This window comes from Magnolia sinica, chromosome 1 (assembly GCF_029962835.1).
Source record: "Magnolia sinica isolate HGM2019 chromosome 1, MsV1, whole genome shotgun sequence".
NCBI lineage: Eukaryota > Viridiplantae > Streptophyta > Magnoliopsida > Magnoliales > Magnoliaceae > Magnolia > Magnolia sinica.
In genome coordinates, this window is record NC_080573.1 from 132,308,396 (window position 1) to 132,364,025 (window position 55,630).

At 38.4% G+C, this 55,630-nt stretch overlaps 2 protein-coding genes across 3 annotated transcripts; one reads left to right on the forward strand and one right to left on the reverse strand.

The window, feature by feature from the left end:
• The first annotated feature begins 8,961 nt into the window (after positions 1-8,961).
• LOC131217986 (probable mitochondrial adenine nucleotide transporter BTL3) lies at positions 8,962-15,393 on the forward strand. 2 transcript variants are annotated; one of them, XM_058212697.1, is made up of 5 exons: positions 8,962-9,446; positions 12,365-12,668; positions 12,770-13,198; positions 14,741-14,842; positions 15,135-15,393. In XM_058212697.1, the coding sequence occupies exons 1-4, from the start codon at positions 9,019-9,021 to the stop codon at positions 14,807-14,809; spliced, it is 1,230 nt and encodes a 409-aa protein (XP_058068680.1). In that variant the 5' UTR covers positions 8,962-9,018; the 3' UTR covers positions 14,810-14,842; positions 15,135-15,393. The 2 variants fall into 2 exon arrangements, with proteins under 2 accessions (XP_058068680.1, XP_058068681.1); XM_058212698.1 differs by lacking the exons at positions 14,741-14,842; positions 15,135-15,393 and adding an exon at positions 14,465-14,701.
• A 5,508-nt stretch (positions 15,394-20,901) lies between these two features.
• On the reverse strand, positions 20,902-43,943 carry LOC131249539 (LOB domain-containing protein 22). The gene is made up of 2 exons (XM_058250346.1): positions 43,267-43,943; positions 20,902-21,007 (listed from the first exon to the last, which is right to left on the reverse strand). The coding sequence occupies exons 1-2, from the start codon at positions 43,941-43,943 to the stop codon at positions 20,902-20,904; spliced, it is 783 nt and encodes a 260-aa protein (XP_058106329.1).
• Between the last annotated feature and the right edge of the window lie 11,687 nt (positions 43,944-55,630).

The following is a 55,630-nucleotide window of genomic DNA, read 5'->3' on the forward strand; positions in this document are numbered from 1 at the left end:
CTTGAGTTGTTTCAGGTCATTTCGAGTACTTTCTGATGTACATTCGCATTTATCGATTATTGAAGGTTGGGATGGGGTAAATCGTGGTCTAAACCCGTCGATTGACGGTCTAGGGGTGATCCGGGGTCATCTCAAGCGATCAAAGATGTGTACAGACCCGATCTCAGCGATCGTTTTCGGTAAATTTTGCCAATTGGCGAAACTGGGAAAACTAAGTTTGTCTCTACATTTTTCTCGTACCCACCTAGGTCTAAATATGTCAGCGCACGTCGTGTGACCATAACCCAGGTCCGGTTTAATCCAAATCATGCTCTGATACCAACTTGTAACGCCTTGAAAATTGGGGTCGAGCAGGTGTCCAACTCCTGAGTTCCAACGCATCACTTATGCAACATACATAATGATGATTTGATGTTGTCCATATTAGTGCATAAAACATGAATGAGATTAAGCTAAATCAGCAGATCATACTCCAGGGACAGTTAAATTTACGCAAGCGGAAGACTGTAATTAGAGTTTAAAATATATAAATCATTATAGATCCCCAAAGTATGAACGCATTGCCAGGTCAAATAGTTACAAGTATTGATTCAAAATACAAAATATTAAAAGAGTGGTAGTCCTCTACAAGCATGAACCCTGAAGCCCCGTCGATTCAGAACGGTCTACGAGAACCCGCCTGAATACTGCATATATGAGAATGCCTCCTCATCATCCTCAAAGTCCGGCTCCGCCAACATCTGAACCTACAACAGGGTCTGGTTGGTGTGTACAACACCGTCCCGTAACGTGGGAGTGAGTGATCAACTCAGTGGAATAATAAAGCAAAGGTTAACATGTTATCAAACCAATCAAGTAGTAATGATAAAGCAACACAATCAGACATCCCTACATACTCTGATTAATGAAAGAATGATATGAAATAATGATGCATGCCCTCGCATGCGCTCCCTTAGCGACTTCATCTCACGATCGCGCATGAAACACTTCCTCAGTGCTTGACCTACTACGCCAAACACACACGTAATGCGGTGCATGAGCGTGATTACCAAGTTCTTATTAGTCCTTTTCATACAGCAGGATTGGGAAGCTAAGGTACCTCCCTTTTATCAATTTCCAAACAATGATCCATTCTAGGGTTATCAGTCCTAGTAATTCTCATACGATGTTGCGGTTCTAGGTCACTGCAAAGGGCTCGTCACCTTATCAGTGCAGGCCTAGTTTATACTCTAATTGCTACGGAAAGACTCGTCGCCTCTGCGCAGTCTTAGAGTATGCTCGAGGTCACTACGAATGGCTCGTCACCTAGACGTAGGCCGACAGCTCGAATACAGTGTCTCATACCGCCGTATTCGGCTTACGAGTCTGGGTTGCTCACTGGTGACTACGGGGAGTCTCGTCACCCGAGCATAGGCCGACAGCTCGACCACAGTGTCCCATACCATCATACCCGACTCATGAGCGGATCGAGGTACCAAGATTAAAGGGGTTTTCACTGGTGAGTTTGGTACCTTAGATTCAAGCAGTAGCGTCCATACATGGTGAACATACATCGGGTCAATCGGGTTACTTGACGAGCTCGACTAGTGCGAGCGCACGTAGACTTAATCGACATGGAGTGCATAAGCATTCCGCGTGGCCTAGCCACTGTCGTCAAGTGATGTACGACTTGGATTCGTCGAACGCATCTGTTATGGCTAAAACAGTTCAGCCACTAGTCGTAAATCAATACCGATTGTCTGAACTACTACGTAGCCCCAAACACACTCCAAATCATAGCATTCAAATGTAATAGCCAAGATAGCATGTAACAACACAATTAAATATAGATCCCATATTAGCATCTCAATGAACACATAAAATACATGTTAACATACATGAGCATTTAATTCATAAATCACATAGTAGTAAAATAAACTACATGAAGGAAACTGTAACCCTAGATAAGGAGATTGAGAATCCTATCTTAACACCCTCATTAAGCACATTACATTAAGCACTTTCTCACTCAGGCATTTTATCAAACACTTAGACTACACATATTACGTATAAGTAATAAATTAGTTAAAACGCACATCGTAGCAGATCCTTCCACATAGGAGTTGCCACACGTACAACCATCATATATCCTCACACATAAATTATGGCAAGTACAAATCATGAATCCATATTCATTCAGTCATTTTAACAAACACTTAGAATGCATTAAAAACAATATAGTTTACATCCATGTGTAATATACGGGAAACATCATGTCTAAGCATATGAGATAACAATCAAGTCAGTTATAAATCGTTATTGACATTGAAAGCCTTGAAAACCATAACCTAAACGTTTATAGTCCATACCTTACGCTGGTAAACGCGTATCGAACTCAGTTTGTATACCGAGTCTGTGTCTACGGCACCACAACAACCTTTATCAGGGAATAAGTTAGCTATTTCACCTATTACAATAGTTGAAAACCCTAAAATAGGTTAGGGTTAGGATTCCTTACCCAAGTACGAAATCAGAATTGCCCGTATAGCGATACAGATAGGGTGACTAAGTGCGTGGAGTAACGGGATCAAATCCCAGGATGAATCTCCAACTCTCTCTCTCTCTTTCTTTCTCCTTCATTTCCTTTTCCTCTCCTCTCTTTCTTAGGGTTTAAAAATTCGTATGGAATATAAGAGAGAGGGTTTAAGGCCCTTATATAGGCCCAGGTCTGATGAAAATGGCCCCAGGGCCAAGGTATACTTAGGTTATATCCAAAGGGCGTCTATTTTAGCCCAATGGAGCACTTTTGGTGGCCCATTTTCCACGTACGATCGGACTTAAGTTCCCTGACCATGGATCTAGGTCAGGCTGAGTTTTCGCTCTGATCGGGTTTACAGATCGACCGTGGCGGACCAGTTTCAGTTCAACGATCACCGTCACTCGATCAAGGCCACAAGTACATTGCCATGCATGAGAAATCTCCCTTAATCCGAGGGTGTATTTGGGTTAGATTCTGACGGTCTGAATTCTTATATTTGGCCCGCAAGTGACGCGACTCAGTTTACTTAAATTCAGATTTTATTTCTAAAGATATTCACGTTTCTCACACACTTTGCTCCGGGCTCAAGTTGTGCATTTGTAGACATAATTAAGACTTCATTTTCGAGGGGGTTGTCAAGTCCAGTAATGCGGTCATAGCTGTATAGTTTTGCGGTTATTGGACTTTTGACATGCGGTCTCAGTCCGATATGGAGTTTCGGTGTGCTCCCGAGAGCAACCGGGTTTAGGGATGGATTCTAGATTTCAGGATAATGTAGCGCCAATGACTCTGCAAGTTTGGAGTCTTACAGATCATATTTAAAGTGATTAGTGCTAATTTCACAAGCACTCTAGTTTAACACTTACTAATCTTAACCTAATTGTTAAAGGTTCTGGTCCTGGTTGATTTCTATCTGGAGGCTCACATCGACAACTTTAATAAATTAGTTTACAAATTACTGGATATAGAGGAAGTGATGAAAGATGAAAAATAAACATGTATGTTGCTGAATTCTCTTCCGACGTCTTATGAGTCATTTAAGGACACAATGTGCTCCACGAATAAAACTCTGAGTGTCGACACTGTTATCTAAGCCCTTCAATGGAAGGCTATAAGAAAGCTTAACGTCGATATGTGGATATCTTCTAATACACTGGTTACAAGGGGTAAAAATTTTAAACAAGGTACAGGTTCTTCAGGTTCTAAATCTAAATCCAAGGGCAATGGTAAGGGAAAAGTAAAGTGCTGGAATTGTGGGAAGGAAGGACATGTGAAGAAGGATTGTAAAAGATCTAAATTGAAGAGAGAATATTCTGAGGCTTCATATAGGGAGGCCAATGTTGCCACATCAGATAGATCGAGTGGATGTGATGGTAATGTTTTGTTTGTGTCTATTATTAGGCGGCCATACGATGATCGTAAAGACAAGTGGATGCTAGACATGAGAGTGACTTTTCACATGACTCCTCATCAGAGTTGGTTCACCAGTTACAGGGAGTGTGATGGTGGACAAGTATTTATGGGTAATGACAGTGCCTGTAATGTTGTGGCTGTTGGTATGGTGTGTATTAAGACGTTTGATGGGGTGGAGTGTACCTTGACTGATGTCAGGCACGTTCCTGATTTGAAGAAGAATCTGATTTCTCTTGGTGTACTTGAGGCAATGGGCTGCAAGTTCACCGGTATTGATGGTGTATCTAAGGGGGCACGAGTAATCATGAAAGTGCAACGACTCGGTAACTTGTACAGGTTGATCGGGAGCACTTCAAAAGGTGGAGCTGTAGTAGATGAAGCGGATTCCACCTCTACATGTGTGTGGCATGCTGGGCATGGCCACATGAGCGGGCAGGGCATGAAGGCTGAGAAGCGCGAACAGAGATACGGAGCAGGTGGAGCATCTACCTGTGAGAAGAATCACATGGCATGATCGCAGGATATCAGCGTGGTACATGGACGACTCCAATATCACAGGGAATTTATCTTCTATTTAGATGGCTCTAGGTGAGCCTGGTACTGAGAAGTAAAAGGTGACTGTGGGTGATGTGATGGATTTGTTGTACCAGACCAACATATGGGAGCAGGTGGAGCTTCCAATGGGCCAGAGAGTGGTTGGATGCAGGTGGATCTTTAGGAGGATACAACATAGATATAAGGCGAGGTTGGTAACAAAAGGTTATGCGAAGAGAGAAGGGATCGGCTTTTTAGAGATATTCGCATTGACGATATAGCAAGTATATATTAGATCCGTGATTGGTACTTGTTGGCCAATGTGATCTTGAGCTGGAAAGATGGATGTGGAGTCTGCACTTCTATAAGGGAAATTAGAAGAACAGATTTACATGAAGCAATTAGAGCGGTTCAAAGTTAAAGGGGCTGAGAAAAGACTTTGAAGGAGGTGGTGGTTCGACCCGTCGCCTAGGCAATAGTTTGATTCCTTCATGGTGAGTTAGGAATTGATAATAGATAGATTGCCAATTATGACATGTCTGAAATCAATGTACTGAAGACTCGGCTAAGTGGGACATTCAGGACGAAGGATCGGGGGCTGCAAAGATGGTTCTCAGCGTTGAGACTGAAAGAGGAGTAGGCTTTGGTTATCTCAGGTAGAATACCTTGGGTAGGTATTGATCAAGGAGGTGATGGACCATGTAAAGCCGGAGAGCGTTCCCTACGCGTCTCTCCACAAGTTTTCCTCAGGACATGTCCTAAAACAGATGAGGAAAAGCAGGATATCTCATGAGCCCTATTCGAGTGCGATTGGCAGTGTATGCCCCGGTCTACATTAGACCGGTTATTTCACAGGCTATCAATGTTGTGAGCAAGTACCTCGACAAGCAATATTGGGTAGTGGTGAGATGGTAAGAAGACTATGTCTTTCCTTTTGAGAAGATAGGAGCAAAGGTGGTTAAGCACGTGGATTTTGATCCGGCAGACACGCTAACCTAGATCGTTCTTGTAGAGAAGTTCAAGTTCTGTGCAACTTCTCTGGGCTTGACGATGACGGAAAAGAAAGACGAAGTGTGCACGAGAAGCTATGATACGATACAGAGATAAGAGAAGAGGGCAGCAAAATACACGATTGTAGATTAGAGACTTGGTGGAGATTGTTGTCAGAATTTTAAGTCTTCAATGGTTTGGGGCTGCTTGACTGGTTGAGAGGCTGGCTCGACTGGTCGAGGGTCCACTCGACCGGTCGAGTACTACTCGACTCAAAGTCTAGTGTGCTACTTATTTGGGTGTCCGGGGCACTCGATTGGTTGAGGGGATGGCTTGACCGGTCGAGGCCTCGGCTCGACTAGTCAAGGTTACGCAGATTCTTGCACGGATTTGGTGCAGACTGCGTAAATTTAAGATGGTTTCACAAGGGTGCGAAAGAGAAGTTGTCTAAACTATAAATAGGGGTCCCTAGGGCTATTCTAAAGTGTTCTAAGGCCTCCTAAAGGTATTCTAAAAGGTTTTAGGGTCATCAAAGGGTGTATCAAGGGTGAGATTCGAGGTTGTTCGAATCGGGTAAGTCCTCTCTCTTTATAATTTATGCTTTCATAGTGGAGATCTATCGCTTTGTGCGGTGGTTTTTTCCCGTAAGGGTTTTCCACGTTAAATCTTTGTGTTTCTTATGTGTGCTTATTGTCATTGGATTGCTATCCTAGATCTAGATCTGTGTGATTTCGCAGCACAAATCCCCAACAGTTGGAGGGCGAATTTCCCGATGAATGAGAGATCAACTCTCTTTTCCACCGATTGCCTCACTTGAGGAATTTCGTTTGAGGGTAAGATGGTGTTATATTTGCCACTAACCAATTATTAAACGATCCTACAGTCGGTCGAACCCTATAAAAATATTTAAGATTGAGAACCTAAAAATGCTTAACCCTGAGATGACTCGTGAGTTTATATTCAAGAAAATTTGAGTGAGGGACTACAGTTATAGAGAGGGAAGGTGTTAGGCACCCATCTGCTCGTACAGATGCACTGTCTTTACTTCACAAGATTTGACGAGTTTATGAGGAATAAGACTAGTTCTCACGTGCAAAAAAATATAATACGACATAATGCCATGATGATTGATTGATTCGAAATTATGATGGGTATGATCCGATTATATTGGCAAGCAGTAGAGGATACGTTTAAAACGATCGAGTGCAAGGTGCAAAGTATGTAAAAATGTGATATGTGGAATGGTTGATGATGTATTGTTACTTGTGATAAAACAACGACTAACTAGCTAAGGTTTCTGGTGGACATGCTTCGATTATATTGATAAGCCTCAGAACATACGCTCGTTAGTCAAATACGAGAAACACAATGACTTCTTAGAGGTAGCAATGAGTTAGGAGCAAATAACAAAAGATCGTACATCCAGAATTATAAGCAGATTATATTTAATTGCACTATATAATAAAGATTATAGATCTCATTAGAATACGGCCACTGTGGAATCAAAGATTCACATGGAATTATAAGCGGCCACCACTTCTTAAAAGCCTGTAAAAACATAACTCGAAAAAGAGTTTCAGGCCCTTGCCACACACAATCAAATCTTTATAGCACAATGCTCATTATCCTTAGTTTTAGCTTATTAACTTAAACACTCCACTTTTGTCCAAAATGCTTAATTTAGTTTGGATCCATTATTTTCCAGTGCCAATATGAGATAAGATTACATTAAATATCTACGATCACCATCATCGGATCCTTAACCATCAAGTTCTTACTTGGTAGATCACCAATCGCATCTTGCTGACTTCACACCATGATCATCTTGTGACCCTCTAGTTATTTTCTAAGGTTGTTTTGCCAACAAAAGCAACCATGTATATTTATTTCCTTTTATGCTAATTGTATTGTTCATATATTCAATTAATAAAATCAATGATTGTCCATCCATTATTGCATCATTAAGAAACCTGAAATCTATCACAAAAAACTTTAGATAAAGGCAAAAAGATTACATTTTAAAAAACTAACTCTCTCCTTCTAAAATCTTTCCATCATTGTAACAATTGGTGGTTGAACAATTAAATTAACTTTTATATATTTGATCTTAACCCGGCTAGTTTAGCACTTGAAATAACAAGCATTTAATCTATTCGAGTTGAATAGGAACCTAGCACATCCGGCACTTTTACAAGTCATACATGTTTAACCGAATTCTGGCCACATGATTGGATTGAATGACAACACTTTCTCTTTCGTTACATTGTAAAATTGCGCCAATCAAGTAATTAACTATAAAAACCACGGATCCTTAAGACGGACGGACGCCCCTCTAATTAAAAATGGTTGCAGGAACTTAACTGATGATAGCTGATAAGACGAGAGCTTTGCTAATCACACACCTGTTAGTTAAGGTACACGCCAACGTGATAGCGTGGCACATAGGTGTAAGTCCACCCATCAGGTTGGTCCGACCTTCGAACTGTTTTCTCAATAATAATTCTGGTTCGCTCAGCATGTGGGCCCAATACTCGAAACAGGTGGATGGGTTAAAAACTTCATCCAAGTTTTTAAGGACCGTACGTTACTTTTGCAAACTGTTACCCAGATTGACCTGATATTCTTAGGCTCAGGCGTCCATTGTGGTGCGATTATGATGGATGGATGACGTATCGTGCCATGCGGGCACATGGATGGTGTGTCCATGAGCTTTACAGCACGCGTCTGAGCTTAGCAAAGCTCTTAAGATCATGACCCCAAATAATCCTTTGACCTTTGTTGACTGACGCTGATTGCGTCCTACCCCCGCCATCTCCAGCTGAGAACGGGCAGGAGATTTGAGTGTCCATAGTGATGCATGGGTCTTATCCACACCGTGCATCCATTTTTTCGTATCATTTTAGGTCATGGGCCGAAAAATGAGGCAGATCCAAGATAAAGCGGACCACACCACGGGAAGCAGCGGTGATAATGATTCTCACCGTTGAAAATTTTCTAGGGCCCACCGTGATGTTTATTTGCCATCCAACATATTCATAAAGTTACATAGACCTGGATGAAGAGAAAACACAAACATCAGCTCCATCCAAAACTTCTGTGGCCCGAAGAAGTTTTCAACGGTCAGAGTTTAATCCCATTATGTAGTCCACTTGAGCCTTGGATATGCCTCATTTTTTTCCTTATACTCTAAATTGATGCGAAAAAATTGAAGGACGGTATGGATAATACCCATACATCACGGTGGCCACTCAAAGCTCATGCCCGTTCCCAGCTGGAGATGGGCGGGGGTAGGACGCAATCTGCGTCCTTTGTTGACTTACAAGACCCTCGCCACAAAATCCATGTGAGAATAAGCCAACAGAGGCAGATTTCCTTATCTTCTCGTATATAAAATTGGAGGCTACGAGCTCTCCGACATTGTTCCCTAAAGACTACCACACAAATATTCTCACATGCAGACACAGCCAAACGCGCCCGAAAACACAAACAACCCCCCCATACTCTCTATTTCTCTCTGTACATTCTCATTCAAACTCTCTCTCTCTCTCTCGTTAGGTAGCATCATGCAACCTTCTTGCTCGTCTACATGTATTTTACAGAAGTACTTCCCAGAGCTTCTTCCTCTTTCTTCTGAAGCAGAGGGAGATGTACTATGTACTGATATTTCAGTGTCCACTTTCTCTTCTGCGATCCTCCGATCGACCCATGTTCAGAAAAGTCGCGCTATCTTAATGCAAGACTTCTTTTCTAAGCTCCCGGGTGTCATCTTCAATGTTAAAGTCTTGAGAAGACGACTTCGATTCACCAATGTCGCTCAAGTGGCATTTCTGAGAAGGTGTTTGCATGGTGGAATCAAAGAGCAGGAAAAAGAAACAGAATGGAATTCTGATGAGGGAGTGGATTCTAAGGCAGGGAGTTCGAGGGGGTTGAATTCTTGGAATGACATGCCTAAGTTTCTCCTGGCCGGTGCGGTATCTACCATTGTTTCGAGGTGATCCTCCCTCTCTCATTTATGGGTGGCAATGGGCCGGGTTTGGGCTGGCCTGTCATGACCAAGCCTGAGATGGGCCAAAATTGATAAAATCTCTATCTCCCACTTCAATTCCTAATCTATTCCTTGATCAAGTGGGCCACACCTGCAAAACGAAATAGACAGAGGATACATTCAAGATGCATGTGTTGCCTAACCAGGGATTAGAGTGGCATATTTGTAAGAATATAAAGTCTATTGGGTTGAGTCTGCCGAAAATGACTGGAGCCCAAACCCAGACTAAAAACTAGTTGTACGAGCCAACCTAATATGTCCGAGCCCGGTCTAAAGCTAGGTTGGCTAATCTGGCAGAGCACGCTGCCCAGCCCATAGCCACCCTTACTCTCTGTTATGTATGTTTCTCCAAACCTCTCACACCTGTTTCCTGACAGTGCGCATGAATCTGTCAGCACATGCATTTCCCCGGTGACCGAGTCATATTGGACTGCGGCCCACGAGAATGGTCACACTTTGAGAGGAATTGCATGATGCATTGCCCCCATCTTTGCACGCTATGGATGGATTTTAGTTCTCGCAAGTGGGACCCATGGTCCGGCTTATAAACTATAAACCGGACCATTGGCTTATGTGTCCTAGATTTGATTTGTGGCATGCAGCTGGATGGTAAGAAGAGAAATGTACATGAACCAAATAAGGCCCGTTTGGATACCACCTAATAAATTATTTTTTCTATTTACAAAGTAGATAAGTAACTCATTTGAGATTAGTAAATTTGGTTTATGATTAATTATAAGTAGCTTTTTATTTGAAGTTACTTAATCACTTCGGTGGAAATCAAGATAAGCTACTTAAGGCGTAAGTAACTTAAGTACGGTATGATCCAAACGCCTCTTTAGTGAAAGATATCTGAGTAAACTAGTGTCCGTTAATCAGAGTTTAGGACGGTTCAACAGGTCTGATTTTCAGTTAATGACCTATTAACGGTGGGTCCCCTAATTTGGAGTCTGATTTTAATTAATATATGCCAGATTACAATTTTGGAGTGCCTGCTTATCAACGATGACGTCCTGCCAGAGTATCAAACAACTCCCCGTGGGAGAACCGTTTGCTATGATGCGTAGCCACGTACATAAGGTCCGGTGTCCGGGGCACGCGGTCCGTACAAGCTGCGCCCATGGGTATCATCATCGAAACTGTTTGATCTTGCCTTCCAAACTTGCCACATGGCACACGTATAAGATCCAAGCCGCTCATCAGGCTGGTCCCACGGTCTAAATGCGTTTTTATTACAAATAAGGCTGACGGTATGATCATTCCTCCACATGTGTACGAAAGAAATAGACGTTTGAGAGGAGAGGACCAGAAGCTATCATTCACCGTGCACGACCTGCCTGCCAAATGATCAGATCATCCGTACATAGGTATGAACGGCCTGAGAACAGATTGGATCCTGCACATGTGTCATACGATAGTGCATAATGATAGTATCAGCAAACCATCTGGTAACTGCGGTATTAAAACAAAATTTGAATCAAACAAACAAAAGATAAATGTAATAAAACACTAATAAAAACACATAAATTTTATATAAAAAGCCTTTGTAGTAAAAAAATCACAGCACTAAGCACCAATAAAAGTCACTATTAAATGATACTACAAGATATACGTTTACCTGCAACAAATGTGAAACTCTTCAAAAAAATTCTAACATTCCTTCAAAATTCTCTTAGAATATTTAAGCTCTCTTAATCATACTCTAATTCCTCATTGCATTCATATTTATACACTTAAAATATGAAACAATCGGTCCAATAATGCAAAATCGTACATGCCATCGATTAAAGCATTAATCAATTGATAATCACAGGTTCTCAAACATATTCAAAAGAGTTAAGAGAGGTTATAAATATTTTCTGAATTGTCTTAATCAGTTGACTCAATTGATCTATCAATTACGTTTAAAACTCTCTAGAGATTAATCTATATAATTCGGAGCTCACTCGATGAATCAATTAGCCTAATGAATCACTCGAGGCCATGCTTAATGTTTAATGTACAAATTGAAGACATTAAAACAACTCACATTTCCTAGTAGATTACAAGATCCTCCACCAGATTACAAGATCACAAGATCCTCCATCATGATCGGGTTTAAGTTCTCACAAATGAGGTCATGGTCTTGTAATCCAATGGACTAGAATTCTCTGCCCAAGTCTGTCGGGTCCACCATTCTGTGTATGTAAGATCCAATCGTCTGTCAGCTTGTATCCTCCATGTGAGGCGTTAAGGCCAAAAGTCAGCTGGATCCACAACTCTGATTGGCCACGCCACATGGAACAATGGGATGGGAAGCTAGCAATAGGTTTCTGTGTGGGGCCACCGTGATGTATATCTTTAATCAAACCCGTTAAGTGTAATCACCGGGACGAAGAAAAGAATAAAAATCAGCCTAATATAAAACTCAGGCAGGCCACGCCGTGCGAACATGGCTGTTTTAGAGCAATTTCACATTCTCATTGGTGTGGCCCATATGAGTTTTTATTCCGATCTTCTGTATATACTTCCAAAATGATGATTCCCGCCTAATGTACGGAGTGGATTTTAAATACACAACATGGTGGACCCCACAGAGCTTGGGTGGGTGTGAAGCATCTGTTACAGACGATCCCAGTCTGTAAATCCTACCATGGATGTACTGATTGCCAAGAATCTGCCACCGAACTTGAGACTTCATTCAGGCCGATGGAACTTCTCCGTGTCTCTCCTTAACCGTCCATTTCGAGGCCACAAACCTGTGGTGGAGATTTCAGTACAACATCCATCCACATTAGGGTGCAACAGAGCAAAGATAAACCATAATTCCTGAGCATCTAGGTGGACGGAAGAGATCTAATGTAAAAATCGTAATAAATGTACAGGACATGTGTGGCCCCTTTGGAGAGAATAAAGCTGGAGTGTATCATCCACGGATCAAAGCAATCGTGGATCGAGGCCGTCCAATGGATATGGGCGTCGGAAGGGGTGACCGGGTTCTGGAAGGGGAATGTGTTGAATCTCTTCCGCATGGTACCCTTCAAATCCATCAACTTCATCTGTTATGATATGTACTGCGATCGCCTCCTTCGAATCCGGCAAAACAAAGAAATCACCAACCGTGATAGACTCATTGGTGGCGGCATCTCTGGCATCACGGCTACCATACTCTGTCTACCTCTCGACACAGTAAGTTATCTTCTCCATCTTTGCCTTTTACATGTTTGGGAGAATGTGCATTTGAAAGATTTCAAATCCTACAATTGAGGAATTAATATCTTACATTGCAGATCCGAACGAGGCTGATTGCACAAGGGGGCCAAGCTCTTGGAGGTGTATCAGGTTGCTTCTTCCACATGATCCGCAACGAAGGCATTCTCTCTCTTTACAAAGGCCTCACCCCGGCGCTGATTAGCATGGGCCCTGGCAGTGCTGTCTTCTATACTGTCTACGACATTCTCAAAGTTTTTCATCTCTCCCACAACAACAACGACAACAGCAAGGGAAAGGAAGGTGAGTTGGGTATAGTGAGGGCATTGGTTTATGGTGCCATTGCCGGGGCGTGTGCCGAAACGGTTACATACCCTCTGGAAGTGATTCGAAGGCAGCTTCAGCTACAACGAACCACCAGGTTTGGTTTGTTTGCTGTGTTCGTTAAGATGAGAGAGAGAGATGGTGGGCGATCCCTTTTTGCTGGTCTCGTCCCTAGCACGCTTCAGGTCGGACCCTCTTTTTCATCAGTGCCTACAACCAGAGGGAATTTGAAACTTCCTCAAGATTTTCTGATTTTACATACCATGCCTTAATTTTGGAAAGTCCAATCATGTGTTTTTCAAAATTCCTCAAGATTTTCTGATTTTACATACTATGCCTTGATTATGGAAAGTCCCATCATGTGTTTTTCAAAATTCCTCAAGATTTTTTGATTTTACGGACCATGCTCTTTTTCATCAGTGCCTACAACCAAAGGGAATTTCAAAATTCCTAGAGATTTTCTGATTTTACATACCATGCCTTGATTAAGGAAAGTCCATCACGTGTTTCTCCGACGTGTAATGACTAAAATGCCCTCGTTTATTATTATTATTATTTTCTCTAGAAAGTACAGTCCGGCATTTGGGGCAAATGTGGCCTGTATATGATATTCAACAAATGCATTCAAGCATAATGATTAGACCAACAAAAATTTGTTAAATCCAATCACCAGGTGGGCCCTGTAATGCTCGACTTCACCACCTTCTAGAGAAAGACATTATTATTATTTTCTCTAGAAAGTACAGTCCGGCATTTGGGGCAAATGTGGCCTGTATATGATATTCAACAAATGCATTCAAGCATAATGATTAGACCAACAAAAATTTGTTAAATCCAATCACCAGGTGGGCCCTGTAATGCTCGACTTCACCACCTTCTAGAGAAAGACATGGATGAGGGCATTTTGGTGCAATTGCATTGGTTAAGGTCATTCTTGTAAAATCACAAATCTTGAGAGATTTTGCAGTAAAATCCCTACAATCAATTATGATTTATTATCAGTTTTAGACATAATTTCTCTAGGCCAATCTGCTGGACTTTTGGGCCTTGCCCAACAAGAAACAAGCCTACTTACCAGGAATGGGTCTGAAAATCCAAGCCCACCAACTAGTTGTTGGCCTGACCTTTGGGCCTATTAAGAGAACCGTAAGCATGTATCTGGCTTGGGCCTGCGTTCATGTCTATCCTACTTGCAAGCCCTGTCCTGAACCCAGCCCATCAACAGCCCTAAGCATCCGTCCACTGTTTGATGGGGCCCATTTACAGCCGTGGTTGGGAGATTGGAGCTACCCATCTACTAGGCACAATGCAGATGGGCCTTGCTCTAGATAACGCAATGCGTGATCGACACTGTTAATTGGCGGCACGCAAACAGACTGTTGAGAATATAAATCATCAGCAGTATAGATTCAGAAGCATCAATTAACATTCAAGATGATCCATTCATGTAGATTTATGACAGCAGCTCCCAAAGAACAAGCGATTCCAATTGCACCAACCACGGCATGTGAGAGCCTCATCCCGTGATGACGTGGGAATAGCACAGATTGCCACTCATACAACACAAACTCGTAGCTATGGTTGAGCTCCCCATGGACATGATGGCCATCACCATCATCATCATGATCATAATCATCATAATCCTCATTCTCCTCCTCATCATCAATATCAATATCATTAATCATCAATATCAATATCATTACTAACAGTGATAGTTTGGAGAACAGGTATTGCCGTCTGCATCTCTGAGCTATCTCTTCTATGAAATGATGAAGTCGATTTTGAAAATCGGTTGATTTTGTTAAGAGAAACGATTACATACAATCAGTGTAAGTGAATGTGTCACGTATGTTGGATATCAGAACCGTGCAGTAGGTTGGAGACACCATGAATATCACTCGGTGCAAAAATCTGGCTGACCCACCCATTGGGAGGGCCATACTGTTGAAATCAATGGACAGCAGATGGCCTGATGCAATATAAGGGTATGCCACTTTATGAGTGGATCAGCATAACTATTAGACCAGGTGATATTCACAGAGGGGCCCACCTTTCCTGCACATTTTACATGTATATTTTCAATTTTATTTTCTTAATTTTCTTATTTTTGTGACAATGCAGTTTGACAAAGAAAAAGTGAGCATTTTAACCCGTCCTATACAATGGGTTGAAAGAATGATTTTTTTCTTCTTCTCATGAATATTATGTTTTTCATTGTTTGTATTGTAAAAGTTGTGAAAATTGTCCATCAAAATGACACCTTCTCTTGAAAAGTTGTTCTTTTAATAAGCTACCCAAAAACATTTTCATGAAAATCCACTTAAAGAACAAACGATGTACATTAACAAGTCCTCTCAGAATTTTTGCTATTTTCCACATAGACTGATCTTCAAGAATTTTTCATATCCTTGTTTATATGTCAGCCTACTCTAAATTTCCCTCTGCGTAATCACCGACTTGGTATCTTTAGTTCCTTTATGTTGGTTGGGTTGGGCATTTTTTTTAAAAAATCATGGAGAAAAGCTTTGGCACACTGGCAGAGTGTGGTGGATGACGCTTAGGCACTTAGAAATTGCAAGCAATTCAAAAATTCAAATTAAACCGTTCAAATTATAAGTATCGGTTTATATGTATCATGACAGGAATTTATGCTTATTTAATTACCTGACCATCAGATTAATGGACACTTATTGGACATTTGAAAGCGAAAGAATTCAATTGTGCAATTTTCTATATTAAAAAAAAAATGTCAACCAATCAGAGATTAGGGTAGTTGAACCAAACAGGTTTTGGGACTGTTACTTGGTGACAACGCGCGGTTCAGTTGATTTAATTAGATTGATATATGCCATATTTACGATTTCTGAGTGACTGTGTATCAAGTTTTATATAGTTGATTAACACTAAGCTAAGGGTTAGTCGATTGTGTTATAGAAAAATACCCACACATGATTGCTAAGGACAAACCAAATTACAAAAAGAGAACGGCTAAACTAAAAGCCAAATGACCAAACAAAATATAAGAGATAAGAGGTGTGGAGATTTACATGGTTTGTCAATATGCTTACATCCACGGTGTAGCAACAAAGAACTTTCTTTACAAAACAAAAGAAACAAAAATACAAAACAACTGCTGGGATGGCTAAGATCTTCCAACTAGAATGAATTCAGGGCTATCGTAGCTTTATTTCACGCTAGGAATGTGGTATGCATTGGCCATAAAGAGAGGAAGATAAAGAGAGATGGGGAGAAACACACAAAGAACTAGGGAATCTTGGAGAGAAGGCCAATAGGTACCCTTGAGATAACTTTTTCTAAGTGGAGGAAATGATTAAATGTGGGTACACCATCCCTTGTTTGGCATAATCCCAAACGTAAGGCTGACTTGACATTCAGGTGGGCCACCAGGTTTAAAATTTACAAAATTCCCCTAGTATGGCCGACTTGAGCTTTGGAATACTAGGACTTTTGGGTAACCATTTCATCCAGATGAGGCGCATCATATGAATGGGAATTGGATCGCATATAAACACAACGGTGGGTCCTACACAAAGCTATTGCTGGAATACCCATCCCAACTGTTTCCTAGTGTGGGCCATATGAGTTTTGGATCATCGTGATCCTAAGGTTCTAGGTTGAAAACAAGGCAACACCTGATGGACGGAGTGGATCTTATGAAAATCCCATCCACGTGAAACTTAGTTAACAATATGTACCTAAGCAAGGTTACCCCTATAGCTGTACATGAGTCGAACCAAGTCGAGCTTGGTACAACTCGGCTCAGCTTGGCTAGCAGCTAACCCCAGCTCGAACTCAGCTCGACTCGATCCTCGAGCTAGACTGGCTAGCTCGGCTAGGTCGGCAGTTTGGGCTAGCTCGAGCCGAGTTCGAGCCTATGCAACATTTTCTCAAACACATATATTGCATTTTCAATCTCCCACATTCGAATGTAAATTAGTAAAAACACTTTACAGGCATTTCATCAAACACTCGGTGAGCAATATCAAGATCAAGATATGAGGACAGTCTTACAATTTAAAGTTTTTTTGATAGGGATTTGTTTCTTCAATCTTCTCTCGAATGCTCATTTCGAGAATACCTTGATATGAGAGCAGTCCAAGAAACAACATTTCATTGCCTTTCAAAAGAAATGACTTTTCAAAATATCAGTACAATCAAACAAAAGAAAAAACTCACAATCAATCACTAAAAACAATAGGAATGCGTCTCTTAAAAGAACTATGCAATATTGGATAAAAGGACAAATCTTTCTACGAGCATAAATTTAGATTATAACTAAAGACTATGACTAATAATTATCACTACTAGATTATCGCTACTCTTAAAATAAGTTGAGATAAAATGTAGATTTGTTTTGATTTGATAGTGTTGGATTTGCATATTGTTTTTTTGCTATGTGGATTTCTCTTGTTATTTATAGAATTTTGTCATAGCTCATTATTTTATACGCTTTTTTCATTTTCTAGTGGTTACAATAGTCGAAAGGCCTCTCCTTAGTGTAAGAACTCTATGAGGTGGGCCTTATTGATCAACGGCTTGGATTGTCATATCAGTGGACTATGTGATATAGTAAACCAGTGGGCCCCACTTCAGGTGATCCGTTGCGCGACTTTGATTGCGCAGCAATATGTATTAGGGCTGGAATGCCATAACCTTATGTAGGGATGCGCAGGGCTTTTGAGATGAGCTAGGACACAACAATGTGGAGCAGGGGAGAGAGAGTTATGATGGGATTCAAACTCTCATCTCCCAGCTTCTGTATAAGAGAAGAGCTGGGTCCTCAATCCTACACAAGCAACAGAAAATGAATTCCCATCTAATATTTTGTATAAAGGTGTGAAGGAAAGGAAGACTACGACATTGGTATTCTATTATTCTTAGCAATGGCGTCTCACTAAGGTAAGCCATCCAAACCCTTGATCTTCATGACATGTGCACAGTTGATCTCTAGGATTTTTGCATCCAGAAAATCTTACACTTAGAACATTCTTTTGTTACCTTTCTCTCTCAAGATTTTTTTTTTTTTTTTAATTACATTTCTCTTTTATGACGGCTTCTCTTCTGCCGGTCAAATTTTGTGTCTCTTGGTCACCTATCATATTTTGGACTGCTCTGTTTTTCTCTCCACTCATTAAATATTAGATAATTCAGCTATGTTACTTCGTGTAGTGCCATAGTCGTGTTTCTATTGACTTTGTTCAGAATGACCACAAAAAGGGTACAATAATTTGAGAGATTTATTTGTTCTATATAGGGGTGTACATTGAGTCGAACCGAGTCGAGCCGGCCTCAGTCCGAACAGTGGTTGACCTCAGCTTGAACTCGGCTCAGCTCAGTCCTCGAGCCTGAGTGGCCAACTCGGCTCGGTTTGGCCAGTAGCTTGGGCCAGCTTGGGACGAGTTTGAGCCAAGATCGAGCCAAGTTCACCATTGAGGCATTTTCACAAATACCTGAACTGCAACTTCAAAATCCCACTGTTTTACAAATAGGGGCAATGGTTTTACGGGTATTTTCTCAAACGCCTTCTAAGTAATATAAAAAGCAAAAAAAAAGGTATTTGTTTCATGTACATACCTTCCTTGCCACCTTGCCACTAGCCAAACCTTCCTTGCCACCAGCCAAACCTTCCTTGCCACTGGCCACATTTCATTGAGGCATTTTATCAAATAGTTGGTGAGCAACATCAATGGCAAAGTAACCGAGTCACCAAACTAGTTCGATTCGAGCTGGATTCGATCCGAGTCGAGTTGAGCTGGGGCCTACTCGAACTCATTTTCGAGCTAAAAAATTCAGCTCGACTCGGCTCGAACTCAGTTTTGAACCGAGTCGATTCAAGCTTTTTTGAGTCAAGTCGAGCGAGCTAACCGAGCTAGCTCGGTTCGCGTACACCCCTAGTTCTACATCCACAGCGCGCGGTGAGATACATGATATAGTTTAAATCATTTGAAGACGACGAGATTCAATGGCCAAAGTCTCATCGTATTACATTGCAATAGGTTGTGATATGTTCGAACAAACCTCCGGTTGGAGAGAATCTCCAAAGGTTCACATTTAACAGACACGTGGCTCATAAGAAGAGTGACCACCCACTTCATATTTTCATATTTTCCCCTGTGCTTCTGCTTCGTGGGACCACCTGATGTGTGGATTACGGTGTGTCAAGTTGGCAGATAGGTGGTGGTGCATGACCAAGCATACGCATGCAAACTATCACCAGTATTTTTAATTTAATTTTTATTTTTCCTTTTGAACGATTAATATGTAAGCTGGGCTTGAACTCGAGACTACAGTGTTGAAACGCATCCTATCTACCGTTGAGCCGCGGGCTTGAACCCAACTACATGCATGGACCCAGACCCAACGGGGCACAGATGAAAAGATGATTGGATGATCAAAAGCGTCCATGTCTACAGGAAGAAACATAAATTGAATTAGGAAGTCTGAACATCGACATGTTTAGCTGAATTTAAACCACCTAGAGCAATATTTTCAATGGTCAGGATCACGTCTGTTAGGCTTATCATCGGATAATTGGCCATTTCAAAATAGCACAACGAGAATGGACGCTTCCACCTACCCATATATGAAGTTGTTTAGCACGTTGTATGCACTAAACCTCTCAAATCATGGTCCAACTGTCGGAGTGCACATCCACATGGACCGTTGACTACTTTAATTTTAACCGTCCATTTATCACCGCAGCTAAGATAGTTATCATGGCCCATTAATACGAGTTTGGGTTATAACCAATGCAAGTGATCACTTTTGTTTCGTGGACGTCTGTTAGTTGCCTAACGGAGAAAAATAAGCCATTAGTTCCCCAGTACTTTCATCATGGCTGTTGAAATTCAATGTAGACCATCAATCTTGTGGGTCATGTTAGTAGATGACCTACCGGTGAAATGAATACCATCCTAACCATCAGTTCTTTGTATAGAATGTTGACCTTAACTATATTCATTTCCATCCACATTGAAGGCCACCACTTGTATGGTTAGGATCTTACATGCATGTGATTCTCAAATCTCAATAATTGGCATAAAAAAATATTAATCTAGCAAGGGTAAACAGAAGGCTGGCAAAAAAAAATGCTGGGCATGGGCGTATCTACAATCAGCGAGTTTCGGTCTGGGTTTTAATTTAAGGATTGATTAATTGGGCTAGGTGTGCGTCCACATTTCCACTTTCACCGATAGGTGAGGGTCTAAGAGGGGCCATTTCTCAATCATGTGGCTGAGGAAAAATAAAATAGAGAGACTTGAAGAAAAAAAGAAGAAGAAGAAAAAGAAGTTATATATTACATCTCCTGCAAATGAGGCCAAAATTGCTCTAAGAATTAGATTATATTAAAGTGTGATTTACAAAACTTTTTGAGAAATTACATTATTGCTCTCACTTACTTTTCCCTTACAATAAAGTAGAAAACTGGAAGTCATGGGTCCACGTGATATATGTCTCACATCCAACTCGTCCCATATATGCACACCGACATTATTATTAGTTATGGATTTTAGTATAAGGTGGGCTAATCCATACAAAATAATATACGCCATTCAAAATATCAAAATTCAAGTGTAGCCCATCTTTATTTAATTAACCAGATGTTTTAGCCCATCTTGATTTAATTGACCGGATGTTTGGTTCGTGTGATCACAATGGTGAGGTGCATATGTTTAATGGGGTGGATGTTACACACATACTATGTGGGCTCGAAAAGCCTCATGTTTAACTACTTTTTAAAGAAAAAATTAAATGAAGGCATTTTTGTGGTTTCATCACTCGAAAAGTGTTCAGGTAATTTCTAATCTTGGAAGCACTATTTGGTAAAATGCAATTTTTTGAACAATTTTGCAATAAAATTTTTTTCTTATGAATTACAATTTGTAAGAGTAAATAAAGAAGCTGCACCCTTCAAATCATGCTCTTGAACTTGTTCCATGGAATTCTGCTCATCCTTTAGAGCGACTCTGTTACTGCAAATAAAAGGAGAACAAAGAAGATCAAGAGAAAGGACACAATTGTACACTGGTTTGCTAAATCCGACACCCTTGTTTATCCCATGGACAGTTTTATCTACGCCAAGAATAAGCCTAAAATTGGAGAATATCCAAAGCTCAATTGGAGCACACTAAAGGAAATGATGGGAATTGAATGCCTACTGTTGAAAACTTCTAAGGCAACAGAAGTTTTGGAACAACTTGACATTTGTATTTTCCCTTCCTCTTCGATGTTTGTGCGACCTTATAAATATGTTGGATGACAAATAAACATCAGTGTGGGCCGTGGGAGAGTTTCAATGGTGGATGTCATTATTCTGATTGCTTTCTGTGATGTGGTCTACATGAGCTTTGGATATGCTTCAATTTTGGGCTCATGCCCTAAAATCAGTTGAAAATTTGATTTAACGACGCATATATTATGGTGAGCCCCACAGAATTTACTCACCACTCTACAGCGTGGTCAGTTACCACACACTTGCATTCTTTTACATACCCTTTACTGTTGCAACATCTCAACCCAATCTAAACCATCCATTAAATTAGCCTAAACATATGGATTCACTGAACCAGGAGTCAACTTGCCAATTAATCAGGTGGACCAATGTTACAAAACAAATGGGATAGAAAAAGATGATCAACATGCTTCTTTGAGCCCAGGGTAGTTAAGCCATGCACAAACAAACTACATCCAAGTATCACCAAAGTGACAATTCTCAGCAAATTCTCGGCCCAGGAATTTCTTGGGAGATTTTTAAAAATTTATGTCCTGGCAGTACTGTCAAGAAAATATTGCTGAAAATACAATATTACAAAAAATATTTATTATAAATTAATACATTATTTTAAAAATTAGAAATATAGGTATGTGTCACCCTATTGGCTCGCGTGCCAAGGTGATCCGATTATATGAAACACATGTTTTAGATTATGTGCTTTACAATGAAAGAAGAAGCTTATATTAATATAATGATTCTTTAGTTTCTAGCCTATTTGTGAATTAGGGCATTTATTAAACCATGCAACAACCTTATGTTCTCAAACAGGTTAAAAGAGGCCCTATTTAATTTTCCTTCCGCTTTTAAGGGACACGGATTGCGCAATGACAGCATCGGTAGCAAGGTGGCTACTGCAGTGCTCTGTGGGCTCCACACAATATATATGTATTTTATCCAAGCCGTCTATCCACCTTTCCAGATAATTATAGAACGTGGACCCAAAAATGAGAGAAATCCAAATCTCTAGTGGACCACACCACAAGAAAACAGTGGAGATTGAATGCCTACCATTAAAAACTTTCTAAGGTTCACTTTAATGTTTACTTGTCATCTAACCTATTGATTAGATCATGCACACCTAGATGAAGAGAAAACACAAATACCAGCTTAATCCAAAACTCTTGTGGCCCCTAAGATGTTTTTAACGGTGAGTGTTCAATCACCACTCTTTCTTGTGGTATGGTCTATATGAGATTTAGACCTACCTCTTTTTTGGGCTAATGCCATAAAATAGTCTAGAAAAATGGATGGATGGTGTGGATAGGACACATACATCATGACGGGACCCATAGAGCACTATTAGTAGCTGCATCATTGTCCGGAGTTAATCTGTGCGTCCGCCACTAAGGCCATATAGTACATTTTTTAAAAGACTACTTAAATAATATAAGATATGAAACTATCTCATCATGAATAGCTAATTTTAACCCACTTAAGTATCTAGTTATTAATGATCATTGGTTCATATGGCTTAAATACTTATACTCCTTAGTGTAATTGACCTTTGATTATTCTTTTGTTGGAGATGGTGAAACTTTCAGTATAGAATTAGAGAATAATTGAGAAGAAGAAATGTATTATGCAATTTGACTTTTATTTCAGCCTAAATTTTAATTTGTCAATTCTCACTTTGCTCAAAACTTAGTTGATATTGTTGCTACCAAAGGTGCGACTTTTGAGTTTTGTTGCAACAATATAACTTTTCATACATTCGATAATTGTTTCTACTAAAAGAAATTTTTTAAAGAAGCAACTCAATCATAATAAAATTAGGAGTCAAGGTTACCATCAAAGTTAATGTCCACCCAGAAACTCTTATTAACGTCATCTAGAGCAAGTGCAAATTTATAAATTATGGAAAGTAGCACATAAAAGTCAACTCGTATGGGTGAACCCGCAAGATCCAATAGTTTATATAATCTTGGGACTTTCACATGCAAAAGCCAAAGATGGGCAATTAAATAGTAGATGTTCACTTAACACTATTGGAGTAGAGAGGATTTAATTGTCCATTTGATTTTATGGTTAAGATAGACTGAATTACACTCAATGGTTTATATCACCTATGAGGTGGGCTAAATGGACGATGGGTATTATATCTTCTCTTCTAATTTCTTTCTTGAGATATCTCTTTTTCCCTTCACTATTGGATGTTTTTATGAGGGATTTTTTTCTTTTTCTATTTTTAAAGGGAATAGTTGAGGAGTTTGGATGAGGAAAATACTTATTTAATCACATATCTCTTTTTTATCCAATTTAAAATTAATTATTTAATTCAAATTTTAATTAATTTAATTTTAAAAGATAATTTTTAATGAAAATAGGATTCAGAGAGAAACTTGTGAGGAGCCCATTACTAGTAACTACCCGCGAGTGAGCCCCACGGGCCCAGATCCAATATCTCTCATCAATCATTTTATGAGATGTGCACAATATGGATTGTTTAACTAGCCCGTCTTATAACAACGAAAACAAAATATCATAATCATAAAAATCAGAGGTGTGAGACCAAGTGGAACATCATTATCTTCTCACTAGTGTTGTACTAAGCGATCATCTAATTAGCAGTCAATAACACAAGATTTTCAATGCCTGTCCTAGTCCACATGACCATATTGAATGAAGTTGACTTTTGATCTAAAGTACTCAATTAACACATGTACTTATGACTTATCAAGTCATTTTGAAAATCTATTTTTTTGTGAACATTGATTTGAATCATTTTAAAGTAATACTATATTTTTGAAAAGAATATTATTTGTAAAGATTTGTCAAAAACTCAATACCGTCAGCTGCTAAGTTTTCAAGTGTGTATTAATAGTTGTAGAAACTTAATATAGCTATAACGAGATCTTCCCTAAATACATGTATAATGTGGAATCAACCAAGCCACTTTCCTATCATAATCCAAAATGGTTAATTATCATTCATCATCGTATACAAAAGTAGAAACACTTAATCTCATCCTTTTACAAGCAAGATGAGGGTAGCTCAGGACACAAAGAGTCACCTATGGGACTAGCTACTCGCACGTAGTAATAATTATATCGAATCAACGTAATCTGTAGTAAAAGGTCATCACCATGGATACAATCAACATCATAAAGTAGACAATATTAGGCATATGTCAAGTATACAATATATAAATCATCACATATAAGGTATGACTGATTTCATTTCCTCATGACCTGGCTTCTATTCAGGTCATAACATTAATCGCATATATGAACAATGAGTTAATCAGCTTCATCTTCAATCTTTTAGGAATAAAGGCGCATACAACATTTCATCGCTTGTATCCTTATTATTTGTTCTTTGTAATAGAGGGCGGTTCACACCTCAATATATGAACATCACTTTGATTGTACATCTCTTGTACAAGAAAGGTTAATCTACTCATACGAGTGGGTGACTAACCTATTGACAAAGGTAAACATCTCACATGATCTTAAGGTAAATGTTAAGATCCATACACGTAGTTAATAATGATGCTTTATATTAAATAACTAGAGTGATTATTTATTAATAAAAGATAATATATATATTTTATAACCACATCATTCAAGCACTTCTAAATCTAATTTGTCGACATGAACGTAGAATAAATCTTTATCTATAGGCTTTGTTATTGTATATGTCAATATTTCTTTGGTTGAAATGTAGTTGAGGATAGCTTTTTGTCTGTCACTTGATCACGGACGTAATGATATTTGATCTCAATATGCTTAGACTTTTGGTGGTCATTGAGGTTTTTCGCCAATTCAATGGTAGAAACGTTGTCTATTATCAATGACATACATCTACAATTGTCTGATACAACACCCAAACTTGTAAAAATCTTTACACCTATGCACACTTTTGAACAATAGCACAACATGTCATGTACTCAGCCTTAATAGATAAAAGGGTTGTGGATGTTTGTTCCTTACTCAACCATGAGATAACTTTCCCTCCAAGCATGAATACATATCTTAAAGTATACATTTTCTAATCGGTGTCATTTTCATGTGGCATCAAAATATCCTTTAAGCTCAAGATTCATGTCTTCGTAATACAATATTGAGTTCTTAGTTCCTCTGAGATGATGAAATATGTATTTGACAACTAACTAATGATATTGTTCTATAATATGCATGTAATGGCTGACTATGCCAAACACATAACTAATATTCATTTTGGTGTAGAGAATGGTACACATTAAGCTGCCTAGCATAAAGTATTGAGGGCATAACTAATTTCTTTGCTTTAGACTAGGAAAATGATTTTCTATTTAGCTTTGTAGCTTTCTTTGTAAGGGTTTTAATAACCATGAAATTTTTTTCTTAAAACGTTCTAAAATTTTATGTATGTAGGTGGTTGTGACAAGCCTAAAGAATCTGCTAGGGTTATCCTTAGTATTTTTACCCCAATAATAAAGTTGGTTTCATAAAGATTTTTTATCTTAAAATTTGAAAAAAGTCATGTTTGGTTGTTATCAACAATTGTATATCATTACCATCTAGCAGGATATTATTTAAATGTGGAGATAGTATTAGAAAAGATCTCCTAGACAACTTCATATATATATATATATATATATATATATATATATATATATATATATATATATATATATATATATATATATATATAATGATCTTCTTGACTGTGACAACTACATCATTAATACCAGATTTGGTGTAGAGCATGAAATACATTAAGTTATTTACTATGCTTGTATAATGTACTAATGATTTTGCCAATTTCTCAGTTTGAGTTTGGGGACATGATTTACTATATAGCTTAACAGTTTTTTCCATAAGAGTTTCGACAGCTTTTGAAAATTTCATTGTAAATCATTCTAAGATTTTTTCTATATACACACACACACACACACACACACACACATATGATTTTTATCCTAAGAATATGTTAGACAGGCCGCATACCTTGTATAGCTACTTTACATAAATAGACGATGTATAGCTAATTTCCATAGATAGATGATTCTGTTTTTATCATTTACCTTGTATAGATGACTGTAGATCTCTATATATTTAACCTTTTAAGATTGTCTCAAGTACAAGAAAACTAATTATTTTCTCTTTGTTTTCATGGTATCAGTGCCATACCGACCCTAATCCAGCACTTTATTATAATCATCCATTTTAAAGTTCGAGAAAAATAAATTTTTAGTTCTATCAAGAATTACATATCATTATCAATTAGTAGGATATCATTTATATATGAAATTAATATAAAAAAAGATCTTCTAGACTGCTTTATATATGTACAATGATATTCTTAACCCATTGTGTACGTAGAGGTAGTAATAGCTAAGTAGAACCTCATATACTATTGCTTTAAAGTTTCTTCAATCTATAAATAGATTTAAACTCTTTGCAAACTTTCTTTAAGTTTTTTTCTACATCCTATAAACTATTACGTATCTCATTATCCAAGTCACCATTTAAGAACGTAGTCTTTTTATTTATCTTATATCACTTCAAGTCTAACTTACATCAATGAACGTGATCATCAAATTGACGAGAATTTGTAATATGTAAAAAAAATCTCCTCATAATAATCGTTTTCTTTCTGTGTGAAACATTTAACAACTAATCATATTTTATACTTGTTCATTGTACTACATGTCTTTCTTTTTATCATGAATACCCACTTGTTACTTATCATTTTAAGATTAAAAGGTAGATTTATAAGTTTTTATACTTTATTCTTTTTAATAGAGATAATCTCTTCATCTAAAACAGTTACCCAATTAGTCAAATCTGAAGAAAAATGTATCGTGATAAGATTCAGACCCATCATCATTAATAGCAGTATAAGAGTATGATGTATCCTCGATATCAAAATATATTAAGAGAATCAATTATTTTTCAATTTAACATAATTCATTGAGGTAAACTCCTACTATCCTGACTAATTATTAGATCATCTCCATTGTGAGAAGTGGAACCCGCACTCTCCGTATATATATTTAGAATTTTAAAAAGTTATCTTAACTTTTTACTTCTTTCGGATGGGTATTTATCTTCAACGAAGGTCACTTTTTGATATTCTATATTAACTCATCATTAACAGTTATTGAAAAATAAAATGTATCTCTTTGGGTGTATGGGGTACCTAATAACGTACTCAATAGTTTTAATATCAAGTTTACCTTTATGAGAAATAAACACTAAAACATATCTCAAATATCCCCGAGGGCATAAGTTAGCTATAGAAGTAATCCTCATAGTTTGCATATCATATGAGATATTATGAATGGATTTTGGAAAAACAATATTAAAGGCATAAATGCTTATAAGCAGTGCATGTCCCCAAAATGTAGTAGAGAGATTGGTATACGACATTATCGAGATAATTATTTTCAACAATGAATGTCATACGATGCTAACATTTTCATAGTATAATATAAATGTTTCAGATATATACTTTTCGCCTCTATTAGATCATATAATTTCGATAGTTTTTTGTATATGATTTTTTCATTTTAACTTTATATTTACAAAAACATTCAAAATCCTGATACTTTTGTGAGACAAGATAATCATATATAGTACGAGTAATCACCAATGAAAGTGACATAATATTGACATTTATTTCTAATACATACATTTAGGAGTCTATAGATATATAAATGGACTAATTCTATTAGACCCTTAGACCTAGCCGCTTTAGAAAAAATTTAATTTTTTTTCCAGATATAACATTTATGAAATGATGAATTGACTCTAGATAGAGAACTTCATAAATCAGGATGAGACAATCTTGTCATTTGATATTTTTCAATGTGACCTAACATCACATTGTCACTTTGTAAATTCAGTTACAACAAATTCGTTTGACATAACAGATAAAAGAATTAATACATCCTCATATTCTACATCAAGAATAAATAAATCTGAAACTAAACTATCACATTCGAAAATGAGATTATTTAGTACTAATAAAACTTTAGTTATGAAAAAGTGAATATTAAACCCATTAGTTAACAACCTAGAAAATAATTAAACGACAATCTATGGCCAGTGTATAAAGAGTATCACAGAGGATTATCCTTCGCTCTATTCATAGATGGAGACGAAAAACGTCAATCCTTAACATGTCCTCAATGACATTAATCCCGTGTAGCTCTCCGTGGTTACAGGTCAGAATTCCTCGAGTCCTCGACAATTTCACATCACGTGCATTATTGTGCCTGAATCTAAAATACATTTATTAGATAAGGTCTCAATAAAAAGGATTTTGAAACAAACGCTTGTAAATAAAGTATCAATTAACTTTTGAATTACCTTTTTTTTTATTGACGTACTAACGGGCGTAGTGGTTGGAGTTTTCACAAATGAAGCATATCGGGTTATACTTTTTCTTGTCTTTTCCTTTTATCTTCTCGAGATTATGAGTTTTGTAGATTTCTATTCTTGGTTATTATTCTTCGCCTTCTTGATAGCTTTAAACCGTCTCTTATTAGCTATTCACTTATAAATTTTTGTTACAAAGGCCTTGGATTTATCTATGAAATTGCATTCATTTCAACTTCAAGCATCGAAGTTTTTAAGATTTATGTTTTAGGGTTTAAGGTTTTTGGAGTTAAGGAGTTTAGAGTTTTGTAAGTTTAAGGGTTAGGGTTTAAGGATTTAATGGTTTAGAGTTTTAGAGGTTTAGAAGTTAAGAGTTTAGAGTTTACGACAAATGATGAGTTTCCTTCCCGGATGAGGGCACGTGGAAAAAGATAAAAAAAATTAACTTGAAAACACCTCTAATTCCCTTCGTAGAGTTATGTATTGTAAGTGATCTGAACCTGCCCAGAGCAAATCCCCTGAGAGGCAAGTGAAGTTAGTGAGGCCCACGAATCTTGCAAAGAATGGTTCATTGTGAAGATCTTTTTATTTATTGTCAATCTGCACCTAAAGTTCCTATGGAGCAATTGACTGGTATCCTATATTCTTGGAACTCTATTTTCATTACCCTAATGCGTCAATCTAATATCTATGTATAAACACTAGACAGTGCATCTCAAATTCTTGTCCCATGCACCTCATACATGGGTATGTGTACTTTGTGCATAGTGTCAATAAGGATATTTTAGACTGAGCAGTTATGCTTACACTACTTGTTTTAAAGCTTCATCGCAACTATATGTTCTGTCAAGTTTTCATCTTTAGCCAGTAAAGGTTCATCTTGAACCTTGTCTAGAGTGTGCAAAATGTCATCTCACGGCGCGAGACTAGTTTTCATAAGCATTTCCATCATACTTTTTATCCGTAGGTTACTCAACGATTAATGTTTTGGTGGTTAACTTTACATTACAAAAAATATCATTACTCAATTGTAAACTAATGGATTAGTACTAATTATTAACATTTATACATGTTATGTAAGTTTTTTAAGTTATAGAAGTGATCCATAAAAAATAAGAGTTGAAAGTCCATAACCCGACTCATGTCGCAGATCAATCAAGTTATCTAAAGTAAGATAAATAATACGCTTTTATAACAATCTATTTGTGTAACTTATGTAACCCTTCATTATGGAGAATCATGAACTTTAATGATGTTGCCATGACCTGTCTCATAACCCGATCCCTCTTTTCAACTTTTACTACCCGCACCATTCATACCTATGAGAAGAAAGGAGATAAGAGGATATCTTAGATGAAGGCACGATTTCTACATGACATGGAGGTTACCAGGAGTACCTTGTCAAGTGGAAGGACAGACTAAAGTCAGACAGTATGTGATGGATCACAGAGGTAGAGCTTTAGCGACGAGACCCGGATCTCATCAAACATTATGCAACTTTATTTTATTAGAGACGAAATCTTCTTGGCCAAGGGAAATTGATGAGGACATCCGAGTACCATACCGGAGGAGGAGGATTGAGCCCAATTGACATTTCTAGCCATACTGAAGACCATACGTGTATGTTCACGTATCTTTGACGACCCCACACTGGGAAGATGCGTGTAGTTTGCATATACAAGCTTGATGGACACATCGGAACGTTGGATCGGATGAACACGATGATCAGACCGTTGGATCATTATTATTGGACATCTTAATTATAGACCCCCATGGGTTACAAAATAGTTTAATTGTTTAAATTATTTAAATGCTTCATTATTTTTGTATAACTTATATTTGTATTAAAATTAAAGAGTTAGGAACAAATTTTAATTTATTAAGTATTTTTATGTTGAGAATCTTATATAAAAGCACTTTTAGGTAAAAGGTCTTTTCTGAGACTATAAAAGAGAAATGAGGATATGTGGAGCCTTAATGCCATTATTTTGAAGAAAAAAAAACCTGTGTTTCTTATTCTTCATGAGATGTGAAGAAGCCTTCCATGTGATTTGGAATGTAGATTGGTGCGAGGCTAATCTTTCATTAACGAGAGCATGAGGTTCTCATCTATTCCTTCGAGTTCTTCATTACAAAATATTTGTTACAATTTTTCATTTCTCCCATTCAGATTTCTCATAACTCCTTCCAAACTTTTTCAAATACTCTCCTTTATTGTTCCCACATCAAACCTGACCTTGAGAGCCAAAACCTTACCCTACCAAACTCACACATGCGACCGTACGGCTACACATGTGAGCCCATAAAGCTAACCATATGGTTCCCCTTTATTCTTTTTGTTTCCTTTTCTTTTCCCATCAAAATCCTTTTCGTTCCCCCATACCAACCAAAACCCTAACACCTGATTCCAAAATCTTAATTTCAACAATAATTCCAAACCGTAATTCCCACATTCCCTTCATTCCTCTTAAATCCTTAGTATCCAAATATCCAAAACCTTAATTTTTCTCTAATAAAAGCCTAAACAACCAATCCATTTATCCAATTTACCCAATTAAATCCTAATTTTAAATTTTCTCAAATTTTCCTAAACCCTAGCTTTACCCATACCTAAATTTAATAAAACCCTAGGTAGTCTTAGACCACTACATTCTCATTTAAAATATGCTTAACCCTATGCTATTTATATATTCTTACATCCATTAGATCTTAGTTTTTCTTATTTAATAGTCTTGTAGGATGATGCTTGGTAACCTAGTCTTGAATTATGTACGATCTCCTTTTGAAATTTTGGTATTGATGATTACGGTAGTAAGTTTTATGATTTTTATTAATTAATTTAATTTTTTTGATTGATCTCACACAATATTTGAGTTCATGCATAGGTCCTACATCACACAGACATCATTCAATGGTTGAGACGAGTTCCAATCAAACGGATAACCCTAACACCAAGTTTTAATTTTTCAATGAGAGGATGAAGTATTAATCTAATAACATCAAGAATAATTATAAGACATATGTTATTTTTATTATAAGAATTAATGGAAAATAATGGTAAGTTGAATAACATAACTGATCATCATTGTTCGTATTTGATCCAATCATCATCGTTTGTGATCATCGCTGATGATGGATCCAATCATTGATGTTGATTGCCACAGTTGATGATGGTTCTGATCATTAGTAAACCTAGGATTAATAGTGATAGGATGGTTATTAAAAGGAATCTTCATTTATATATGTATGAACAAGTGCATTAATGCAAGTACATGTGTACTAGGTAATCATGGTACATGAAGGGTCACACATTTTTTATCATTTAATCCTAAAGTGTGTGACCCATATATTATTATATATATGAACATAATTGTAACATCAAATTCTTAAATCAAGGTAATTTTTTTTTAAATTTTGTTATTATATACTATTTATTTTAATTCATATATCTTATTATATGAGATATAGTCTATTTGAAAAAATGGACTTAACCATCGGTTAGATCTTTCTAAAAAAAATTCAAGCCATTTCCCGATATGTGGCTTAAATTAGCCCACAAATGGCCGATTAAGGGCTTTTAAAAAATACATTTAATCTTATTAAAAGGACTTGGGCTTTCTCTTGGACCCATATAGATTTGGTCACTAATGTTGGGTTGTCCAGATGGCCATGGAGGCTTATGATGGTCCACACATCTTAGTACAAAAAATGATGAAAGAATGTTACCACATAAACATTAATAATACGTATGTTATTTTTATTATAAGAATTAATGAAAAATAATGTTAAGTTCAATAACATAACTGAGCATCATTTTTCATATTGGATCCAATCATTATTGTTAGTGATCATTGCTGATGATGGATCCAATCATCACCATTAGTTGAAAGAATGTTAATTATCACACGGACATCATTCAATGTTTGAAATGAGTTCCAATCAAACAGATAACCCTAACACTAAGTTTTAATTTTCCAATGATAGAATAAGGCATTAATTTAATAACATCAGGACTAATTATAATACGTATGTTATTTTTATTATAAGAATTAATGAAAAATAATGTTAAGTTGAATAACATAACTGATCATCATTGTTCGCATTGAATCCAATCATCACCGTTCATGATCATCGCTGATGATAGATCCAATCATCAATGTTGATTGCCATGGTTGATGATGGTTCTGATTATTAGTAAACCTATGATCAATAGCAATAGGATGATTATTAAAAGGAATCTTCACTCCTATGTGTATGCACATATGCATTAATGTAAGCACATGTGCACTAGGTAATCATAGTACATGAAGGGTCACGCATTTTTTATCATTTAATCCTAAAGTGTGCGGCCCACATATTATTATATATTTGAATATGATTGTAATATTAAATTCTTAAATCAAGGTAATTTATTTTAAAATTTTATTACTATATACCATTTATTTTAATCCATATATCTTATCATAGGAGATATGGACCTTTATTTGAAAAAAATGGACTTAATCATCGGTTAGATCTTTGTAAAAAAAAATTCAAGTCACTTCCCAATATGTGGCCTAAATCTGCCCACAAATGGCGGATTAAGAACTTAAAAAAAAAACACTTAATCTTATTAAAAAGACTTGGGCTTTCTCTTAGGCCTATCTAGATTTGGTCACTATTATGGGGTTGTCCAGATAACCATGGAGGCTTATGATGGTCCACACATCTTAATATAAAAGATGATGAAAGAATGTTACCACATAAACATTAATATACCATAATAAGGGGCCTATGCTCAAATTTTGGTCCACTTAATTAAATAGTCCATGAACAACACTTGGACAACAATCACAGACCAGGCTCATCAAGTACATGTGATTTGAGCTTAAAGTTAGCTTAAAAACTTTTCAAAATAGGTCTTTATTTAAGCAAACCCATGTAGCATACAGAAAAAGCCTAAAAACCTGACTCATTGCCTATTTCTTCCTTATCTCTCATTTAATTTCAATCTTCCATGATACAATGGACTATACGCCCATTCCAATAGGCCAAAAACAAGCTAAGCTGAACAACTAAGGCCCCTCTCTTTCTTTCTTCTTCATTTTTTTTTTTTTTTTATGTGAGTATTAAGAAAAACTCATCCCCAACCTAAGCATTTGTGGTTGCCATTGATTTCAACTGGCAAGTGAAAGCAAGGCGGTGGGGAAAAACTCTCATCTTTATCCTTTTTTTGTGTGCATCACGTGCACCGAGAGCTGTAGCACTTTCACGCTGTCTTAATATTTCTTAACGGTTGTCTCGATCGGCAGTGCGAGGAAAGTGAGGAAAGGGCCTAGATGCTCGGGTGGGCCCTATCTCAATGTAATGTTTATGTGAAATCCATCCGACCATGTCCTGGTCAGATTGGAATTCATTGTGGGCACAGTAAAAGTCAAGGGTATGTCTTTCTTCCAACTGTTTTCTTTGATGCAGCTAAAAGTGATTCACTTAATCTAGCATATGATTATATTAAAATACTTGGAGTGGATTTGGTGTAAACATTACTATGGGTGCATCTCTATGTGTGTATGTACATGTATTTATGTATATTCACATGTACACACACACACACACATACATACACACACACACATATGTATAGAGAGAGAGGAATACTCACCCGTGCACCTTTTTACGTGAGCACCCGTGCGCACCTTTGCATACATGTCTTAAGCACATAATCTGAACGGTCCATGTGATGCGGCATCCCTTGAAACTCTACGGGTGACACGTTCATATTCTTTATGGTCCACATTCTTTTGGTCCAACCATGCTAGGAATATATCTGTGACACATTCTACATTAGACCCCTTCGCTTGGGAAAAAACTCGTCCTCGAGTTATCAAGGAACCTAGCTCATGATTCTGAGATAACTTCTGATAACAATGTTTATTAGCACTTTTCTTGTACTTGGTATTAGGCTCTTGAGTTGACACAATACATGTACTTATGCTCTTCTTGACTTGGTTAGTATAGATCAGTTTCTTCACTTCTGCCTTCAAGATCTCACATCCCTTCTGATAATGTGGGCAATTAGGCTGACTTATCCCTATGACAAGATCAATGTGGTTTTGTATATCCTGTATGAGAGACAATTTATTAGGGAGTTTATCGAGCACAATCGCCTTGAACTCCTACAACACCGGTTTCAAATCACCTGGGATGTTCACAAGCTCCATATATTCTTTCTTTTCAACTAATGCACATATATCTCTTCTTTCCTTAGATTGTTTAACAAAAGCTTGTTCGGTTGTGAGAAACTGTTCCTTAACTTTAGAAGTTTTGGGTTGATTCTCCATTCTCATAGGGGCGAGGATAATCTTTTTTACTATCTTTAACAAATATAAATACGTTATCCCGATCCCTATGTGTAGCATTAATATTATTTTGCCAGGGTTGACTAGGTAACATGTGACAAGCTTCCATGTCGACCACATCACACATTACTTCATCCTTATAATATTTACCAATGGAAAATGATATACGACATCTTTTGGTTACCTTTGTTTTGTTGACCTCATTGATCCATCCAATCGTGTATAGAGATGGGTGCTTTTCTGTTTTTAGTTGTAGCTTTTCCACCATTGTTTTCGACACGAAAGTCTCATCACTCCTGACATTGATGATTACATTGCAGACTTTTTGGTATGTAGTGCACCTTGTTCGAAAGATGTTGTCTCGTTGTAAATTTATCTCTACCTTTGGCATATACAATGGCTTCCTCATGTTCATAGTGGCGGCTTGCGATTTACGGTCATCTGATGGTACTTTGTAGAAACTGGAGTTGTGTTGTACAACGAATATGAGCGGTTGAGCATCACTTTGAGCTCGGGGCGGAAGTAGAGCATCTGCAATATGGTTGAGGGTTGCCTACAATCCTTGCATGGTTAACTGACTCTCCTGGTGGAAAGCTTCTATTCTTTCCGAAAGATAACGAATTTCTGGATCACCGTCCACAGGATTTTGGTTCATACCTTCGTTATTTGTCATCGGCCCGAGGGAAGTCCTCGCTTTGATACCAATTGAAACAGGGATGAACATGATGAGATCGATCACCGTCTTCATCAAGGATAACTACTTCGAATCCACGGAGCTTCTCTGGACTCCTCACAGAGACTTCTCGAATCCACGAGGAAAGAAAGCAAGAAAATAGAAATAAATTCTAATAAATTCAAATTTTAATTGATTAATGAAATAAATGAGTTCACGACCCTTTAAATTGAGATACCAAGCAATATGAGAGAAATCAAAAGCAAACTAGAACTAAAACTCCTAGAAATTCGTAACTTACTATAAATAGTAAATTTACTTTTATAGTAAGTGTCTCATGTGGCTTAACCATGTTATTCTCTTAATTATTCTAAGCACTTTTCATGTTGGACACAACTACTAAAGCCCAACGGATGAAGAGTTATAATCAAACTAAAACTTACTAAAAATAATAAAAAAGGAAATAAACATGGAATTTGACCATCGATAGGATGGAATCTCACAAATTCGGAATTGTTTGGCTAAAGTATCTCATCCTACCCCAAAATCATATATGGTACGTTGAGTAACTCATTTCGGTTTGCGAGATATGCCTGTTTTAAGGTTCTGACGGTCTTGATGACTTCTGTTGTCGATCGGGCCTTCTCTGATCCATCTTGGACATGAAAGTGTCCGTGACCCGCTCTACATCACTAAGACACGTGTGCAAAGGTGTGCACGGGTGCTCATGTAAGAAGGTGCACAGGTGAGCATTCATATATATATATATATATATATATATATATATATATATAGAGAGAGAGAGAGAGAGAGAGAGAGAGAGAGAGAGAGAGAGAGAGAGAGACCCGGGGTTTCATGGGGTGCTGCATCACATGGATAGTTCAAATTTTGGATTCACATGCATTAGGTATGATGAGTTCTCAAAAAGTTCGCACTAGTTCCATACGAACTAGTGCCCAACTTACACACACACACACACACCCTCATATATATAGGCATGCTTACCTAAGCACCTGCACACATGCGCACCTTTGTACATGTGTCATGGGCTTAAAATCCGAACGGTCCTTGTGATGTGGCACCCATGAGACCCCTCTTGCCAATTTTCACACTGATCCAAAACTCTAGTGGGCCATAACAAAGAGATGCAAATCAGGGGAGGAAATTATTTTCTTTTTTCATGGCTCATCAAAGTTTTGGATTAAGGTAAAAGTTGGGCCTCGGGGTTTCATGGGGTGTTGCATCACGTGGACTGTTCAGATTTTGGGCTCACATCACATTCGATGAGTTCTCAAACACACACACACACACACACATGGGAAATGTTTTTATGCAGTCGACTTCCCATGAGGTCGCGTTGTGTGGGCCCCTCTATGATTTATGTCGAACATCAACACCGTGCATTTGATGGGTCCCCTTTAAATTATGGGATATCCCCAAAATTAGCCATATACAGAACTCAGGTAGGCCATACCATCTAAAATCATGTGAAGACATGCCTAAAATATATAAAATCACTTGGTGGGGCCCACGTAAAATTTGGATATGTCCGAAACTTGGTCTGACCCCTCATCCAAGTGGGAAACACACAATGGATGGTTTGAATTTGTGAACCACATCTCGGTGGCACAAGAAAAGATTATGAATGTTTTAATGGGAGGGGTAACCCCTCTTAATTGTTGTATGTGGTGTGGCTCACCGAAGTCATGGATTGACTTAAAAAGTCGACCTCATAGTACCATTTCCACACACACACACACACGCCCTAGTTCTCATGAAGTCTTGTGAGAACTTTTTTAAAACTCATCAGACATGATGTAAGCCCAAAATCTGAGTGGTTCACGTGATGCAGCACCTCATGAAACCCCCGAGGCCCAACTTTTTACCTTAATCCAAACTTTGATGGACCATGGAAAAAGAAAATAATTTCCTCCATTGATTTGCATCTCTCTTTGTTATGGCCCACCAGACTTTTAGATCAGGGTAAAAATTGATCACGGTGGGTTTCATGGGATGCCACATCACATGGACTGTTCAGATTACATAAAAGTAAAAGATGTTCTCACATGGTAACACATGTAACGACAACCCAAATCCCCAAATCCTTGTTAGTTCAACTATCGCTGCCTTATATGATATGTGGGATCTACACCACGTATAGGCACACTCAACTAACATTGTGGCTAGAACCTTAATTATATACCAGTCGATCACATCTCTAGCTAAACTCTGATTCACTCCCTTATGACAATCATCCTTGAGTCTAAACCAAGCGTCAACTGTGACAACGCGTACATGTGAAATGCAAAATGTGCCTAATAAAGCATCAAAAGGCAGTCAACTAGACCTATAGCCCATGTCATGCCTACGCGGACCATGTTCACATTGTTCTTATGGAGATTTGTACTTAGTTTCATTTGGCAAAAACCCCTCCCACTAATTCAATAAGTTTTTTTTTTTTTTTTAAGTTTCTATATATAATATATTTATTTGTCTTATGAAAATAAATATTTTATTTTTGAAATTTATTTATTTATTTTATAAAAACACAACACATCACTCAATCACCCAAGTTAGTTACGGTGGAGCTTGTGGTGACACAAAGCTACAGTAGAACTTGAAGAATCAGAATGTACTTCTTCATTTAACACATCAAGAACATCAAATAGTTGACTCACATATGTAAGATGTTCCATTAAGTCATTAAGTCATTCACAGAGATTTGAGCAGGGAGTCTACACGAAATATCCTCCATCATAGCCTGTTTCAATTCCTCAACATCAACATACATATGTACATCTTTGAGCGAAGCCGTACAGTGGCGTTGGCTTATAGAATGAAAATCAACCTCTTCTAATGCTAATTGATGTTGATCCAACAGGCAAAAAGGAAAAAAAAAAGAAAAAAAAGCTCAAGCAAGTTATAGAGAAAAGAGTAAAAAGAGAGGATAATTACTTAATTGAAAATGCACGTGACAACACACTTTAGATGTCTTTGGGACTCACTCTCACAAGGGATCTAAAGAACTCACAAAGAAAGTAAAATACATCATTATCATTTCTCCTTTACAAAAATCTATTTGTAAAGGAGAAATTAATCATTACGGAGAGAGAGTCGTTAGAGGAGCGAAGGGAGGGAGAAGGGAACCGTTAGAGGAGGGAGAGAGAAAGCCTTTAGAGGAAGAGAGAATTCGGGGAGGGCAAGTGACCGTTGGGCGTGTATTGGGAGAGAGGGAGGGATGGAGAGAGAATTGGGGGGAAGTGACTGTTGGGCACTTATTGGGAGGGAGGGAGACCCGGGTGAGGGCAAGTGACTGTTGGGTGCGGAATAGCTACTGACAGCGTAAGTACAAAATTCACTAAGGAAGTGACGTCACCAAGTTATGTAGGCTCCACCATAATGTGTGTGTAGTATCCACACCGTACATTCGTTTTGAGCTATTATTTTAGGGCATGAGTCAAACAATGAAGCAGATCCAAAGCTCAAGTGGACCCAACACATAAAAAAGTGGGATTGAATGGCTACAATTAAAAAACTCTTGAGTGCCACGTAAGTTTTGGATTTAGTTGGTATTTCTGTTTTCCTTTCGTCCTTGCCTGCAGGTTGAGTCGGGATCCTCTGTTATTAGGTTAACAGAGAATTCCTGTTACCCTAATGGTTTGGCGTCCGAAGCTGTTTTTTATTTATTTTATTTTTTTAGTGAGTGGTGACGTGGACCAATGAGAATTTGGGTATCAGGAATTCTCTGTTGACTTGATAACAGAGGATCCGGACTCTCACGGATCTCAAATAAACATCATGGCTAGCCTAAGAAGGTTCAACTGTGGGCGTTTTTCTGTGGTAGGATTCACTCGAACTTTGGATCTGGCACATTCTTTGGCTCATGCGCTAAAATAATCTCTTTGAATGAATGAATGGTTGGATACAATACATACACCGCGGTGAGGCACACATAATTTGGTGACATCAGTGCTCGTGCTGTCTAGCTAATCCCCGCCCATGTAAATCGGATCTACTAGTCACCCTGCCATTGCGATGACTAATGGTCAGTGCCCATGATAATGTATGTGTTTGATATTTGCTGTCCATTCATTCTTCCATGTCATTTTTATGGTATGAGCCTAAAAATGCAGTTGATCCAAATCAAACACGCAAAGTGTTGATTGAACGCCCACTATTAAAAACTTCTTGAGTTTACAAAAGTTTTTGAACAAGTTGATATATTTTTTCCCATAACCATTAAAGTGGGCCCTAGGAGGTTTTAATGGTGGACATTCAATTACCATTATTTTCCCATTGTGTGGTCGGCCTCATTTTTAGTATCAAGTCCTAAAATTATCTTTCAAAATGGATGGATGGCATGGATAAAACACATACATTATGGTGGGGCCCATATAACACCGACCACTAGCGACCTCGCTGGGGCAGCATCACTAGCCAAACCGCGTCCCCGTCCATAACTGTTGCGCCCCTGACTTTTAACTTTTTCTCCTTTACTCTTCTTTTGTTCCTTCTCCAGAGTTAAAAAAAATATCCTACAAATATAAGGAAATGATAGAATTATACCTAACCAAACCATAATAAATGGGAAGTACATGAACGCAACTTGCCGAACCAAAAACCAAACTTTCAAGGGAGTTGTTCGTTCCCCTTCGAGAGGGCGTTGATTTCTCGCAACCGGATGGCAGGAATTTTCTGGGACTACATGGTTTTTTTTTGTTTTTTTTGTGTGAGAAATACACCCTATTTGGCCACCTCAATTTAGGATATGAAACTAAAAAAGAGGCAGATACAAAACTCATGTAAGCCACACGATAGATAGGAAACAGTAGGTCATTCAATGAATCCAAACCATTCATAAGGTCATTCCCACTTGGATAAATGGAAATTTTTTTTTTTAAAAAATGTAACCTAGATCCAAAACTTGTGTGGCCCCACACCAATGTTTCAACAGTGTGCTTTCGGTTCCCACATTTTTCTCTTGTGTTGCCTATTTAAGTTTTGAATCTCCTTCGTTGTTTGTCTAATATTCTAAAATAAGGTGGCGAAACAGATAAATAAGATGGATTTCTCACAAGCATCACAACGAGCACCACCTAGCTTCCAACCGGATTGCAGGCAATCTGCGGCCCTCAAAGGCAACTACATGTTTGCCTAACACAACCTGCTATGCTATTTAAACCTCATACACTAGGTATTTCACAAGCAGGCTATAGAGTACGAAGATTGACAAATCTTCTCAGCGTCACGGAAAACTGTAGACGACTACATCTCGATGATATTCGTTAAGGACCATCCTTGAATAGAAGTAATGTACAGTTTTTAAATTATCAAATGTAAGCACATACATTCTTTGTGTGGCCTAATTAATGACTTGCTATCTGATTTTTGTGCTAGTACATCTTGTGAGACAAATTACACAGATCAGATATCCCATACACATAAAAGTTTGGCACTAGTGTTATTTGTAAATGTTGAAAGTTTGACCTAGCAATCTAGGGTGATGTAACAGCTAAATCCATGTTGATGATATTTTTAATTTGGGATGTAAATTGGATTTTAAAAAGTACTGATATTTTGCCTTATTTCAATAACACAATTGCAATCTAAGTGAATTTATACAGTAGAAATAGTGAGCTAATTTTGTGGGTGTATTAATTTTATTTTATTTTTTGTCTTTATTGATCCTTGTGCGTTTGATAAATGTGTTTGATGAAAAATACATGGTATGTTAGCCTATGTTCAATCGTTCTTTGTGATTTGACCTCCTTGAACCGTGGATGAAGCTGTTTTTTTGTCACTGAGGCCTAGAATCGAGTAACATACTTATGTACAGAGTGGATTTTAGTGAAACACGTCTCCCAAAGAACTTAAGGTTTTCAGCTGGTGACACCAATTTCGTAGACGATTTTGTCCCGTCCATGTACAAACGTGAATGAATGTCAGCAAGGATCTCTTATTATTCAATTTTCATATTACATTTCAAATCTCTTGTTATTGTTATTATTTTTTACTAAGAAAATGGGATTTTAAAAAAAAATCTAAAGGATTATGTAGTCACTAATAGTCATTATTTAATTAGTAGATAAAAGCCTTACTCTAGATTGGAATCGTGGAGAAGTAATACTCGTTTATCAAATCTACCAACTTAAAACCTCCATTAATTATATGATTCCTTTTATGCAAAAATATGCTTTTGGATACTTTACATGAATGAATTACCATTTACGTTATACAAAATAGAGTGACGAAAGGCTTATAATCTTAATTTCATTTAGGAAATTAATTGTTACACCGGCAGAATATAATTATCCATACTAATGCATACATGATACAGCCAATATACAACTGGCATATAAGTATTCAAAATGCAAAGCGTCAAAATCTAACGCCAAACTTAGATGAGCCATAGCCCAGAATCACAGCTAATAAATGTCCACTAATCATAGCTTTGTATTTCAATAGAGTTGATTTTTTAACCATGCCCCATCCAGATTGGACCCATGTTTAATTTACTATTTTTAAAAAGCTAATTCTACAACTGGAGGCCACTGTGATGTAGGTCCCATATCCAATCTATCCAAAAGGTACAGTCCTCCTATCTCTCTCCTTTTCTCAGAAATCAGCCTGATCCATACGTAAAACAGGCACATCCAGTCCATTCGATGTGTCCCACCATGATTAGTAGCACCACAAAAAATCCAGTCAATTGCAAGACTACGGTGAGCTGAACTACATGATTGTTTGGACCTGATTTTACTTAGGATGGCCCACTTTGTGCTTAGTATTTTGTTACAAAGCGAGAGAACACCCATGAATTAAGTAGATGGACCAACACACTTCCCAGTAGAATAAGGTCATTCTACAAACGTTTTAGAGAGGCCGGCCTCCCATTTGAACGTACGGGAGAACATGTACAGCCCTAAACACAAGCGCCCGCCCCCATTAGTTCCCTGATCTTTCACAGGCGTACAAAGATTCAGTTGTTTATTAGGAAGGCCCACAAATAAATCGGACTTTGAATTGTACAGCTCATCACGTGGAGCATTTTTGAAAATTACTGGCTTAATATTTCTAGCCATTCATTTAAGTTAAAAATAAACTGGTCCGTGGTTAAGAGTCAAATGAAAAATCAGGTGGGCCCCTCAACTTTTTTTTTTTTTTTTAGGGTAGTGATGCATCAACAGCAAGATGATAGCACGTGGACTGTCTATATTGTAACGAGTCTAACACAAATTTAAGTTTAATGGGTGAACTATGATAAGCCAATCTTTTATAGCCAATAATAATAATAAATAATTAAATAAATAAAAGATAAGTACAATAATTCAACATTTGAAAATATTTAATTAAAACATAAAAAATAATCATAATATGATTACGATGATTAATTACAAATAAAAATTATTAAATATTAATGTTTATGTCTCATTCTCTAATTGCATAGTTGACTCTTCTTGGAAAGAAAATAATCTCTAAATTCACGTCAATTTTCAAATTTGTTCTTAAATTTCTTTATTCAGATTTCATGAATCTTTATTCATAAAATGACAATCTCCAAATTCCATATATCATCAGCACGGAAGCTCTAGATTCAAGAAAAACCATAGATAATGATAAACAAATTGTGTCAATCACAAACCTGCATGTAAACGAATCGATGCCATGAAATGAGTCTCCACGTTCACTTGGGTAATTCTGATTTCGATCAAAGATACCATACTGCATTTTCATGTCTCCAAATTCATTTAACGGCATTGCATTAATTGAAGAAGAAGATCCCTCCATGCAGCTTCTACTAGGAGTCGGCATCACATGTGGCATTACATCATGGTGGTACCGAAGATGATGGTACTGCTGCATTGGATTATAACCACTCATCGACATCAAATTCATATCCAACCCCAGCTGACCATGTTGAACGTGGCCGACCTCCTGCACCTGGCTCTGCGTGCAAGCTTGCTCACGGTACATGGCGAGCTTTCTCAGCACAAGCTCCAGCTCGATGGTGTGTTGTTCAATCTGCTTCTGCAAATCAACGATAATCTGGTGACAACCACCAACGGGATTACGTGCCCGGATATCTGATTGGAAAATGATGGATCGCATTGCTTCAGATTTCTGAAGGGGATCGAGATTACGAATGACCTTTACAATATTACTAACACCAAACAATTTGTGAGCGTTTAAAAACTGACGCTGCTGATCAGGAGGAAAGTATGGCGCGAGTATGCAATCAGGAGCGCATTTCCTACGCTGGTATTTACACGCAGCGCAAGCTTGGGTGCCGCTGCCATTGACACCACCACGGTTGCTCATTTTAGTGAGCGGCCTGCCTTTGGTTTTGGGAGGGTGTTACGGAATGTCGGGCGCGTTTTTTCGGGTTTCTCCGGCTTATTTTTCTCGGTTGTTCTGGTTCATCCTGCATTAACGAAGGAGCGATGGAACGAGGATAAAGGAGAGGAGAGAGAGAGAGAGAGAGGAGGAGGAATGGAAAGGAAGGAGAGAGAGAGAGAGGGAGGGAGAAGAGGCGAGGAATGGGGAGATCTTAACGGATTTCTTCTTATCGGATATTTCGGGAGTGTAATCCGGACGGTGCATGAGAAGGGAGTTAATTTGTTTGAACGACAATGGTCGTGTGTGCATCACCTGCACCGAGGGCTGTAGCACGCTGTCTTAATATTTTTTAACGGTCTGCATTGCGATCAAATGGCCGGAGGCTCAGGTGGACCATATCTGGATGTGATGTTTATGTGAAATACACTCGAACATGTCCAGCCAAATATTTTGCTGTTTCATCTAATGGTCCGATTAGAATTCATACAACTCTTTCTTCCAGCTGTTTTCTCTGATGCAGTTAAAGTAGATTCACGGTATCTGGCATATGATTACATGGATTCAAAGTAAACATTATTGTAGGTCTAAAAAAAAACCACATTGTGGCATGTGCATGTGTGTGTATATATATATACCTAAGCTGTTTGGATTTGAGCATTTGTATATATATATATATATATATATATATAGGCGCACACATGGGAAATTGTACCATGATGTCGAGTTGTGTGGGCCCCACCTTGATGTGTTGAACATCTATACCATCGATCGGATGTACCATTTTATGGTGGACCATGGGCTTAAAAATCAAGTCAATTCATGACTTAGTGGGCACACCGCACTCCCATTGCTTGTGTCCCACTTGGATGAGAGGTCAAACCAAGTTTCAGCTGCATTCAAAACTTAGGTGGGCTACACCAAGTTATTTTACATGTTTTACGCATCTCTTCACGTGGTTTTAGATTGTATGGCTCATTTGAGTTACATATATGATTAACTTTTGGAATATCCCATAACCTAAAGGGGCCTGTCAATGTTCGATACACATCACAGTGAGGCCCACACAGCTTGACTTCATGGGAAGTTCCCATTAAGTAGACTTTAAACTACAATTTCCATATATATATATATATATATATATATATATATATATCATCTTGATTCAAAAGTACTTGTGCCTTACAAAGGTTTTTAATTGTCAATGACCACTGTTTTATGTGGCGTGGTCCACTGAAAATTTTATGTAATTTTGCAAAAGTAAGTTGCAAAAACAGATGAATGGCGTGAATATACAGTGACCAAAAGTAAGTTGCAAAAACAGATGAATGGCGTGAGTGAATATACAGTGCATACATCAAGGAAGGCTCCTATGGTCAGGGTATCTAGCCGACGTTGCTGTTTTGGGTCGCAGCCATTCGCGCTTGGACCTGTCTGCTAACAGCGTCGCTTGCCAAACTGAGTCTTATCCTGTTATGACGAACCGGGTACTGGGGGTTTGGAGAGGCTACCGTGATGCATATGTTTATCTACGCTGTCCATCCATTTTAACATATCATTTTAAGGCATTTGGACACAAAGTAGGCAGATCAGAGGCTCAAAAGAGCCACACTACAGGAGGCAGTGGTGATATTGACACCACTGTTGAAACCTTTCTAGGACCCACTGAGACGTTTATTTGCCATCTGTTCATAAAATCTCATACACCTGGATTAAGGGAAAACACAAACATCAGCTTGATCAAAAACTTCCATGGCCCTAAGAAATTTTCAATGGTAGGAGCTCGGTCTATGTTTCCGGTGGTGTGGTCCACTTGAAATTTTGATCTAATTCATTATTTTGGCTGATAACTTAAATTTTTTTGAAAAATAGATAAACAGCATGAATAAAACACATACATTAGACCCAGGTAGCTATTGCTACGAGCTGACTCCGTTCTCGACTAAGTCCGTACCTAAGGTACTTGGTAAACTCTGTGGGCCCACCGTCATTCATGCATTTTATCCACTCCATACATCCATTTTATCAGATAATTGTAGGCATTTATCTCTAAAATGAATCTTATCCAAAGTTCAAGTGAACCACACCAACAGAAACAACGTGAATTGAACGTCTATCATTGAAAAGTTTTTGGGGCAACAAATGTTTTAGATCAAGCTATTATTTGTATTTTCCCTTCAACAAAGTCTTTGAATGACAAATAAACATTACTATGGGCCTTAGAAAGGTTTCAACATTGGAAATCAATTCTTCCACTATTTCCTGTGGTATGGTCCACTTGAGCAGTAGATATACTGATATGCAAAAACGGATAAACGGTCTAAATAAGTCACGTGTATTCACAGTGGGGCCAACTGAGTTTACTCACTAAGATGAGAGCCTACCGAGTAACTCAATCCGATTTCGTTCTCGGGTGGGCAGTACGCTATCTTTGATTGCGTACTTGCGTTAGTACGCAATCGGATTGAGTTGCGCAGTAAGCTCTATATCTTAATGAGTAAATTCTGTTGGGCCCACCGTTAATGTATGTGGTTTATCCACGCCGTCCATTCTCTTTTCTAGATCATTTTAATGGTTGATCCCAAAATCTAAGCATGCTCAAAGATTAAGTGAACCATACTATATGAAACAGTTGGAATAACAATTTCCACCGTTGAAACCTTTATAGGGCCCACAATGATGTTTATTTCTCATCCAAACTTCATAAGATCACACAAAGATGTATGAAGGAAAAACAATAATACAAGCTTGATCCAACACTTCTATGGCCCCTAAGAAAATTTCAACGGTAAACATTCAATTCTCACTGTTTCCTGTGGTGTGGTCCACTTTAGCTTTGAATATACTTTATTTTTAGGCTTAAGACCTAAAATTATCTGATAAAATGGATGGGTGGAGTGGATAAAATAAACAAATCACGTTAGACCCCACAGAATTTACTCAGTACGCAATCCGCTTCCTAGGCTATCGGCGACTCGACTGGGAGATGTCCGCATGCACACTGCTAAAAAAATATAATTCCTACTTGGATGGACTGAAAACGCAAAAATACTAACCCTATACAGAACTTCTGCATCCCCGTGAATGTTTCAATGATAAACATTTAATCCTTACTGTTTTGTATCGTGCGGCCCACCTGAGTTTTGAATCTGTTTCATTTTGTACCATCGTGAACTGCCAAAACGGATGTACGGTTGGATTTCTTTCAAACATCACGTACCTTCCTCTTACCTCATTTCCTAAGCAATCAGTTTTCTTTAAAAAAGTGGAGAATAGTCATATAAAGTATGTTATTTTCTGTAGTCTTTATTTTAATTGATTATCTTATTAAAAGGAAATGCAATCCAAGCATAGATTTTATGTAATGATTTTGTAATGACTAAATTGTCCAGTGATTGTATGTTGGTGAAAATGACTAAAGTGCCCTAAAACCGGAAGCGGATTGGCTGGTGTACCACACACCACGATTTGGATGATGGGTTGACGTCACCAAGTTATGTGGGTCCCATCATGAGGTATATGTTATATCCCAACCGTCCTTTCATTTGGCGAGCTAGTCCTAAGGCTTGAACCGAGATATAAGACAGATCAAAAGATCAGGTAGACCACAGTGCAAAAAGCTGCGGGGGATTGAACGTTTACCATTAAAACCCTTTGGTGGTCACAAAAGTTTTGGATCAATATGATATTTGTTTTTACTCTTCATCCAGTTATATGTGACCTTATGAACAGATTAGATAGAAAATAAACGCTATGGAGGGCCCTATGTATGTTTTAACGGTGAGAATCATTGTCTGACTGCTATTTCTAGTGTGGTCCATATAAGTTTTTAATATGAATCATTTTTGGTATGATGCTCTAAAATGATCTCATAAAATAGATAAACGGTGTGGATATAATAAATACATCATTTTCGGGCCATGTAACTTTGATCTCCTTTGAACCGTTCCCAGCTCGGCAGCGCTCGTCTTCACACGACACGTACCCACACCAGGTAGATCGCTGGTGTGCGGTACACCAGCCAATCCGCTTACCCTTGAACCCGTCGAAATCGTGCACATAACAATTCTGATGGTGCATGAAAAACAAATCAGGCCAAGAGAACTACAAGGTGAGCTACAGTATAAAGAACAGTGTACACCACCAGAAAGTTGCAGCGTTTCTCGGGAGCGGATTAGGTGTGGCACCCACCTCACTCAAGACGATGCAGCCCTTATTGTGAGGCTCACCTTGATTCATGTATTCTATTTCCACTTCATCCATCCCTTTTACAGTATCATTTTAGGGCATGATCCTAAAAATGAACTAGATCCAAATCTCATGTGGATCGAAACACTGGGCGTTAAACAGTCCCACCATTAAAAACTTCCTACAGCCCGGTATAAAATTTTCAAAATGTTTATTGCCATATAACACTGTAAGGTCACATAAACATGAATGAAGAGAAAATTAATTTATCCAAAATTTTTATAGCTCATTATAAGTTGTTAATAGTCAATTACCAGTACTTCTTATGATATGGTCCATCATATATTTAGATTTTATTTATTTATAGGCACATGCCATAAAATGATATGGCAAAATGGCTTCCATAATCTTCCATACAACAAGAACTGCACCTAATCCACTCCTAGCCTTTTATCATTTCTACGTCGAGCCGGGCATCGAGTCGAGTCAGACCGAGTTAGGGCTTACCTGACTCGATCCGGTTTTGAAATAAGCCTGACCCAAACTCGACCCAACTCCGTATAAAGTCCAGCATGCCTGACTTGATCCGAGTCTAGGTCCAGCCTGGACTAATCCGAACCAAGTCCAACCCGGTTAAAAGTACCGAGTCAAGTCAAGTTGGCACTGAGTCGGATTAAGAGACGAGGGTGGGAGGGAGTGGAGAGGAGAGAGACAGGAGGGTGGAGATGGTGGTGGGTGGCTATCGGGCTTGGAAGAGGAGGATGATGAGTAGAGCTGGGCAGCATCTGACCTGATCTGATCCAAACCAAAGGCCATGATCGGGTCGGATCAAGTAGGCCCACTCAGATCCGACCGTACATCGAGTTGAGTTCGGATTAGTGGCCAATCTGGACCGATCTTATTTGGGATCCGATCTAATTCGCACAATGTTCATTCAACACTATTTCCTGTAATGTTGTCCACTTGAGAATGGGATATACCTCATTTTTGGTTTAATACCATAAAATGATCTAGAATATTAGGTGGACGACATGGATGAAATAAATACATTATGGTTGGGTCCATAGAGCATCGACCACCTGGTGGCAGGGGGAGTAGCCAATCCGTCCTCTCAGTCTCAGCTCATGGCTCAAGGTGCATCGAGCACCGAGCTCTCTGACACAAGAAAAGGGATGTGGATTTTCCAACGAAAGGTAAGTTCCAACGCAAGGATGCCATGTGGAGCCCACTTCAATGTAAGTGAGAAATCCATTCCGTCCATCTGTTTTGCGAGCTCATTTAAGGACTTGTCACTAAAAATGAGAACTATACAAAACTAAAGTAAGTCACACAAGAGGGAAAATTGGGGAAAGAAATTCCTATTGTTGAAACTTTCCTGGGATCCACCTTGATGTTTATATGTTATCCAATCCATTTATAAGGTCATTCCCAATGGGATGAAGTGAAAAAAAAAAAAACCAGAATGATAGCCTAATACAAAACTTTTATGGCCGCATGAATGCTTCAGCGGTATTAGTTGAATTCCCACTATTTTTTCTTGTGTGGTCTAGTTGAGTTTTGTACCCATCTCATTTTTGGTGGCACGTCCTAAAATGAATTCGCAAAACAGATGTACAGAATGGATTTCTCATATACATTGAATTGGGCCCCACATAGCATCCTTATGCAAAAACTTCATGCGGAGGGCTTTCAAAGGAAATCCATGTGACTGCGTCCCAAGAAAAGAGTTTTATAATGGAAGTGAATTAGCAGGTGTATTGACATCAGCAAGTTCTGTGGGTCCCATCATGAGGTATTTGTTATATCCAAACCATCCATCCATTTGGCAACTCGTCTTAAGGCTTGAGCCGAAAAATAAGACAAATCTAAATATCAAATGGGACCACACTGCAAAAAGCAATGGGGGTTTGAACGTCTACCATTGAAACTCTTTTAGAGATCACAAAAGTTTCGGATCAATATGAAATTTGTTTTTCCTCTTCATCCATGTAGTTGTGACCTTATTAACAGATTGGATGGAAAATAAATGTTATGGTGGGCCCTACGAATTTTTTAACGGTGAAAATCAATTTTTTTTAAATTTTCAAAAAAAAAAAAAAAAAACAGAAGATTAATCCGAACTGTACCTAATCCAATCCGACTCGGTTTTCCTGACCGAGTCGGACTCGGTTCGGGTCAGGCCAGCGATGCAACAGATTGGATCAAGTCAGAGGACCCGAACTCGATCTCGGATCGGATCAAGTTTGGGTCAGTGCATTGAAAATTTCAGACCGAGTCGAGTTGGACCCAATCCGGTCCGACTCGACTCGATGCCCACCTCTAATGACGAGAGAGAGAGAGAGAGAGAGAGAGAGAGTTTGGGATCGGGTCAGGTACGCGGTGTAGTGGGTAAGGTTAGTGATACTTAGCAATTAAGATTTTTTTATTATATAGATACCTGAATCCAAATCAACTCGGGTTTAAGATCAAGTTAAGTATGACTGGATCGAGTTTTGGGTCGAGTTACCCCGTAACTCGGACTCGACTCGGTTCGAACAAAGCCTACTTGGTTCGCACCGACTGACCCATTCAGTTCGGGCCAAGTTGGGTATGAACAGACTCATTAGAGTCGAGTCATCCCTAGCCCAGCTCTATTTCCACGTCAGATATCTGACAGAGGGTTAGGTAGACAGTAGATTTTGAGTATCTATTTATGGTGATGATGGTACTGATCAGATGAATATCACACCTATTCTAATCCAAAACCCATCTAGCATTGGATTTAAATAGATGTAAAAATGAGAATGGTTAGTGGTCAACGTTCAACGATAAATTAAAAAAATTGGCTGCGGTCCTTCGTGGGATCTTCAGAGGACTTGTCCTCCAATGGGGCCCACTTGATGATGGTGCTAGGAAAGACATACCTTTCTGGACACGGTTTGACTAGGCAGTTTGGCTACTGGTTGGTGCTCTGTGAGTACCCATGATGTATGTGTTTTATCTATGCTGTTCATCAATTATTTTCAGATCATTTTATGGTTTGATCCAAAAAATAGGCAGATCCAAATCTCAAGTGGGCCACACCACAAGAAAATAGTACTGGTTAATGTCCACCATTAAAACCTCGTAGCACTCACTATAATGTTTATTTAACATCCCACCTGTTAATTAGGTATACAAGGCCTAGATGAAGGGAATAAACAAATATCAACCTACCCAAAACTTTCGTGGCCCCCAAAAAGTTTTGATGGTGAGCGTTCAATCAACATTATTTCTTATAATGTGGTTCATGAGATTTGGATCTACTTTACTTTCAGGCTCATATCTTAAAATGATCTGGAAAAATAGATGGATAGCGTGGATGAAACACACATTATGGTGGGCCCCATAAAGCACCGACCAGTAGTTGCTAGCAGCCTCACCAGCCAATCCCCATCCCATTCTCCCACCGTTTGGCTAGCAACCCTGCCAGTAGGGTGCTTTGTTCCCCACCATGATGTGTGTGTTTTATCCATGCTGTGATGTGTGTGTTTTATCCATGCTGTTTATTCAGTTTAATTTTATGGCTAGATCCAAAAATTGAGGCGGATCTAAATCTCAAGTAGACCACACTGCAGGAAAATAATAGTGATTGAATGTCCACCATTAAAACCTCCCAAGACCCACTATAATGTTTATTTAATTAGGTCACACAGACCTGGAAAAAGAAAAACAAATATGGGCTTGATTCAAAACTTTTATGACCCAAAGAAATTTGTAATGGTGAGCATTCAATCAACACTCTTTCCTATGTTGTTGTCCACGTGAGATTTGGATCTATCTCGTTTTGGGCTCATACCCTAAAATGATCTGAAAAAATAGATAGGTGGCGTGGATGAAACACATGAATCATGATGGGCCACGAAGCACCTACCCATATCCAGTCCACTAGCTACTGGCAGCCTCACGAGCCAAAACCGCGTCCCTTCTTTCTAGGTTCAACGCACGAGAGCCCATTTCCAGAAAAACAACACATCTTATCTCTGGACTTCTAAACAGATGGTAAAAATTAAAAGAGACAGAGCATTCAATCAGTGTCAGTGCCTAGGTGCGTCCAGTTCCCATGGTTTTCTACACTCGAGCTGTCCATGCATGATCCCACCGGATGGACAGTTTAGATTCTACCTCACTCGACATCTCCTTACGTGATTCTCGATGAACCAACGTATGTTCATGGGGATGAACCTATACGAGGAAATAATTGGGAAACCTCAGGAATAAAATTACTAGAAAATACGTTGCACTAGGAAACAGAGAAGAATTTCCGTTTGATTAGATTACTATAAGCAGGGTTTTTTTTTTTTTAAAAAAAAAAATATTCTTATCCTACTCAATTGTGAAAGTAAATATTGTTATCTTAATTTAGAGCCTGGCCATCCACATGTAAGCACAAGTGCCAATTTCACTTGTGCAAGAGAACCAAACTTTCTGTCAGGTGGGGCACATTGATTAGATGTAATCACTAAAAAATCAGGACATTTCACTCTTCAAGTGGGCCAAAATGCACAAAATAAATGGATAAATAAATTTTTTCGGTAGCCATATATTTATTTTGTACCCAATAGCTCATTTTTGGGCACAATGGCCTGATTTAAGGGAGAAGATGTGGTCATATTGTCCCACCTTATGGAAAGCTCTGATATGCCACTGGAGTGTCATGTAGGCCCAGGGGCATGAATGCTTATCTCTTAAACATTGTGATAAATGGGTAATTTTTTTGAAAATTTATATTTAAAAAGAGGTTTTCCAATTCCACACACCTGTAGAGCTGTACACATATACACACAGCTACACATGCAAATATGAAATGCTTGTTTGAGATCTAAACTTTCCATAATGTTGGAAATAATACTTAAATTCCATAAGGTTGGAAATAACACTTGGATCTTTAGTCTTAAGAAAATTGGTCCATTACAATATTCAGTGGGCCACAACATACAAACTTAATTGAATGGTTACAATTTTTTCCTTGGTAGAATAAGCTTATTCTGTAATGTTGCATATGGGGCCACGAGGTTGTGTATATGGCATCCAATGTTCATGCAAGCTGCCCCCGCTATGAAAGTTAGATGCCTAGAAATCAGGCTGATCCAATTATCGTGTGAGCCATCATGTGAAATTTGGAAGTTTTGGATTGTGACCATTAATTCTGTGGCTGGGCCTATGACCATATTGTATATGCCATCTAGGCATGCATTATGTAAGCCCTACCAAGAAATGACCCTATAAGATCAGGCATGCAGAATCATTGAGTGAGCCACGCCCAAAAAACAATGGGCAGTCATTCCAAAACCTCTAAATTCTCATGTTAGCCTGTACAATGGTTGAATTGGACAAATTTTATTAGTGTGCTTGAATTGTAAGTTACTTTTTATGAGTTATTGGTACCTCAATTAGCTTATCTTGGTTTTTACTTATCTAGCAAATAAGTATTTTTGATAAACTATATACTTACTTTTAAAAGTAGAAAAGTTTGTTTTGTTTTCAATATCACATAAGTATTCATCTTTTAATTTTGTTTGGTCGGACCAACCTTTTATGTGGACCATTCATTATATTGGGCCCACCTTAGACCTTTTACAATGTGAACCGTCCATTGTGTGGGGCCAACCTTCAACATGGATCATCTATCTTACCAGGCCCACCTTTGATGTGGGCTATCCATCATATGGGGCCACCTTTGATGCGGGTCACCCATCATGTAGGGCCCAACTTCAAAGCGGGTTGTCCATTTATGTGGGGCCCGCATTGGATGTGGACCATTCATCATTAGGGGCCGGCCTTCCATGTGAATTGTCCACATGCCGTGCCCACCTTAATATGGATCATCCATCACATGGGGCCACCATCAATGTTAGTGTCACTAATGTTAGTCCCACCTTAAATATCCGCTGCTCATCACATGGAGCCCACCTTTCATGTGGACCATCCATTGTGTGGGCCCCACCTTCGGCTTGGGTTGTCCACATGTGTGGCCCACCATGGGTGTGAACCATTCATCACTAGGGCCAACCTTTGATGTGGACTGTCCATTATATGGGGCCTACCCTCAAGTGGCCCATCCATCATGTGAGGCGCACCTTCGCTATTCACTACCCATCACGTGGAGGCCACCTTTAATGTTGATCATCCATTGTGTGGACCATACATTCAATGTGGGTTGTCCATCATATGGGACCTGCCTTATATGTGGACCATTCATCATTAGTGGCTAACCTTTGATACGGACCATCCATTAAATGGGGCCCACCTTAATGTGGGTCATCCATCATGTTGGGCCCACCTTCAATATCCACTGCCCAAATTGTGGAGCCACCTTTGATGTGGATTGTCCATTATGTTGACTTCACCTTCAACGTGGGTACATCATACATTGCCCGTCTTAGAAGTGGACCATGAAATTGCGATGATTATCTACGATGGTACACGGAAGCTTAGCAGATCTTAAATTCTTTGCCTAATGAACTATTTTACCAATTTAAATCAATAAGACAAATAACAGTTAGGCTTCCAATTCAAAGTGGGTCGAATCACATAGACTATGATAGATGCAACAATGCAAGTAAATAATCTATAAAAATGATAATGAACTTGTGTGTGAGATATGCAAACAATTTAACACCTAGTATACATCTAATTATGCATTAATGTTTATTTGTCATCCAATTTGTTCATAAGTTCACACAGATCTCGATGAAGAGAAGACACAATTAGTACACGAGCGATTGCAATGATTATCTTCCATATATCCAATTTTGTGCTATAATGTGGCCCATAGGAGTTAAATGGCAACTGGAAAGTTGGGATTATCCACATGTGCCATATTCAGACACATGCTTAATGGCAATGGCCTTGTTTGTGTCGAGCCAAGCTAGGCCAGCCTGGCATGAACCTGCTATACAGGCCCACTCATGTGTAGAGGTGTACACGAGTCGAACCGAGTCGAGCTTAGCACAGCTTGACTCAGCTCGGCCACTTGCTGACCCTAGCTCGAACTTGGCTCGAGTCGGTCCTCAAGCCTGACTGGCCAACTCAACTCGGTTCGATCAGCAGCTTGGCCAGTTCGAGCCCAGTTCGAGCTAAGATCGAGGTGAGTTCACCTGTGCGGCATTTTCACAAACACATGGTTTGCACCTTCAAAATATCATTGTATATAAAACAGCAACAATGGTTTTACAAGGATTTTATCAAACATCTTGTAAGCAACATAAAAATCAAGAAAAAAAAAAAGTATTTGTTTCGTATACGTACCTTCCTTGCCACCAGCCACACTACCTTGAGTCATTTCATCAAACACTTGGTGAGCAACAACAATATTAAAGTAACTGAGTCACCAAACTAAATCGATTCGAGTTGGGTTCGATCCGAGTTGAGTTGAGCTCGGGCAAGCTCAAACTCGGTTCACAATTTTTTTCGAGCTCAAAAAATCAGCTCGACTCGGCTCAAACTCAGTTTCAAACCGAGTC

What these genes read in the sequence shown, in the direction of transcription:
- LOC131217986 (XM_058212697.1), top strand. Translation starts at nt 9,019, where the DNA reads ATGCAACCTTCTTGCTCGTCTACATGTATTTTACAGAAGTACTTCCCA. An exon ending in GTATCTACCATTGTTTCGAG is followed by an intron (nt 9,447 to 12,364) that starts GTGATCCTCCCT and finishes ATAAATGTACAG; the next exon opens with GACATGTGTGGCCCCTTTGG. An exon ending in TCGTCCCTAGCACGCTTCAG is followed by an intron (nt 13,199 to 14,740) that starts GTCGGACCCTCT and finishes TTTGGAGAACAG; the next exon opens with GTATTGCCGTCTGCATCTCT.
- LOC131249539 (XM_058250346.1), bottom strand. Translation starts at nt 43,943, where the DNA reads ATGAGCAACCGTGGTGGTGTCAATGGCAGCGGCACCCAAGCTTGCGCT. An exon ending in ATCGATTCGTTTACATGCAG is followed by an intron (nt 21,008 to 43,266) that starts GTTTGTGATTGA and finishes TTTTATTTGCAG; the next exon opens with TAACAGAGTCGCTCTAAAGG.